Raw genomic sequence first — 72,089 nt, 5'->3', positions numbered from 1 at the left:
GCAAGTAAAATAAAAGTGTTTAGGTTAAATAGGTAAGTAGCTAGCTTGCTCTGTTGATTCTGTGCTGCTTTGAGATGGCCCTGAAAGAGCAATTTAGCAAAGTGTGAACAGACTGCTGACATCAATAGAAATAAACATTAACTTGCTAGTTAAAAGACAAGCTCTTGTTTGAGATGTGAGAGGCTTTGCTTCTTCACTTAGTACTCAGTAAGTGGAATGGTCACAGTGATGTGCATTAAAGTTGTTTTTCTTATAAAACTTCTGTACAACAAAGGAGATTACAGCAGCAGCAGAGGTGTCAACATTGCTAAAAAGAACATGATAGCAGACAGGTTAAACTTGTACCACAATATCCCTAGTGTATGTCAGTAGATGAGAAGGCTCAGTGCTCACAGCATTAATGATGAACTGCACTATAGCCCCACCCTCTTATCTTCTGTTGGTTCACAAAACTAAATTGAGCAAATCAAGCCAAAAAAGATTGATTTTGCTGTGGCTTTCTTCAGATTTTGCAATGCAACTATGCTTTTTTTTTGTTGCAGTTGACTACTTGAATTTGGCGAAAATTGCATTTGCACAAAATTTTTTGCACAATCTTTCGCAGTGATGTTTGTTGGTAAATGAGACCATTTAGCTGTACTCATGTTCGATGCACGTGAATCGAAGAGGGCTTTGACTGAATGCACATTGTGATGATGTCACATGATGTGTCTTGGCCCAGATCTGCAGGGACTGATAAATGCTAAATGCTAAATCATAAATCATATGCAACAGATAGCAGGAGCAGGAGAACAGGTGCATCTTTCATGTCCCACGTCCTTTCCCCTTCAGTGAATTGCCTTTTCCACTGGGTAAAATTTATTTGTGTTTACTCAGACCAATAATATATTTTATTTATTATTAGTCTGAGTGTTGCAGGTTGTTTTTTTTTCTGAAAATGTATATTTTTCAGATTCCTCCCATATTGTCATAGTAAGGGCTCAAAAATTGTTAACACTACTGTTAGATCATTTTTACCTTAAGTATCTAGTCTAGGATAATTTTGCACAGAAAAGAGTCAAATAACCTCGGTCAGGATTGAATCCTTTTAATGACAAAAGCTTTTGGTGACAAGAGCAAATTTCCTCATTTGAGTCATCCTAACATAGTTGCAAAGCCATCCCTTATCCTGCAAAGAGCCAGTCCTGAAAATAGAAGTTGTTTGTCCAGTCAGCAAAAGTCTAAAAAGCGAATATATATAGAGAGAAAGTTGTTTTCCATGGAGTCACTCTCTCAAATGAGGAAACTGCTAAAAGGACAAAATGTTGCAGACAGTTCAAACATTGGTTTACAGGAGTTAAAGAAGAACATAAAGTTTTCTAAAAAGGCACAGCATAATAGAAATTTTTCCATCACTACAGTTAAAGCATAGCTCTTGGCACCTCTGCAACAGATAGTTGTATCCGCCAAGTTGTGGATACTTGGGCTGCATCCCAAACGACATACTACTAAATACTGTGTCAGTATACAAATGGTGTCATTACCATTTAGACATAATATTTAGTGTGCATTATGTGGTTTGGGACCAGTTAAATTCTAATTGAACATATTAACTTGTCACTTGCAGCTGTCTGATTAATCCACACAGTGCAGCAGAAGGGTGCAGCATAACCCACATTATGAAATGGGGTTTTTTTTTGTTTTTGTTTTTATGTTTTTTTCTGCAAGCAGCTTGCATCACTAAGGAAGCTTATACTAAAATCTCTCAACCTTACATCCAGAAGATTTTAAGACAGGACACGCTCATCCCTGACATTGATAAGGCTATAAATAAACTGGCTTAGCTGGTCAGGTTTCTCTGAAGTGCAGTCCTCTTTGTTTACTGCAGAGCACTAATTATGTGGACCACAGTACATCTTTCACACAAAAGGATTCTCCGAAGCAATGGTCTGAACTTAGCTCTCTTGAGAATGAAGCAAAGGAAGGGCCAAATCCATTTGTACCCATCAATACAAGCCTCAATCCTCACTCAAGGCTAACTTGAACCTATCTTTTAGTTTTACCTGCAGCAAGGGAGAAAAGCACTGATTCTGTCGCTAAGATGATCTTTTGGGACTTTGCATGCCCACATTAGAGGATGCCACCTTTCCCTAATAAATGATAAGAGGCTTCGATAAGAAGTGCTGCCCCCAAATCACTCCTCAAAGCATTATACCTCCATCTCTGACTGATGCCCTTGTGTGTCCTTTGAGTCTCAGTGAATGACTGCAGAGCTGTTACACTGGAACTGTTGCCAAAAAAAACTTCACATAAGCATCAGAAAATGAGTTTTTAATCTCACGCCAAGGCCTCTGGGTCACTTTTGAACATGCATTTGAAAAAGAAACTGTAGGGTTTAGACAACATTTTGAGCTTTTGCAAATGTCAGAATGGGTATCTCAGATTAGTGCAGGTGCAGGGGGAATAATGAGTTTGCATTTACTTGGTTGTTGCTGAGGCAAAAATATCATAGCTGGATACATGATGGAATACATACTGGGCTTCAGTGCGTTAGATGTTGTTTATTAATGATACAGTATACTGTATGATAAAATCACATATGGATCTAGTCAGCTAGTCCACTGGGCAAGTCAAAGCTCCAGTGTGCTGCCCAGTCCTGTGTTATGTTAACCCAGAAGTCAAATTAACTATGCTAAAAAGTGTCTAAATAATGTAATTTAACTAAAAAAATACCTGAAGTGCTAATTCTGGAATTTAATAAAGACTTGAAAATGAGCAGGTACTTGAATTCTTGGTGTGAACCCAAAGTCTTTATCCTTTCTTGATAATGTCTGTGGTGATGAAGCTTTGTGGTTGCATTTTCAACAAAAAGGCAGAAATTCTTTGGCTATCATTTCGGCTATGAGCGGTGTTCTGTCATTGAGGTTATTTGAGTTAGGATATAAATTTTTGCTAGATGTGAGGTGATTGTGTTTTTCATAAGCATTAGAGCTACATAAGTTCGTACTGCAGTGTACTGTATTTTACACACTTGTCACTGTTTCTACATCCTGGTAGAAGATTTGATGTGTCTCAATCAGCTCCCTAGGGGGTGAATCAGTATATCGTGTACATGAGTTCGGGCACTGGTTAGAACCCTGGCTCATTACACATTGGGACACTGTTAACTGAATTTCTGACAACACGACTACGTACTTGCATTGTAAAATGTCATCCTTGGCATTTATCAACAACAGGTAGGACCGATATCTTCGGACATTATTTGTTTTTACGTTGTTTAAAGTACATTATATGAAAAATACTTTGATTGTTCTGTTACATATCCATGCAACATTTCAAATGAATATTAATTATAAATGTTAACTAGATTGTATTCACTACCTATCTAGCAATGTGTTTATGCTCATGTTGAAATATAAAGGTTTGTATTTTCAAGCAGTCTTCACTTCAAGCAGGATCGTAGGCTAGCTAGTGGATTTCTAAAAAAAAAAATCATTAAACACTTAAAAGTCATTAGAATCAAACATACCATATATAGAATGTCAAAGTTTTAAAAAAATCACTAACATGAGTAATCACTTGAGAGCTCCAACGATAACAAGGCTTCAGAAAATATGATGTCATTTCCAGTAAGGGAACATAGTGAGCATCGATGCTCCTTGTTTTTTGTGGTGCATTGTGGGATTTTTTAGGGAGCGAACATTCCAGTGCACTGGATGGATTTTGTGATTGAGACTGCCCTTAAAATGGCTGACTCCCTAATCAGTGTCCTGACTACTGAACTAGGGAGCTGATGGAGATGCATCCGTTGTATAGCATCTGTTCAAGCTAATTAATTTGCCTAGTAATAATAGGTCCTACCTACAGCCTGATCACATCCTTGATTTGTTTGTGTAGTACAGCAGGTGGCGATTTCAAGGAAGAAGTAGGTGCTTTTTGCAACACTGAGAAATATGTAACCCAATTGGAGTTTGTTATATTACAAGTCAATAAGAAGAGTTTTCTTTCTCAGGTTGTTGGACCTGTGATTAAAAAAAAAAATGAAATACCAGATTTTAACTGAATCAATACACACTAAGAAGCACATACATAGATATTTGTGATGCACTTTCTCTGAGAGGACAACCGCATGACCCATATCCAGTTTTGGCCTCTTGTTTGATGCAATATGCAGTAATGATATTGCCTTAATCTCATGGGACATGACATTATTAGCAGTGGTAATTGGTTGCAGTTGTGCTGTTGCTCTCTCTATGAACATCCCACCCCCCCTTCCAATTTGGTCTACTGAAATACTAGGACACATAAATAATGAGATCATTTAGCTGTTTTTAGTAATTTCCTGCTAATATTTCCCAGTTGTAAATAAAAGAGGAAGTGTGATAATTGTATGTGATTGGAGTCACCCTTTGAACTGTTAGTAGTTGGAGAAACACAAACACAAATAGTGTTGATATCAAACCAGAGAGCTCTTGAATACATTTGCATTTGATTTCTTAGACACTGAATTATTTAAATGAATTATTGGTGCTTTTCACTGTCATAAGAAAACATCAAATACTCAACATTTTGATGTAGTTATCAGCTCATGGACACAAATAGCAGAGAAGCTGAATTAACATTTAAAATACAAAACTGGGAACCTGATTTGAATATAATTGTGAGTGCACATTTAAAGAGACAAAAACAGAGGTCGTACAATATATAAGGAATGGAATCCAGAGAATAACTTGTATGTAATCCATCCATCCATCCATCCATCTTCAACCGCTTAATCCTTTTCAGGGTCGCGGGGGAACCTGGAGCCTATCCCAGGAAGCATCGGGCACAAGGCGGGGTACACCCTGGACAGGGTGCCAGTCCATCGCAGGGCACAAATTTGTATGTAATTTCATTCTGAAATGCAAACTTTTTAAGAAAACTTGAGAACTTCCACAGATACTGTCATTAAAAAAAAAAGAGGTCATTAGAAATGATATAATTTTGTATCATCCCTTTGTGCTATTGTAGCTGTTTCAGTAGCTAGCTAATAGGAAACTGATCTATATAAATCAGAAGAGCTGACAGTGCACAGAGAACCTTAAAAAATATATAAAAATATATATCTTTACGGCATCAATTCAATCTATATTTGGTCGCCAACACACTCCATCCATTTTCCAGTGGTAAAACTTGTTGCATTGCATTATGGGTAAAACATAGTCACTCAGCCAATGAGAATAACAATATTCTCACAAACAATGAAAAAAATATATTTGATGTATTATTTGAACCTTTTCATTCATGAACATTTGTAACTAAAGTATAGCAGTGTTAACAAATGCACAAGTGATTACAAATGGTTCTGTACTTTATTTCCTATTACGTCTAGCTGAAGTGGGTATTTGGAGGTGTCTGAACACTTAGCACAGGGCTGTCTAATCTTCTCTGCAAAGGACCAGTGTGGGTGCAGGCTTTCATTCCAATCAAACAGGAACCACAATAACTGCTGTGGCAACAGTTTGGGGAAGGCTCCCATATGGGTATGAAGGTCAGGTGTCAACATACTTTTGATCATAAAGTATATGAATTCCATTGACAATAACAATGAAAACTTCATCATGTCTTTGTACAAGCTTCAAGCACTGATTTCGGCTTTATTTTCATAGACATCAGCAAAGAACCAAAACAAATCCCAAAAAACTTTTACAGGATATCTGTTTGCTTTTATAGGATGTCTTGTTTATACAGCTGGTTCTCATTTGGACTGCATATTCACAACTAAGTTGTCTACTAGGCTTCCTGTGCAGGGTAACCACCCCTGTTTCAGCACAGACAACCATGACAACCATGCACAGACAACCATGGTATTCATTCATTCATTCATTCATTTCGAGTAACCACTTTATCCTGGTCAGGGCCCTGGTGAATCCGAAGCCTCTCCTGGTGTCTTCCATGGTGAAACTGAGAACCCAGAGGAAACCCACATGGACACAGGATAACATCCACACAGACAGTAACCTAAACTCATGATCAAACCAGGAAGCTGTGAGGCAGCAATGCTACAGGCTATATCGCTATGCCACCCCTTTAAAATATTTGGTCCAACATACACTATTTGGCCAAAAGTATGTGGATAAAAGCATTACAAATTCCCTTCACAGGAACTAAGAGACTGTTGTGTAATAGCTAGAAATGTAAGTTCAAGTTGTATACAGTATACTGTATATCATACAAATGTTAAGAGCACTCAAACACAATGAAATATAATGAAATGCTACAGCAGCAGGTGGAGGAGGAGGAGGTATTATACATACTTTTACATATTACACATACAGTGGTGCTGGAAAGTTCGTGAAACCTTTAGAATTTTCTATATTTCTGCATAAATATGACCTAAAACTTCATCAGATTTTCACACAAGTCTTAAAAGTAGATAAAGCAAACCCAATTAAACAAATGAGGAAAAATATTATACTTGGTCATTTATTTATTGACGAAAATTGTCTAATATTACATATCTGTGAGTGCCAAAAGTATGTGCACCTCTAGGATTAGCAGTTAATTTGAAGGTGAAATTAGAGTCAAGTGTTTTCAATCAATGGGATGACAATCAGGTGTGAGTGAGCGCCCTGTTTTATTTAAAGAACAGGGATCTATCAGAGTCTGATCTTCACAACACATGTTTGTGGAAGTGAATCATGGCATGAATAAAGGAGATTTCTGAGGACAGACTCATAAAAAGAGTTGTTGATGCTCATCAGGCTAGAAAAGGTTACAAAACCATCTCTAAAAAGTTTTGACTTCACCAATCCACATTCAGACAGACTGTGTACAAATGGAGGAAATTCAACACCATTGTTACCGTTTCCAGGAGTGGTCGACCAACAAAGATCACTCCAAGAGCAAGATGTGTAATAGTCTGTGAGGTCACAAAATGAACCCAGGGTAACTTCTAAGCAACTAAAGGCCTCTCTCACGTTGGCTAATGTTAATGTTCACAAGTCCACCATCAGGTGAACACTTACAACAATGGTATGCAAGAAGAAAGCCATTGCTCTCCAAAAAGAACATTGCTGCCGTCTGCAGTTTGCGAAAGATCATGTGGACAAGCCAGAAGGCCACTGGAAAAATGTTTTGTGGAGAGATGAGACCAAAATAGAATTTTTTTGGTGTAAATGAGAAGGGTTACGTTTGGAGAAAGGAAACACTACATTCCAGTATAAGAACCCTGTCCCATCTGTGAAACATGATGGTGGTAGTATTATGGTTTGGGCCTGTTTTGCTGCATCTGGGTCAGGATGACTTGTCATCATTGATGGAACAATGAATTCAATGTCAGGACATCTGTCTGTGAACTGAATCTCAAGAGAAAGTGGGTCATTCAGCAAGACAAATACCCTAAACACACAAGTTATTCTACCAAAGAGTAGCAAAGTTAATGTTTTAGAATGGCCAAGTCAAAGTCTTGACCTTACTCCAATAGAAATGTTGTGGAAGAACCTGAAGCATGCAGTTCATGTGAGGAAACCCACCAACATCCCAGAGTTGAATCTGCTCTGTACTGAGGAACGGGCTAAAATTCCTCCAAGCCGATGTGCAGGACTGATCAACAGTTACCGGAAATGTTTAGTTGCAGTTATTGCTGCACAAGGGGGCACTCCAGATACGGAATGCAAAGTTTCACATACTTTTGCCACTTACAGATATGTAATATTGGATCATTTTCCTCAATAAGTAAATGACCAAGTATAATATTTTTGTCTCGTTTGTTTAATTGGATTCTCTTTATCTATTTTTAGGACTTGTGTAAAGATGAAGTTTTAGGTCCTTTTTATGCAGAAATATAGAAAATTCTAAAGGGTTCACAAACTTCCAAGCACCACTGTAGTTCAGAACACAACAAGCAACAAATAATTAAGATAATCACCAAACAAAGTCTGATAAGTGGCGCAATGGCGGGTATAGCCTAAACCACACCACATGCTTTCGATAAGACATGTTGAGCATTTTAATTTATGAAACATCTCAATAAAAAAAGCTTCAAATATAGTAACTATGGTTGACCTAGACTGTGTAATATTTAGGCTGTATATTGTAACAGGTTTTCAATAGCAATCAATACAAAGAAATGAAACCTAAAGTCTTGTTTTGTAGAGATTAGAGACCTAGAGACTAAAAGATTTGCAATAATTCACAGCATGTAGTAAGCAATAGTAGTAAGTAGGTGACTGGGGTGCCATCTCTGTCCCACTCATTATTGTTTTTAATAATGTGTATGTAAATTAAAGATAAAATACAATTTAATTTTAAACTCAAGAAAAGCATAATTTACAGCAACCGATGTGCATATTTCTGACAAATAACTTCAAACATGAATAAAACCTCCACAGCAATTAAAAACATTTTTCCTGCATTAGCCCTCCATGACTATACTTTACCTTCACACAAAATCATTAAAATATTTTAAAAATCGTATTAATTTTGCATTAATGTGTGAATCCATTTAACACCTCCTTAAACATTCTTTCCCACAAGTTATCCATTATGTTAAGAAAAATGCACATTTCTTGTTTAACATTCACTGTTACATGAATACATTCATCCCTATGAAATATTTACTCAACACATTTAATAGGAGGATAATCATCTGAATTTCCTGAAAATCCTTAAAGTCCTCCCATTACCCTGAACCCCCCACCCAAATACATTTATTTGCCAATTATATGCAAAAATAACCCCCAACCCTGTTATTTTCAACCCTGTTACTCATGTAAGAGCAAAATGCAGCCATTAATAGCAACAAAAAACTTGATGTAAAAATGATATTGTTGTCTGAGATGAGTTAACAGTAAATAATCCATCCACAGTACATAATCCATCCATCCATCTGTCCATTTTATATAGGGAGCCTGGAGCCTATCCCAGGGAGCATAGGGCACAAGGCGTGGTACACCCTGGTCAGGGTTACAGTACATAATAGTTAAATCCATGTTTTAATTTTCAATGTTGAGAAGAGTTACTAGGGATAAATGGCATCCCAATCATAGAATCACCATACAAGTACATACAATACAGTACTATGCAGTAATAATGAGTCTGGCAGAACCCATTATTAAAATTTACTGTATTAAAATTTACCATAAGATACAGTTCTAAGAAGATGGGTGAGTATTTATCTTAAAATTTTGTATTATTCCAAATTCCAATTATATTGATGGAAAAATATTCATTTAGGCTGCCAACCAAACAGCTATCCATCCCAGAGCACCGTACACACACACACACACACACACCCTGGGGCAATTAAATGGTAAATGGCACACTTATATAGCACTTTTATCCAAAACACTTTACATTGTGTCTCATTCACCGATTCACACACACACACACCCCAATGGTAGCAGAGCTGCCATGCAAGGTGCTAACTTGCCATCAGGAGCAACTTGGGGTTCAGTGTCTTGCCCAAGGACACTTTGGCATGTGGAGTCATGTGGGCCAGGAATCGAACCGCCAACCCTACAATTAGTGGACAACCCGCCCTACCACCTGAGCCACAGCCACCCACAAGTGCCCTGTGCATTGGCAATTAACATAGCCAATCCACCTATCTGCATGTTTTTCGATAGTGGAAAGAAACTAGTGAACCTGGAGTAAACCCAACGAGCATGGGAGAAACTCTGCAAAGACAGTAACTTCAGCTAAGGATCAAATCAAACCAATTCAGTTTTATTTGTATAGCACTTATCACAATGGACATTATCACAAAGCAGCTTTACAGAAATAAATACATTCAGGATATACATTTTATATGTATGAATTTATTCCTAATGAGCAAGCCTGATGTGATGGTGGCAATGAAAAACTCCCTGAGACGATATGAGGAAGAAACCTGAAGAGGAACCAGCCTCAAAAGGGAACATGGTCAAAAAATGCAATTGTGTAAACAGGAAATTCATTACAGTTTTCACATGAAGGCTGTTTCATGTGAAAACATGAATCAGGGACCCTGGATCTGTGAGCTCACAATGCAACCAACTGCAAAACTGTGCAAGATAAGATGGCTTGGCTTGGACAGTAGTTTCTTCAGTAACATGAACGATTGGTTTATATTAACACGCTCATTCTAATACATTATTGTTTCTATAGTAACAGCACATACACAGGGACTTGTATGCTGAATGTCCTCCACTTTACGTCGTAAAGTTTCCCAGCCTTCAGGACAGAGTTCACAATTTCAAATGTCAAATTAAAATGACAAGTTGTGCGTTTTTTTTTTTTTTTTTTGGTCTCATTAACTTTTAAGAGAGAAAAAGGGAGATGCTGGTGAGAGAACATGGACAGGGGACAAACACACTGCAGGGCACAATCACACACACTACAGACAATTTGGAAATGGCAGCTTACATCAGCCTACAATGCATGTCTTTAGAATGGGGAAACCAGAGTATCCATAGAAAACCCCCAAAGCACAGGGGGGACATGAAAACTCCACTCATACAGGGTGGAGGTGGGATTTGAACCACCCAACCCCCGAGGTATAAGGCAACTGTACTAACCACTAAGCCATCATAACTAGACATGATTTTTATCATTTAGAGAAGATGAGACACACAACTTCAGTTCAGTTTGTCTCCTGTGGTCACCATTCTGCTCCAGCCCCCACACCCCACTGTCTTCACTATCACTATGTCTAATCAAAATCGTAATTGCTTTCTACTAACACTCCTTTGAGCAGGTCGGAGAAACGGCGACAGCTTAATCACGCCGCCTGTTGTTCGATGGTTGTCCGATGGTTGTCTGATGAGCCGCAGAATCAAAGTGCCACTTTGTTCAAGTAGCTCGGTTTTAGAAAACTTCACCATGAATGCAGTATTACAAATGTTAAAGTATACAGTGTAAAAATCCCATTTATATCCTAAGGTTCAGTCTACAAATCGAGAAAGCCTGTCCAATACCATATATCACTGTTCTTTAAATGATAATCAAGAGATGCAAACCTAATAACATCCACTTAGCACAATGCAGAAGGTCGTGCGAACAGACTTTCCGACACGTTCTTTCATCATTAGCTTCATTTGCATGGTTTTTCAATGTACATCTAAAGATAGTCACCTAGCACTTACAAAAAAAAAGTGCTTACAGTGTTAAAAATAAGTTTTCATGTTCCTGCTAATTTAGAGTCACAATCAAGCATTTGCAAGCTCATTACTCTTAAAATTACAGACTGAATCATTTATAATCAATGCAGATTGTTTTGACTTGTTCTGTACAGCTGAAAAAGAAAATGATGCACTTAAAATCTACATGCTCTAGATATGGAAACAACACTGGCATGCAGGCCATCAGGAGGGGGGAAAAAACCCTCTCACCATTTTTTTTTAGAATGTGAAGGAATAAAGACATGGTAAAGTGGATAATCATGTTATGTGAGATAGCATTATGTAACAACCTCTTTTCTTTTTTTAAATTCAATCTTAGGTGCATAATGTATAGTAGAAGTTGGCCTGAAAATGGCAGATTAACCTCAGCTTTTAGGTTGAAAATACATGAGTGCTTGTTAGATGTGCAAAGAAAGAAGCAGGACGCTGTCAGTTCATCGCAGGGCGCCATGCATGTGCGCGCACACACACACACACTCTCTCTCTCTCTCTCTCTCTCTCTCTCTCTCTCTCTCTAAATCGTAATTGCTTTCTACTAATGTGACTGTGCATATTAATAGCCAACAACTGGAGGTGACAACAGTGACTTTCTGTTTGCCTTCAAAACATACATCAGCATACAATGTTCCTAATTGTTTTGTGTTTGGTTTTTAAAGCTGATCATAAATATACCATAAAGAGTCAATATTCTATCAGTACAAGTATCCTCGTAGTGCAAAGCAAGCGCCGAAATATCAAACTAAAGTAGCATTGTGCTTAGTGGCTTTCTGTTCAGATTCTAGCCTGCACTATAGGAGGCCATAACTCAGCCATTACAGTCTTACCCGGGAGCTGCTTACTCTGAAAGCCACACTGCCGCATCTATCTATTTGACCTTACCCATGAGTCAAAAAGCAAAAGAAAGAAAAACACCAGCTGTCCAGATTTCTTTTATTTAGCGCTGGGAGGAGAAATATGACTCAATCGAAGCGCAGGGATCTGGAGAGCTGAGCCGTGCTGAGATGGCACGATGGACTGTGGCCATCCAGCCCGAGACAGTGACACAGTGTCGAGGTCTCAGCAGTCAGAGCCAGGCAGGTGTATGACAAATGGCACGAGCAATCAAGAAACATCTGTTATTCATCATTCCTCCCCACCATAGATCCATCCCTCTGGTTCAGTGCCAGCCAGCTTTAAAGATAGAGGTCAGGTCTGCAGGGGTATAGGGCATGGAGGTTAACACGAGCCACGTCCAAAGAGAAAGTCTGAGTCCCAGTGAATAGATTTACATGAAATCTAGAGGAGTATTTCAGTGTTTGAAAATACTATCTTTACTCTACAGCTAAATATGGCTGTTAATCCATTGTGCTTAATACATCAGCATTTTATTTTCTTACAACTATATTCCAAAATAATTTTACACCTATTATAATGGTTAGTAGTATGAGTAAAAATAAAACTATGGCTATTTGTGGATGCTTTAAAAATATGTAAGCATGCAATAAGTGAGGCTTTGATTGAGGAGCTTTTGTATGTTGCACCATTTTCCCCAAGTTTAGTTACCAATTTACTCTTAGCATGATCTCCCCTATTGTACAAGCTACCAGCTTAGCAGGGTAAAAACAAAACAAAACACACATTGCTTTTTACAACACACATGAAGCTTGATGAGCTGCCCATGCAATGGAGAGCACTAACTGCACAAGCTTGTATGCATGAGCTAACAGATGCCTGTGCTAATCTAGCATCTCGTTGATTGACAAAAAAACAGCAAGGTCACTAAGAGATCAGGAGCAGTTAGATTTTAATTTTACTAGCTAAACAGTAGCGATACACTATTAAAAACAAACAAACACGTTTTGACAAGGAACACATGAAAAAAAGGCAGTCCACAACATTAAATATAACAATAAATGTATAAAAAGTACAATGTGTTGTTTAATTAATAAATTAAAAAGTGTAATCATTGGCAAATTTCTGTGGCATAAAAGAAATGAAGCACTTCGGGATGTGCTGTTACTGGAAAATAACCAACTTTGGGGTGTTAACAGTAACTCAGCTTCAAGTTGGATCTCAATCGATCATTGATTACATTCCTTTAACGGCACAGCCCCATTGTGTTTTATTCCAGCATTTGGAAAGCATTTCAGGATTAGGTTTGGTTTCTTACATACATTTCTTACATCTAATCTTCCATGTCACACAAACAGTTTAGGAGCAACTGCTCATAATTTCCTTGGGAAACCTCAAAAGATGCGACAAATACGAACATGGTGTTTTTTTTTTAACATTTAAAACTGTGCCAAAAGCAATTTCAGCTCTCCACAGAAAGAAACAAAAAGCCCCATGAGCCAGAACACTTTGTTTGTCTGTCACAGTGCAGCACTTCTGCATTAAGCAAAGGTTAAAATCTCTTTATCTTGACTTGAGATCAGTAAGTCAGCAGCTGACATTCAGTACAGCAGTGTCGAGATGTCCTTAACAACATCTGAGGACCACTGCTGATCATGCAATTACAATTACACCCACATGTCCTCGGAGAGCCCCACTGCTACCCATGGATGCATCGTAATTAATTGTATAATAATGTAGGATTATTACTCCAGACAATGAAGGCTCTGTTTATACAAAGAACGACTGTATAAATCCTCACTAGATGGGGTGTAAAGAAAACAATGTGTCTTTACAGAAAACTAGAATACAGGAGTTATAGTTTCCTCTCACCTCATGGTGTATAGACTCTTTTCACATGAAGTCACGCAACTTCCGTTCTGACCATTTTTATATTGTCCAGCCCAGTTTATGTTAACGGAGGAGTTAGGATAACGGTAGTTCTTAGCTTTCTCTTGTGCAAATAGAAAGTCTTTAAGTCCTTATTCTTGATTAATTTACTATAATACAGATTGCAAACTATTGTTGCAATCGTGTTTCCATATTACTGATGTTAGCTATAGATTGTGTATTGTTAGATAAAAGTCAGTAACCTATTCATGGTTAATGTTGTGCTCTTTCACCAAAACATTGCATTGGAATACAGTTTTGAATGTAGTTGTCGATGAGGTGACAGTGAGAGGACTTTTGTCACAGGTGCATGAGAGAAAATGAGGAGGCTCATCACCTTCAGGTTTTTCTGATTGCTGTGTTCTGCTGCGGATGCAGAGGTGAGCGATTATACATTAATATAAAAAGTAAACACTTCACACTTGTTAGTAAACTTGTGGCAACACCGGCTGAGAGCGATGCATATTTTTCTTGTTGCTGCTAGCTAGTCTACTTTCTCATCCAAGGCAGTTATACATTAAAGAATGGTAATCTGGAAATGATCATTAACGTTATCAAAGGAATCAAAATATAAGAACCTGTAAATACGTAAACATTATTATTATTCTAAACTTTACCTTTCGTGTTGTTAGTTAGCGCGTTCCTGCATTTTCCTGAAATATCCAGCGCGCATAAAGTAAAACAGAAGTACCTATACACTGCTTTGCGGAAAGATGGAAGTTTTCTGACGTCATTGTGAAAAGGGCCTATTGGCCACTATATATTGCCTTTAGGTATGAATGTTTGTGTGTGTGTGTGTGTGTGTGTGTGTGTGTGTGTGTGTGTGTGAGAGAGAGAGAGAGAGAGAGAGAGAGAAAGAAATAATACACCCTCCCAGGGTGTTTTATATGATTACCTTGTTTTATATGATTCACCACAACCCTTAACAGCAGTTAGTAAAGATGAATGGATGGAATAATCTACTTTCTTCAAGTAGAACAAGGATTAAAATCAATTCTTAGTTAAAAATTAAGGCCACTTAAGTCCAAATGGACGATGCATAGACAGTATAGCATAGACAAAGCATAGAACTTTAGCTCATCTCTATGCTTAGATAGATAAAAATATGAAAAAAGAAAGTCCTTATTTAAATAAAACAGAGCACAATGCTTTAGCTCTTTGTAAAACAGCATTTTGTTTTTGTGAAAGGGCCCAGTGAACATTAGTTAATTACAAACCACATGACTGTCAGTGGGGGAGGGGGTCAAAAGACTACTAAAAATTATGAATAAAATTTTTTAATAAAAAATATAGAACAAAATATAAATATATGTGATGAATATTTGCAGTGTTGCGGTTTAATGTGAATGGCAGAAAGAGACATCATTAATAATTGTCTCTTGACTCGGTCACAGCAGGCAGAATTGGACCCACACTCCTTGGAGGTGGAGTAGCCTCCAGAGACCGGAGTAGCTTTCATCAGTTACAGAAAAAGGTATCGTCTAGCTGTCTTATCCCAGGTAGGTTAACTAACAAAAAACTTGAAAGAATAAATGCCATTATTCCGCTAACGTTAGCTGAAGTAATCCAAGTGTCTCCCCCATTAGACTAGTTAAGGCTAGACTAAATAACAGCATTCAGTTATTTACTGTTATACTTAAACAAACAATCATTATCTGATCCACTTACCACTGTCTTGCTTTCTTTTTTCCTCATTCTCTTTTTTTCTCTTTCTTTTTTCACTTCCTGATGTCCTGAGTCCTCTTCATTTTCCTTCATTGATGCTGTTTTCTGAAAATATTACCGCCAAAAAGTCGAAAGGAATGACATGGGCCCGCTTTCAGGAGGTTTCCAACTGTCATGTCATTGCAAGTCATCCATTGTCACTGCGGATGCCACATTTTGAGACATAACAGTCTGGGGCCCCAAGCAGCTCCCTGTCTTACCTGTTGAAATCCTGTGTGCACAACGTTTGCATGTTCTCCCTGTGCTTCGCAGGTTTCCTCTGGATACTTATAATGTGCACATCAGGCTACTTATCAGTTTAAAATGACAATCATGCTCACCTCTATACGCGTCCTTAAAGTTGTGCTTGAACTCTTGGATGTCGTTTTATAATCGAAGTATTGAACGAAGTATTTTAAACTTTGTTTTAACAAAGATTACATGTAAAGGTGTAAGATTTATTATTTGATTCCTTAAAGCACATGAACTTCAACAAATAAGGCCACGGGTAATTGGGTTTCGTATTATCACCATCCCCGCTCCATCATGGATAATATAGATGAGTCAAACTTGATTAACTGGCATATCAATAATAATACATGTAATGATAAATTATTATTATTATTATTATTATTATTATTATTATTATTATTAGTGGTAGTAGTAGTATTATATATTTTATTATAATTAATGAATCATGGAAATAATATATAATAAATACTATTATATACTAAATACTAAAGTCTATACTAAAGTTAAGATATGAATTTTTTCTCAATCAGACTGTTGTATACAGAACATAAAATAAATCCCTCTGCATGCACTCTTTGTAAGTAAATGTAAACATTGTGTTGTGGTGCCTATTAACAACAAAGCACCAGTAATATTCTCTATATTATCAGAGAATAAACTCCAGTGCTAATTAATTATGGTATTATCATTTACCCACTCCTATGCCTAGAATGAAAGCAAAGCTCTCTCTACTCTACTTTGTGTAATTACATTGATATGCTAGAAAGAAATCAGCCCCAGACTTGCTTCTTCATGTCATTCTGTATATTTTTCTTATGACCATTGATGGTGCTGTTGCTCTTGGTTCCACAAAAATCCCAAACAATCCAAGTTAAGACATTTGTTAACAGCAAATAATCTAATGTTGATGCCAAAAATGACATTAAATTGGTGTCTTTCTATCTTTGAAAGACAGTGAGGGCTAAGCCCTGCTAGGTAATTTATGCTAGCTGTCCCTGAGTTGTTTGTTCGCATAGCTAGATACTCTTAGCTTAGCACTGCACTGCGTTATATAGCTCAAAACGTTAGGTAGCTTCAAATAAAAAAAGTACTAGTGACTTTTCTTCACAGAAAGAGTACATACTTTTAGCTCATACGTAGGAGTCATGTAAGTAGGAGAATTGGGACGCAACATATCAGTCTTGTTGAAATGATGAAACTAATGTTGAAAGAACTACAGCTGTAACATTTGCTCTGAATCAAGGGTTTTGTCCAGAACTATCACGCAGTTCTACACAATAGCTGATCTTTGAGATATACCAAAAAAGGAAATTTGGCTCTGGAATGGGAGAAGTAGAAGGGCCATGCGATTGTGTTCTGCAGGCATGTGTTCAGCAGTCTAAAGAGGAGCTAATGTCTTTTTGAGCCTGGCAGGCAGTTTTTTTTTCCCTGTTGAAACAGACTGTGCATTTCTGGAGATAGAAACAGGCCATGAAACAGTTTACTGTGAACAAAGAACAAGCCACACAGAGAGGTTTTACATGCCTCAGGTGACAGAGCCTAAGCCAGCCCTAACTGCTGATGCGCATGCACAAAATGAGCAATAAAAAAATCCCACATCTCACATGAAGAGACCTACAGGTAGTAGTACACCAGTCGGGCGGTTTAGAAACTGCTGGGTCGAGTTCAGCTGCCTGAAACATGGTCTGGAATCCATATTTGAAAGGACATAATAGCCGTGTCAGTGTATCTACATCAGAGAAGCACATAATTTTCAAGCTACATTATCCTGTGACAAAACAGCACAATGTTTCAGTATTTTTAAGTAAAAGTGGCAAATGAGCATTGATGAGAAACAAACTGCAGGCTAAACCTAGAAAGCCTACTTTGCATTGCTTCTTCATTAGCAATCGCATTCGCTAGGTGTAACTTCACCAGACTTTATAGTGAGGATTCACAATTCGCCTTGGAAAGTTAGTTTTCCATAAGGCAAAGCTCCAGCCAAATGAGATTCAACTTCTGTCTGTGAAGATGCAGTAAAATAGTTCTATCATGGCATAAGTAGCCCAGCAGTAGAACTGCATTAATCACTCCAAAACAGTCAGCTGAACATTTCATGCAATAACCCGGATTGTATATCAACCAGAAAGGAGGTATGCAATCCAGACCAGATGGTCTCATTATAAAACCATTAAGGACACAGTATGGCTTTTCTGTCTCCAAGTATCTGGCACCCATGCAAATCAGGTTATGTGCATGCGATTTATAATATTCTACGCATTAGCCGTCTATACCTAAAAAATGCTCTGTCACTGCAAAAAGCTTGATGGTGAGGTGAAAAGCAAGCTAATATGTCAGGTCGTTATTATTATATAAAAGGCAGACATTAGAACAAGACGAATATTTTAGTTTGTCACAATATTACATCTAATAATCATTCACATGCAGTGTAATGGAAGTTTTGGCATGTATAATTCCTATTTAGTTATTTAGTAGGATTTTCAAAGTCAAGAAATTATCCAACTCATAACCTGCTGATTTAAAGAAATTGTTTGGCAAAACAATTTACATTTCCATAACATTGTTAGTGAGCGTAAAACTCAACAGAAGAAGTAACTTTGCCTCTTTAGATGTGGTTTGGGATGCATACCAATTAATTGCAGCTCTGAGAATATAATTATCTGCTGTGTTTCCTTAGTGTTACAGATGCATTACGAGAGTAAAATCTTTAGCATTTTTTGACGTATTTGGACAAGCAAACATTTGATCCTCTTTGAAACAGTGTCTATTAATAAAGTGGCTACACTCTGTCAAATAACACATAAAATTGACATTTTGTAGTAATTTTCACAATTTAAATTAACAAACCCCCCCCCCCCCCCCCAAAAAAAAACAGATCAGACACATGGGAAAAGTAAGTACACGCCTATATTTATCACACCTTCAAATTCATAAAATTAGAATCAGGTGTTGAAGATTGGGTGCCAGTGATTAGTAGCTGCTTAGGGAGTGCAGGTGGAACCTGTCTTATTTATACCCTCTCATATCTAGTGTCTGGTGTCTCCTTTGTTAATAAGGTGTGTGGTGTCATCATGCCAAGGTTCTAAAGAGTTCTGTAAGGCCTTCAGAAAAAAGGTTGCTTTTCGGGATTGAAAAAGAATTATTTGAAATACATCATTCCACTATAAAGAAGATAATCTTCAAATGGTGCAGATTTCAAATGACTGCCAATTTGTCCAGGACTGACTGTCCCTGCAAATTTAACCCAAGAGCAGACCGAGGGAATCAAATTGAAGTCTCCAAGAACCCAAAATTTCATCACAGAATCTGTTAGTAAGTCTTGCAACTGTTCGTGTCAAAGTGCATGCTTCTACAGTCAGAAAGAGATTGACTTGCATGGAAGGTGTAGCAGGAAAAAAGCCTTTAAAAAAGTATAGTTTGCCAGTGAGCATATAGGCAAAGACCAGGCCTTTTGGAATAATGCACTCTGGACAGATGAATCAATGAGAGACATATAGATGCATATGAAGATCTGAACTTTTTGCTTTCCAGACAGCATTTTTATAAGAGGCTGTTTTCAGTTTATGTAACAGTGCATTCATAAAGAACAATCAAACTTCCATGCTATTAAGATTTTGTGCAAGCCCCCTCTTTTAAAAATGCAGGCAATTCGGCTGCTTTTATTAAATTATTTGTAATAATGTTATGCCTGTTGTGATTTATTGTGCACTTTTTGCTTCTGCTTATTATTAAATTCTTGACCTTTTACCACTTTTTTCCTAAATTCTTTTTTGAAGGTCCTGTGCAAAGTTTTCATCCAACAGCAAGCCGAAAGGTGGTCCATAATTGGACGCATAAGGCGTTGGGGTCAAAGCAGGCTCGTATTTATGCATCCCAAAGCATCCATTCTCATTAATGAAGGGATACATGTGTCGTCGCAATCATTACAAATTCCACAGGACAAGCTCATACAGAGACAGCCGAGCCTCCGGATGAGAATATTACCAGGAGCCAGTGGTTGTGGATTGGAATACTAAATGCTTGATTGTCATAATTCTCGCAAAAGTATCTGATGAGTGCTTTCATTAGAATTTATCCAGATACAGTCATCACGCTGATGACGTGACTTGCCTGTGTGAGACGGTATGTGGTCGAGCTTTTAGTTTAATTCACAAATAATTCACCTCGGACAATAAAGGTGACTGCAGCCTGCCTTGTTTCATGAATTATGCACTCAAAATGGAAAAAAATATGGCAACAGTGTTGTGTGTGTGATGTGCTTGCCATGTTTCCTGTTAAAGTCCATCACAACCTTGCAACAGCTTCCCGATCCAGCCATGAGAATGATTTCAATACGTTCTTCTTTTATCAAAGGCATTCTTAAAGGCTATCTGAGAAAAATATATACAGTAATATGATAAATGTTGTGTATGATATGATAAAACTGTAAGTATGAAATATTTTATAAGACATTTTGCTAAAAAGTGTTAATTTTTATGGAAATTAAAAATAATTGAATGGAGACTTGCGTTACACCATGTAGTTTAAATAATTGTTGGTAAGTTATAGCCTCATGCTGTTAGTCCGTCCTAATTGGCAGAGCAAATTTGCACCCTGGAAACACCTAAGCCCACTGAGTCTGTACACCAAAAGTTTGAATTCTTGTCTTGATTTTGGTGGGATCTCGTCTAGTTTTACACACTAGAAAGCGGATAATCAATTCTAACAAGACTTCTTGATGGTCATTATTTTCAAATGTTCATAGAGTGAATTATTCAGTATACATTCATTGTTGAATTATTTATTGAAATTGCAAACATCATTATTCAGACATCATATACAACTGGAATTACAGTTGTAATTACTACTTGGACAGTTGTGTGGGAAACACATGAAAATAATTTTCATAATCTGTATAGGGCTGTAAGAATATCAGCTCAAGTATGTGTGTAAACTCACTGTGAATATGAGGAACTTTCCCCATGTAAAAACTTGCATAAAATTAACATAACTCTTGAACTGAAATCACCAACTTTGAATAATGTATGCATCAGTCTATGTATCAGTTTAGTGAGCATGCTGACTGAAAAATGTCTCTTAATTGGTTCACAAATTCAGAGAAACATTCAAATATTGTCCCAAATCGTATTTGTTGCCTTTTAAGAAAAGCCACACTTGCACTTTAAAACATTCAAGATGTGACTATGATAAATGCTATAAATGCAAATATGTAGCAGCATTTACAGTATACAGTAAATATTATATAAAATGTTCTCAGAACTATGGGACACTAAATGTAAAAGGTTTAAAACAGTTTTTTTTCACTGATACATTGAGATAGCGATTTATATAAAATAACAGCTTTAAGTTTCAGTGTAATGTTCTGCTAGAAGGAAAGCACAGATATGGAGTAGATAATATAGATACATGAAAAATACATGTACAACACAGTGAACTTATTTCCTATTCAAAGGCTGAGAAAAATAAGAAAAATGTATCTCCCTTTTCCAATGCCTGATTTTTTGGGCTAGTTTCAGGTCTTTTGTGTGGTTTTTGAATAGTTGGGCTGGAAATTTTGCTGAATCCTAGATAACTTGGGTAATGATATAAGCTTTTCTGTGTGCACCTCGCACGCTATAACAATGCAGAGAGGAACACACTTGATGGTAGAATTTAGGTACATCTAAAACCCGCAATACAGTATGAGCTGCCAGATTCTATGCTGGATGACCATTTGTTATTAACTCTCAAATATGGGTTTACTCGGAAAATTCACTATATAGGAACTTATAGCATCAGTCAAGTGTGATAGCCTATTGGCTTAAGTTTGTTTGAGGCCGCGTTGTTATTAATGTTGTCCTACCTCACCAAAATTTATGGTAATGCGCCACAGTTGAATTCAGCTAAAATGTAATGAATTGCTCTTGCTGCCTTTAAGCCAAGCTTTATGTCCTGTTTTCAGGGCTGATCTGTTCCAGGAATACAGTCCAACCAGGGCTGAAAATGCTCTGCTGCAGACTGAGAGTGAGGAAATGAGTTGAGCCTGGAAGTGCAGCCCAGTGTGTGTCAGAGAACAGAGGGTAGTAAGGCTCCACTGAGCGCTGCCTAAAACACCTGTCAGCGATGACAAATCACCTATAATGTCTGGCTGCGTTTCCAAGGGAGGTACAGACAGAACATTGCCTTCATTTCTAGATGTCAGAAGTGCAGCCGAGGCTTTATTGTGATGGATCTCGTCAAAGAAATGGCAGTCTGAATAGCACAATGGTTGAAAAACTGACATTCGTACATTCATTTGAACAGACAATCACATATTTCTCTGAAACTTTAGGATTCATGTTTTAAAAGACCTTCCTTCTATGATGTGTTTGAAATATTGGCACCCTAAGCCAGTATGTGTTATGAAATATTAGTATGTAAAGCTAAAAAAAAAGTGTTAAGTTATTGCACATGCTTTTTCGGTTTGATCAGTGTGTCTTAATGTATCTCGTTTGATACCTAGCCTAACACAGCTGACTGATTATACACCTCAAATCCAATATTCCAGCAATATTTCCAAACGGAAATCATGGAATACGTATGTGCTTGAATAATAATGTTGCCGGTTAATATTCACTGCTTGAAGCTAGATTCACAGCACATCTATTCTACTATAGAGCTAAAGCTGAAAAGCATTGTTCCTTTACAAACAGTCCTGAAGGTTAAGCAGTGTGCAAAGTGTCAGAGTTAATCAGTTCCACTGAGCGCACCCGGCAAAGGTGACACATAATTATCATTCTTTAAGATGACACAAATAGCCCATAGCACAATACTAATTAGATAAAGGGAACTCTTGTGCCCTGCTCTTGTGAGCACCAAGCTGGGGTGATCATTAAGAGATGGGAAAAGAACTATTTTCGTTATTGCGAATAAAATCCCTCTGAATAGCAGCACACACTGTAATTCCATTATACTTATATCCCTAACACTGGTTTTTGTCTGGTTTGGTATTATGTATGAAGTTATTATCTTTGAATTATGGCTTTGTGTTGTGTTAACACTTGTTTTCAGCTGTGACATACTTATATTTAATTTGATAAGCCAACGTCAAGTGTCCGCCAGAACAGTTTCTTAATGCTGTAATGGGCAGTGAGTAGAGATGCGTTTGCTGAAACTCAGAGTGTGGTGTAGCGTCTATAGTGGAGATAAAAATGCAGATAAAGTTAAACAGCGATATTGCAATGATGACACACAGAAGATATACAAATGCAAACTAATCCACAGCTAATACAAAACAGGTGAACACAATCAGGCAACACACCAGTGGCAGGACAGAGGCAGACAAAGGAGCACAGTCACATGGTATTTGCTGGCAATGGACCCAATATGAGAAGGGGAAAACATGACAGTCATAGATTCTACAAACCTCTGGAACTGTACTGGAGGGATTAACACTGTTCTTCCTAAAGATATTCCCTCAGTTTTGATGATGGTGGTGGAGAGTTCTGTCTACCATATGGGCAGTGGGGTCATCCTAGAAGAGACCACTCCTAGCATGACAGAAATGTTTCATCATAGGATAAAAGTGATATTTATTTATAATTTTTTTTTTTAATTGTTCACAGTTTTGAATGGTTACATCTTCAGTGTTGCCAACTAGATTTGGTGATATTTTGAGACTCCTTTAGTGACATTATTTCAAAAATGAGCCTAGTGACTAATCTAGTGACTTAGCAACTGTTGTGCAGTCTTATGGTGAGTTGGGAGATCAGGTTCAGTCAACTCACCACCAGTGTATAAAGGCTGATTAAGTTGCGCTTGTATGAGTCTATGTTTCCAAAATCCAATCACTGATCACCATTGTTTCCAATGACCAATCACTGATCACCATTATTGACATGGGCCAGACACTGGTCACAACTATTCCCAAGGGCCAATCATTGATCACCATTATTTACAATGACAATGACAATGTTTCCAATGATCACTCACTACCTGCCTTTTGTCCTGAGCAACCTGAGCAAAGTAAAAAGTGATTCTGGTTCTCCAAGATGGCTTCCTTCATAACATTAGCATTCGTGACATGATGATGCTTTGTTCATTTTAACAGATTACAGCAAGTCAAAGTCCTAAACCACATCTGAAAATTATGACATTAATAAAATGGAGGGCAGATATTTATGGAAAATATGGTTAATTATGTTAGCAAACATGTCTAGGATAAACAGTTATATTTTTTTCACCAAAAATAAAATAAAATAAAATAAATAAAATAAAGTATATGTGTTAGTATAAAGTTCTGTGTCTCATAATATTCCATATTCTGTAGGCATTGCAGACCTTGTGTACACACCATGCGCATGTGTAGTCCACTCCTGTCTGTGGTCACAGGAGCTTTGTTATCTCCAGTGCCTCAGGCAGTCCAAAAACTCCATCAACACTACTGACAGTCAAAGGGACCGCTAAAAAAGTGTCAGAAGAGCACCACAGGGATAGATTCAAAGTGTGTAAAAGATTCATTTATCTCTCTCTGTCTTTCAGCGCTGGCTAGGGACACTTTCCAGTCTTTTATAAATTAACAGCACTGTATAAGCCTTTTTTCATTATTAAACAGTTTACATAAAACAATAATATACTTATTAAACTGGTAGAGTAGCCTGTAGGTCATTTCTCAATATGTACCATTTTCTTACTTGCTACAAAAAGAGTCAATTTGAAGTAAATGTGAGCTGTGAAAGGGATTATTATAAAACCTGGAACAATATGATTACCAAAGAACACAGTAGAAATATATTTACACATATATGTTCAAACAGATCAGGTTCCTATACCTCCATCCTCAGTCAATGCCTTTGTACTTGTCATCTTGTAGACTGCTAACTTGCCGAGCTGAGTCTCTGCTGTAACACAACACAACTGCTTTGTATAATTGCATTGCATTCTGGAGTCCAGCATTTGTTGTCTCCACTACTTCTATTTCTCATTAAAATGATGCTGAACAAAATGGTGAGTGAAAAAGAAACTCTTACTCTTTTGTTTTTAGTAGCTAAATTTACATTTACATTCATGGCATTTGGCAGACGCCCTTCTTCAGAGCAATTTACAGAAGTGTTTTAAAGTCTTTTTAATAAATACATCCTCATAATGGTTCACGAGGTCATGGACTATCAGCGTACTATCAGTCTAAAAACTCTATTGGAGGGGTTAGTATAGTATGTAGAAACATTTAGACATTTAGATGCTTCATGAAGATGTACTGTAGGTCTTTAGCAGTCATTTGAAGACAGCCAGTGACTCAGGCGCAAGAACAGAGAAGAGCCTTGATGCATGTTTAACTTGTACCCTGAAGAAGGCAGGTTCCAAGACAGCAGTGCTAGAGGACTGGAGGGAGTGTGGTGCAGTGTGATGTGTGAAAAGTGCTTTAAGGTAGATAGGTCTTGGCCCTTTTTTGGCTTTGTAGGCAAGCATCAGTGTCTGAAGCTACACGAAGCCAGTGGAGGGAATGTAGCAATGGGAGAACTTGGGAAGGTTGAAAACAAGTTAAGTTGCATTCTTGATCAGTTGCAGAGGTTGAATGCTGTACAGAGGCAGATCTGCCAGGAGCAAGTTGCAGTAGTCCAGTCTCAGAATGACAAGTAAACGGTAAACTTATGTAGTGCTTTTATCCAAAGAACTTTACACTGTGTCTCATTCACCCATTCACCAATGGTAGCAGAGCCACCATGCAAGGCACTAACTTGCCATCGGGAGCAACTTGGGGTTCAGTGTCTTGCCCAAGGACACTTCGGTATGTGGAGTCATGTGGGCTGGGAATTGAACCACCAACCCTACCATTAGCGGATAACCTGCTCTACCACCTGAGCCACAGCCGCCCAAGGAAGTGAAGTAGCACCTGAGTGGCCTGTGTAGATAGAAATGGACAAATCCTTCTGATGTTGTAAAGGAGAAGCCAGCATGAGCATGTGAGAATAGCAGTGTGAGACGAGGACAATTGATTGTCCATGGTTACCCCAAGGTTGTGTGAAAGTAAGAAACTCTACTGGCTTTGCATAGAAATATAGCAAATCACAGTTGAAATTTTGCAATTATTACACTTAAACAAACTTAAAATTACAAACAGCACCTGGCATGATGGATAAGAGTGTGATATCCTCTTGTGGCTTATTGAGAGTACTGGTGATACTGAATATTGATTAAATAACCATTTCATTTACCACATTGCTTTTCAGGTTTTGATTCTGATTGGTCAGGAGGTTGTTTCAACATCAGCTCTGACAATAGTTCCAGCTGTAAGGTAAATCACATGTTTATTAAAATGATCGTTGTAATGCATTGTTTCTATAACAGCTCATACACAGGGACTGCTTGATAATCTAAGCCTAAAAATAGCTAATGGATTAAAATGTGTTGTTTAAGGAAGGAAAATTTCTAATTGTTTACATGGTGAAGCTTTCTATAAGGGGATATTTAGATATTTATTTACATTTAGAAGGAGTACAGAGTCAGCACTTTGTAACAGCCAGAAGTAAAGCTGTTTTCCACCACAGGAAAGTCTTCAGGACAGACGATGACTTCCCTGTAAGGTTTCTCTGTAACATGACAATCTGCGATTTTGAACAAACTTGTTTTGTGGATGTTCCATAACAATGAATGTAACTAAACATGGATTAAATTAAAACATGCAATCATTTGCAAATTACCGTTGTTTAAGAGGAATACAAAACTTCAGGATACGGTGTAGGAAATTCTCAGTGACAGCACATAACACCGCACACCCCATCATGTTTTATTCCTTACATGTTTATTGAACCACTATGTGCCAACTTGAATGCTATTTTGAACATGACATGTCTAGCTATAGGCCGAGACCGTCAGCCATCTCGAGAACGCTTTTTTCACAGCTACTCAGACCTTTGGTCTTAAACTGCTGCTCATACAATCTTATCAATGCAATGAGCTCCAATTTGTTTCGACTAAACACAGTCGAGGTTGAAAGTGCCTGAGTTGTCTTCTGAAGAAGTTTAATCTGTGCGATTTCTTGTTGCTCACCCCCGCGGCAATGTCTGCAGGTGTGACACCTCGCTAATGAGACACTCGGAGACTTATTTTGAGGATTCAGTGTGGTGTGAAAACACAATCTGTTTGGGGTACGTCTGGCTATCAGCAGAAAGAGCAGGTTAGTATGTTACTGCTCATTTCAAACCAGAAAGCACACACTTCATCACAATGCATGTATAGTTATGTAAATGTATACATTTTGCTTGTATAATTACATAGGACTGCCTGTGTTGAGGTCTTGAGGAAGGCCTTTAAGCTTAACTGCTCAGCTGTGAGTGGGTAAAAAAAGTATCTGACTAATGCAAACACAAACTAGACTAGCTTTAAGATGAAGATATGTTGATGTAGATAGTCTTCTTTGATATACCAAAGTCTGTTACTGTAGATTTTATTTTAAAGTTTGAGTGAAAAGAAATATTTGATCTGTTATCATTTTTTTCGCATGTCACAGTGCTAACAAGAATTGAAGTATATAGCATATAGTGTCAGATGGCTCAAAAGACTATATTTTTAACAAGCCTTTTTCCAGATTCTTTCCCATTTTATTCTCCCAGGAAATTCAGACACTTAGGGAAAAAAAAAAGCTTTTCTCAAATGTGAGTATAGAAGCAATACTTCTAAAAGTTCTAAAAGACATTTTTTTCATCTCTGCAACCACTCTGACATGACTTATTGAAGACTCCCAACCGGAGGCACCATTAATGGTTTACAGCATGAGCTATTTTGAATACTTTTATGTTCACACACTTCCTGACACTGACAAGGTGGCATTACCATCTGAATTTGGAAGAGAAAAATGTGCGTTTCGCATATCAAAATGGATTCAGTTGGGTACCATTGACAACATGCAAAATATATAATATATCCCAAGAGTATTTGCAAAGTCCAGAGTTCTTTCCTTTTTCCACGAACAAACATAATATACGTCTTCTTTTAGTCCGTAATAAGTTTGGTGTCTTTGTATATTATCAAATCACGTGAACGTCATTTGTACCATGAAAAAGTTCATCATGTAGAGCTACGGTTCTACATATCTGGACATTGTTTTCATTTACATACTCATTTGGCAGACGCTTACCGGGATGCTCTCGATACAAGTTTATTTTCCACCAATTTACTAGAAACAAGTGTGAAATAGTTAGCAGGAAGAACATAAGGAGCCACAGCTGGTTCGGGTAAGTGCTGGTGCTCAGGAGAGCTACACACACTCAATACAAAGCAGTCGGTCAATCTACACATGTTTCAGTCTTGTGAATTGAAATATAATCATTAAAATATTTCAAAATATTTGTGCGACTCTATTTAACATCTCATGCTTGAAACATTATTTTTCATCATTATATGTTATGAAAAATGCAATACATTTTATTTGCGTCCAAGAAAAGTCACTTATCATTGTTACCTGAATTCACGTCTATAAAGTATTTGGAATATTCCACATGTACTGTATTTGAATTTGTACATGAATACTTTGTGAAAATTTGGAAATGTACATTATTTGAACATGAATTTTCATGAGAATGGGAAGAAGAAAAGTGCTTTCAAAAGTTCTCTCATTGTTTTTTTTCCTTATTTCAATGATACTGTGATATTAGTTGATGACAGATGTACAGCCCTCTTGCCCAAATTATAGACTGAAACTAAATGCTTAATAATAAAAAAAAATGTCCTCAATGTCCTCATGCCATCAGCATGGATGATAACCACATTTTGTATATTTGCTAATTAAATGCTTAAAAAACCAAGCCCTGTTACTTTAAACTTATTTAAGAGCAAAATTAAGCCTTTTTTTTTTTTTTTTTTAATAAAGAAACCTTGTAAAAATTCAGATTGCTGCTTGTTACAACATTTTAAGTGCACCTTTTCTTAGATTCACTGTTAAAAGATCAAAAGAAATAAATTCTTTTTATGAGTTCCAAGGGCTAATGGCACACCAACTGTGGAATCAGCCAGTTGTACTAGGTTCATGTCAACCACTGAAGCTACTGACAAGGTCACACAGCACTGCCTTTTCAATAGACCACTGAATCGAGCAACTTCAGATCATATGTCAAATCCAATGCTTTCACATTGTTCTCTCCTCTCTGTTGGAGTTCTTCGTGACAAGTCACACATTCTCCTGTGCGCTTTAATGGTGCGATTTAGAAACCTTTGGGCTGCTGACAAAGCACCTGCAACCCACAGGGCAACATTTAACATGTACACCATTCCAACAACAATGGTTTCCAAATAATTTCATTAATACAGTATGTAGGGTTCTTTTCATTGCGATCATGATAGAGGATAGATCAAAAAGACTGCATTATTTATTATCTACAGAACTTTATTTATAGAAATAGTGAAATATATAGTATATTCCATATTTTTGTAGAAACTGAAATCGCGTCATCCGTTTTTGGATTACATAAGAAGTGTATTATGGAATATGTAATATTCCTCACTACAGGGTGTAAGATTATGATGAAGAGTGGAAAAGATTTTTTTCCCATTCGCAGCTCTGCAAATTTTTTTCCACATTCGCAGCTCTGTGGCATATAGGTAAGAGCAGAAAGACATCAATATAAGGTTTCATCATTGGTACCCGCGTGAGATTATTTGCTATTAAATGGTGGATTTTTTTTGGAACCAATCATGACAGTGGTCATAAGAAGTGAGGCTGGGGCTGATTTCAGCCCAGATTGTATATTTATGCAGCATCAGTGACTACGTTTACACGGACAGCAATAATCTAATTACTGACCTTATTCTGAATAAGATAATATTGTGATTAAGGTGTTTACATGAGTTCCTTTTAGAATACTCCTTTCATGTTCCCGTTTTACATGTTATAAAACATAGATCGATTAACGGCACAAGTCATTACGTCCCCACGCCACGCCATCCGACGTCCCTCCAGAATTTCACGCATCGACATACAGGTCATCATCTGTACCGTGTCCAGTTTTCGGTGTTTCATTTTTAATTTTACGTAAGATTCAAGTGCAATTAATTATTTGTCATGCTGTACGTGCAAATAGACGACTGCTTGAAGCCATGGGCTGCGTCCCAAACCACATACTTACCTACTATATAGTAGCCGAAACACATGTATTTTTCCTACTATATATGTGTATTTCACCCACTATATAGTAGGTAAGTACGCGGTTTCGGACACAGCCGTGCTCTCCTGTTTGCCGTAAAACGGTTGAGCACTGCCGTGTGTTTACGTATCCTGTTGCAAAATGCGACGAAAACTCACACACGATGTTAATAGTGTGGTTAAGGTGTGTACATGTCTGTAACGCATGTCGATAATGTGACTAAAACAGGAATACTCCACATGTCTTAATTTGTGTTTACTTCGAGTATGACTTTAAGCGGATTACGGTTATAAAAAATTGCTGTTTACATGCTAGTTTCTTAATCAGAGTATTGTCTTAATCGGGTTAATATTGGATTATTGTTGTCCATGTAAACATACTGAGTGACAGTCGTGTCAGGTGATTTCATTGAGTGAAACTCCCCCTACAGAGATTCAATCTCTGTTTGGGCTGATATTTTTCAGCTCGCTTCACTGACACATCCTAACATGTCAGTGACCGAGACATTGCATGTGAAATACAGTCCCATGTGCAATGAACACAAACAAGGTGGATTATTTATTCAGTCATCCTTTTATCCAATGAAAGTAAATGATAATTACAGCAGGGTGCGTACACACATTCAGCACTTGCCCCCCTAATAAGTAAGTGAACATGACAGGACTGATTACAATCTGGACTTTATAGTCAGCAGATAGAGGAAGATCTAATGATGTATAAAGGATGCCCATGCTTTAATCCTCCACAATGCTCTCCATGTCATTACTGGAAAATAAGTTGTTGGGTAACGTCAAACTTGATAATCAGTCTTTTAGCCCCTTGAAATATTGAAAAAGTTTTTAAAAAACAGTACTGGAATCTATAAGTGTCTAGGGAGCATTGCAGCAGGGAGTAAGCATGGCCCATGTTTGCTTTGGTGCCAATTTATTCAAAATAGCATTTTCAGCATCATATCTGTAAAGTGAATTGTGCAAAACAAAAATCCCAGTCTAATTAATCATGTGCTCATCTTGGTGTGAAATTAGTGGGAAAAGTAATCATTTACAAACCTTCCACAGGTCAATTAGTGCAGGTGCCTGCAACACATTAACGGCTCCCAGCAACAATATGAGGTGGATGGAGTGATCGATTGGGTGGCGGCAGATGAGTGATATTCGTCTTTGAGGTGGGGAAACCCAGACGCTTGCCTTGGGTTCTAATTAACAAAGTCAGTCAAGTGTAGTGCGCTAAATACTGATGGCATGGCAATGAAGCCCAGTGTATTTCCGTTGTCAGAACCTCCTCTCATTAAAGTCATTATGCTGTGAGATGTACACTTGGTAAGTGCAGCTGAGGACTCTGAGCGTATAGGTCAGTGAGAGAACTAGTCAAGTGTGCACATTTATTTACCTGTAGGAGTTTTAAGGGAGCACAGTAAAGCTTTTGTACATCATCAGCAGGATGGTTGTGAGGCAGGACTTACAAAGTGGGGTTTTGCAAAAAAGTATCTGACTTTCCAGACTTTCAAAAACACTCCGGACTACTTAGTGAGTCATGACACATTAGAAGCACTACGCATTACTATTCATGCCTCTGTGAAAAATAGGAATGTAATGTTTTATTAGAAGAAATGCATTTGTGGGGGTATCATTTATTCAGGCTTCTGTCAGTGGAAGAACATGGAAAAGCGCTTTTGCGATCGGGCCCGAGCTAACGGTGTGCTCTACCCATCAGGCCGATAATGAAAAATGACTCGGCCTACAGTGAGGGCTACTCGCACATATAGGGAGGGGCAAGAGACACCAAGTTGCAGTCAAGGCTGATTGCATAATGCTACCTCCTGCTGCATGCTGACACCAGTGTCAAGGTGACAAGTCTCTAAAGAGCCACACCATCTTTTTACCATGCTAAGTTACCTGGTGAAGTTCAGAAAAATGTCAGTGAGCTTCAGAATGCTCAGATACTGTGTGTATAGAATGAAACAGGACCTGAGAAAAAATAATCAAAAGCTGTGTTGTGGTGTAGTGGTTGTACTATTTTTTTATAGTGTTGGTCAGTTCACTGAGGTGATCCTGAGGGTACCTTTATTTTAGATGTACAATATATATCATGGTAATGCTTTAACATCCTGACACCCTGATAAAAAATACTCTTGATAAAACAAAGGCAACCTGAGTAAAGACAAAATACAGTTTTTAAATTATGTTGTTTATTGAAGCAAAAAAGTCATCAAGTACAAACTGGGCCTTTGTGAAAATGTATTTGCCCCTGTAATTATTAAATTCCCAACATCTATGAAACTGCATTCACAATGGGGTTCAGCTGGACTAAACACAACCAGGCCTGATTACTGCAAAACCTGTTCAATCAAATCAACACTTAAATAGAACTTGTTCAACCACATGAAGTTGGTTCAAAGGTCTTTATATATAAGTGCAGCTTCCCAGAAGTGGCTGACCTTCCATAATTCCTCCAAGAGCACAGCAACTACTTATCCAGGAAGTCACAAAAGAGCCAAGGACAACATTGAAGGAACTACATGCCTCTCTTGCATCAATAAAGGTCACGGTTCATGACTCCACTATCAGAAAGGAACTGGGCAAAAACAGCATCCATGGAAGAGTGGTGAGGTGAAAACCACTGCTAACCCAGAAGAACATTAAGGCTCGTCTGAATTTTGCCAAAACACACCTTGATGATCCTCAAACCTTTTGGGAGTATGTTCTGTGGATTGATGAGTTGAAGAACATCATACCTATGATCAAGCATGGTGGTGGGAGTGTGATGGTGTGGGGATGCTTTGCTGCTTCAGGGACTGGGCAACTTGCTGTAATTAAGGGAAATTATCATTCAATTACTATTATTAATTACTATTATTAATCGCTCCTCCCATCCTCACCTCCTTCTAAAGAGGGATGATAGAGAGCATCCTGACCAGCTGTCTCACTGTGTGGTACAAGAACTGCAAGACCCTGCAGTGAATTTTGAGGACAGCTGAAAAGATCATTGGAGTCTCTCTACCCACCATTGACACCTCCTCTTTCACCCTCCTGTCATCTGGCAGAAGGTACAGGAGCATCCGTGACACCACCAGCAGACTCCGCGACAGTTTATTCCCTGAGGCAGTCAGATTACTCAACACCCTGCTACCTCCCAATACTCACCTGGGCTAACCGAACACCTAACCCAGTAAGACTCAAACCACTGCACATGCAGTACACATGCAGTGCACATGCAATAACCCAGTAAGACTCACTACTACTGCAGCCAATTATTTGACAGCAGTGCAATGCAGAAAACCATATACTGTAGAAACAGGCCTCGAGCTTTAGTAAATATTCACATGAACATCAGAATGCATTAAAATGTGATCTCTACAACTTTGACCATGGCATGGTAATTGGTGCCAGATGGGTTGGTTTAAGTATTTCAAAAAACTGCTGATCTCCTGGGATTTTCATACCAAACAGAATAGTGCAAAAATAATGATTAAAAAACACTCAGTGAGCAGCAGTTCTGTGGGCAGAAATGCATTGTTAATGAGAGAGGTCAGAGGAGAATGTCCAGATTGGTTTGAGCTGACAGGGATGCTACAGTAACTTAAATAACCACTCTTTACAACCATAGTCTACAGAAAAGCTTCTCAGAATGCACCAAATATTGAAGCTTGAGGCAGATGGGCTATAACAGCAGAGGACCACATTGGGTTCCACTCCTCCCAGCCAAGAGCAGGAATATGTAGCTACAGTGGGTACAGACTCACACGTGGTATCTGCATGATTTTATGTGTTCTGCTCCTGCCACATGATTGTCTGATTGGAAAATTGCATGAAATGTGTAGGTGTACAAGTGTTCCTAATAAACTGGACGGCGATTGTTTACTGATGCAGAATTTGGCACTGTATAGACTCTGGATCCACAGCCACCCTGAGCAAGATGAATGAATGCAAGATAAAGGTTTAACACAATATTTGTCATGTCACTGTACCTTTTGCACACATCCTGTGCAACGCGACATTAGACACAGACAAAGATCCCTACTGCACACTCATACTCGTCATTCCAATCACGACACACTGACATCTACAACATTACCACATTCCAAAAAACAGACAAGGCAGCTCACCAGGCTTGTGTACTAACCAATTCTGTATTTCTGCTCAGCTGTCTGTTTTCTGAACCTCTGCAGGAAGATGTGACCTTCACAGAGAAGCTTCTGATTGACAGTCAACATAAAGGCAAGGCTGCCTAATTAGATTAGGAAACACGGCTCCGTGGGGGCTGCAGATGTGAACAGCACGCTGATCAGTTGAGCAGGTGCCTTTGTTCGTGTCTGCAGGTATCTGCACTTTCCCACTGCTAAGATACACACACACACACACACACACTCAGATGCATGAACATATCAGTTGTACTCACAGTATCCATAAATATCTGGTGAGGTTTGCACAGTAGCCTTATGTGAGAAAGAGAACCATTGTGCCATGCTAAAGATGTACAAAACTAATCATTTCCTATTTCCTCTGATTTTAAAAAACGCTATTGATACTGACTGCTATGGAAATACTCATTAACAGAAAAAGCAAAAGCATGAATGCACATCATTAATGTGCAATGAAACTTAATAGACAATGACAATTTTTAAGCAAATGGTGTTACATTTTGTATGCCTAATTGATGCTGAAATGGACACATTCCCGATAACGATGGCGAATGTGATGATGAAATGACGATGTTAAGCTTCGCTTTGATCAAAAGGCCAATTAAGCGATCACAGAGCCACAGTCAGGCTGCGTTGTTTGTATAATGCAGCTTTAAAGGGCGCCATGAATCTTCTTGACAACTAATGATGCCATAGTCAAGCCTTGATCAGGTAGGGGGCACCGTACATATTCCTGTGGAGTGGTGCATATAAAGGGCTGGGTGGATTTTTGTGTGAATGGCTTGTGCAATTGACAAAATTTCCCCTATATATCATGTTTGATAAATGTAATCTAATAATCAATAGAATGTATATTACCAAATGGCTCCACAGCTGCTCACTTTTATCACCCTTCATTGGTAAGGAACTGACAAGCACATTGCCCCTATTCCCAACAGGAACAAAATTACTCCCCTGAGACAGCACAGGACAGAGTGGGTAGAGGTGAAAGGCCAATGAGACGCCCCTGCAATCCCCACATGCCCACTTAACTGACACACCGCAAGCACACACACACCACCCAGATGAGCTGTCTCACTTACACGCAGCCAGAACACACACACGGCGCTTACAGTGAGCTGTCTCACACACACAGCGAGCAAAGACCCTGAGTGCTACAGCCCACCTGTGCAGCTCTCATCTCCAGTGCATTGTGAATTCTAATAAGCTTCCAGCAACAGCGACTCTGCAAGCCAAGGTTAATCTAAGTAGCATCACCTAGTGCTGCAAAATGGATGTTGTGCCGCAGTGACAGCAACAAGCACAACAATCCACATGCAGCTCATCCCACGCACTCTCCCAGCTCAGTGTGTCTGTTCGCTGCATAGTGTGTTACTTATAATTCAAGTCAGATATGATTTCTTTTTGGGTTGTATTTAATTCATACTGTGAATTTCTTAATGGCATCTTACATTGATAATGCTCCATTCTGTAATTTGGGAAATCTGGGTACGTGAAAATACCTTGTGATTTTTTTCCTGGTGGTCATGTTCATTTTCCAATTCATGCTTTTTATTCCTCAATTATTCATTAATTAAACAATACAATGTGTCACTTTTTATCCACTGGGTTGTGTGGCCACCTCACAGGGTCCCTGGCTCTATCGTGAGCTTGGGTTACTGTCTCTGTGGAGTTATGTAATATTCTCCCTCTCTCGATTATTCATGGTTCTTTGGTTTCCTTCCACCTCCCAATAACAAGTAGGTTGCCTATGCAAACCTGGTCAGAATAAAAATGATTACTGAGCAAATATGAAGGAATGAGTTCTGTTTAATGTTGTGGAATGTCCATGATACGGGATAAATTCTGTAATAATTGATGTTATTACAGTTACAAACAGACATCCTCCTACTAACCTCTCTATTTCTCTCTCTCTTGAAATTGTCAAGACAAATAAATGCAGCCAGTTACCAAGAAATTGCAAAGTGTAAAGTTCTCTGTCATGAAGACTCTCCCATATCAGGAAAAAAAAAACCCATAAAAATTACAGCTCACCCTTTCCGTTTAACTATTACAAAGCATTGACATTGGAAACTCCTTCCAAAATATGGAAAATAAACATCACCTCACAGAAAATGTCACCATATCAACAATTATATATATATTTTAATTAGGATTATTTTAATGAATCTGATTATGTAGAGTGTAAGTTGTTACTATAGAATGTATGCATTAATGTACTGTAAACTTGCCTTGCAGCCAGAGCTACTGTCAAAGCTGATGTTAAAGAAAATTAATCAAAACCTTCTGAACAATCACAAATCAAAAACAGCACTGTGGTATAAACCATCCATCCATCCATCATGGACATACAGCTTATCCTACACAGGTTCACAGGGAGCTACAGGGCACAAGGCGAAGGATACCCTGGATGGGGTGCCAACCCATCACAGGGCACAATCACACACACACACACACACGCACACACACACACACATACAATTTGTAAATGCCTGTCAGCGTACAATGCATGTCTTTGAACTGGAGAAGGAAACCGGATTACCTAGAAGAAACCCCCAAAGCACAGGGAGAACATGCAAACTCAGCACATACAGTGTTATACCCCTTGTGGTATAAACCATTTCAAAGCAGTAGCTCAGCTATGTATGATATGCTAGTGGAGAAATATTTCTATTTTCTATTTCTAAATATTTCTAATATTTTGTAATATTTAGAAATATTCACACAAACTTTCCCCATACTGTTCATTTCATTTACTGAAGCAACAGTACATTCAAGTCATACCTTCCATGCCTGAGCCAGTCAGATGTCACTGACCACATGAACGTACACTCAGCATAGTGTGTCCATTCTGACCATTTTCCAGTCCTTTTAATATTATGTCAAAATATTACATAACATTAACTCATCATCAATTCCTAAAATTAATCATAATCATTGGTTACTTCAGTCAGCTTTAGAATCTCTAAATATATCTGTGTTATGAGACTCTTGCAGATCGTCAGCAAGCTTTTTAATCATAATCGCTCCATGAGACAGAAAACATCCTGTTTTGCCTGAAGTAGCAGTCTTACTCATTTCCTTTTGAATTTACGTGACCAAAGACATAAGATTCTGACGTTTTAAGGAGCATCACAGATGTCATTCAAAAGGGTCATTAAAGAAACATAGGATTCGTGACACTCAAGCAAAAATGGTGGCAGAAAATCATTTCTGAGAGAAAGCTGCTCCAATTTTGTGTAATTTTCTGCTCGGCATCAAAACTTTCATCAATGCATGTAATACACACAGGTGGCATCTCTCAACTTTTTACCTTTTTATCAAAATTAAATGCATTTCGAATGAGGTCTGATATATATACACACACACATACAGTACTGTGCAAAATTCTTAGGCACATGTGAAGAAATTAAATGTTTCAGAAGAAACCAGCATATTAAGTTTTTGGATTTTGCTGCAAAAATAAGAAGCAATTGCGATAGTTAAAGTCTCCAGAAGAACCGTGGCTGGTTCTGCAAGATGCTCATTTCCTTATAAAACTACACTAATTCTACCTGAGACTACTTTTTTTTTCTTTAATGCAAAGGGTTACCACACCAAATATTGCCTTTGTTTCATTTATTACTGTCTACTTCTCTTTATAGTATTTTTTTAAATGGAGAAACATTTAATTTCATGATTTTTGAAGGCATCTTTACTCTACAGTATTTTGTGCTGGAAAAGAAATCTAAAATGTTTTTGTACTGACTTTTGTACAGATAATGCCCATCCATCCATCCATCCATCCATTTTCTATCCCGCTTATCCTACAGGGTCGTGTGGAACCTGGTGCTTATCCCAGGGAGCATCGGGCACAAAGCAGGGTACACCCTGGACGACAAAGGCACAAACCAGCAAAAACAAACGAGACTATTTGGGGTGAATTTGGATCATGTGGGGGGCTGAGTGACCTCAGAACGACCAATAAATATTTTAATATCTCAAAAGCTGAAGCAGCACAAAAAAATTTTTTACGGCAAAAACCAGCACAAACAGAGCACAAACGATTGAAACTATTTTGCCAATATTTTGCTTTGTTCAGGGGGGCCAACTTCACACAGTGCCAATCCATCGCAGGGCTAATGTAGAACTCAAAAGATAAAAATCTTTAATCTTTAAGTTTGTACTATATAAAAAAAAGGTGCCTAACACTTTTGCACAGTACTGTGTATAATATATATATATATATATATATATATATATATATAAATTTATATATTTATATTTATTTTTATCTTACATTATGTAAGATATGTTAAACAAACCCACAACTATATATATATATATATATATATATATATATATATATATATATATATATAGTTGTGGGTTTGTTTAACATATCTTACATAATGATATGATCTTTCAAACTTGTCACACTCCTTTCTGTTTTCTTCAGTTCATGCTCCAGCTCTGCCCTGACTCTCTCCTGTATATAGGGTAGTTTAGCAGTGTCTTGTTCTGTTGTTGTAGTCTTTCTAGTTATTTATATTTCATACAAGTGTGTCTCTCTTGTGCCTTTGGGCATGAAAACCTTGCTCGTACTACAGCTGCAATTCAGAGCCATGTTTCAGATGCAGCTCCAGTTGCCAGTCTTCAATTCACCTAGTTCCATATCTCTAGTCTCTTACTGACCTACTGTTTGGCTTTTTACATATGGATATGTAATCAAATAATCAACAGAAGGCATATAGCAAAAATGGCTCTAGATGCTGCCTGATTTCAACCGTTGTGGGTTAGGAACAGAAAATGGCTTCACTCCTCCGTTTCCAATAGAAACAGCTGAGGGCTAATTGTGCACAATGGCTCTCGATCGATGTATAGAGGTCAAAGGCCAACAAGATGACCCCTGAAAGGCTCACATATTCACTTAGCTGATACACACTGGGTATTTGGTTGAGCTCACTCAAAAACAGAACCAGAGTGGAGTATGGATTTACATTTCATAAGCTAATATCTACCCTGTCTGTGGATTCTGTGAGTTTTGAACATAACTAAATAGAGCCTCTTTCCCAAAATCTAACTGTTACCTTATATATAAACATATAATTACATACATATGAGGGGCTTTTGCTTCAAAAAATATTAAATTATTACATATATTACATCAAATTCATTTATATTTGTAGTTCAGGCATTGGTAAAAATGAGATTTTCAGGAACCAGTGATATGTTTTGTCACTGATATGTAATTTGCAAAATTTAAAGCATTTTCAGAAATGTTGCAAATCCTATCAAATCCTAACAAATTCAAAATAGGTTTGTTCTCCTTGAACACTGATTAGCACAAAGCCTTATGGGTAACACTTTACAGTAAGGTTCCTTAATAACTCAGTAACTATGTAAGAGCACATGATATAGTATGGAATATAGAAACTGTTTGAAATGAATGATGTTACACTTCATTACTGATAAAATGAAGGAGAGTTTACCATTTTGCTATGGGAATCAAATTGGATTGTAATAATGAAGTGTTTTAATAAGTCATTATTCCTGTTAATGACTCGTGTACATATGCTGAGGTTTCACTAGTAGTAATTTAACCCCAAAATAAAAATAGCAGTTTTCTGTATAAGTGGATAACTCTACATGTACAGTTTTTACATAAATAAATAAATAAATAAAGCAGTTTCTTGCCAAAAGTCTACAAGGGCAAATGCTTTAGTACAGTAAGCAGTAATGTCTGAGACAGTAGAGGTAAACAAGCATCCCTGGCCCAATTTATCAGGTATCTTCAGTTTCAAATTCTTTAAAGAATACAACATAATAATGATCTGCAATTTGTGCAAGCCAAAACCCATCAGCATTTCACTGCTCAAAATCCAACCTGCGAAAACATGTACAGGTAGGACATTAATTAGCTGAGTGAGCTACAGTAGACTAGCTAGTCAGATCTTTTACAGTATGAAAGCTCTATATTAAACTTAAGTTGTCACAGATATTCATTAGTGATTACATATTGTGTTAAATATAAATGCCGCTACGGCCTTTAGGTAAAGCTCAGGATAATGTGGAATGGACAACTACATATCTAACTATGTAACTCAAAACATGTATAAAATAACATGAGCTAGCGAGCTAGCTAACAAACCTAGCAAGCTACTGAAATCCTAACAACAATTTAGCTAAGTTAGCTAGTGTAAAGTTTCTTTATGTCTTTATATACTGAGGTCATGTTCAGCATTGCGTATGTAATTAGTTAGCATAATTGTGTAAATATGCTGTCCTCAGATATAGAACATTTTAGATTAGTTGTGATCATTGTAGACATGTAAAAAGAAAAAAAAGTAAAGTAGGTACTCCAGTAATTTTTAACCAGACAACTAGTACTTTTACTTGAGTAATTTTCTTGATCACTACTTTTACTCAAGTGAATTATTACTACAGTAGCAGTACTTTCAGTGTCCGTGCTTTGTACTCTTTCCAAAACCACTTACAAGACTAAAACCATAGCATAGGGAGGTCAATCAGGAAACGATAATTTCCACATCAATTACAAAAAGGCAACAACAAATAATGTAAAATTCTAATCGAACATCAAAAATAAAGACAGCATGAATTAGAGTGACATGTTCCTAATTATGATCTAGTTAATGATCTTGCTGTAAGGTTAGCCTGCTCTGAATTCTTAGTGTATGCTTAGACTTAACACTTGATAAAAAAAAAAAAAGAAAGAAAAATTATTTATAGTTTTTTTTTGTAACAATTTTTATGTTTGATGCTCTATATAGGCTAATAATAAACAGATCGTTATTTATTGGCTCACTTGTTTCGCAGATGTTCGACAATGTTACATGTATATGTAAATGGTTATAAAACACAATGTGTCATTTGATAATTAATGAAAATTTTTTTAAAAAGAATCATCACCAAACTGCCGTGTTATAAGCAGAATAACGCATTTAGGGACTAAAATTCTGACATTACCTGTGCTTTGTTTTGGGCTGCATCATACCACCCCATTAACTTTTCTTCCTTACTTAGTAGCTAGCCTGCTCTGAATCCTTAGTGTATGTTTAGACTTTCTTAACATTTGAACAAACAAACAAACAAAAAAAATTTTAGTTTATTGGTAACAATTTGTATGTTGGATGCTCTACATAGGCTAATAAAAAATGGATCTAAAACAAAAAACCAACAAACAAAAAAAATGTTGTTACTAGTGTTTCGCAGACATGCCACAATGTTAAATGAATATATAATGTAGATGGTTATAAAACACAATGTGTCATTTGTTGATAAGTGAAAAAAAATTAATTTGCTGTGTTATAAGCAGAATAACACACTTCGGGCCAACAACAATGGAAACATTAACTGTGGTTTGTGTTGGGCTCCATCATACCACCCCATCATCTTTTCTTCCTTACTTAGTATTCTACTTCTACTTGGCCTATTCTGTAATTGAATGTTTTCATCATTAGTTACATTGTTACATTTTAGACTACTTGTTTTATGCATTAGTATGGCTGTCTCTGGTTTCTATTTTCTGCATATCTGTTCACTCCTTAAGAATGTCAATGAAGATACAAACAATCCGTTCTTATGTTTAATCATTATTCATTTTAAACAGTTGCTACATTCATTGATGATTTGCTCTTACAAAGTTCCTGGGTTAATAAGGAACCCTATTTTATAGTGCAGGGGTGTTCAACTAAAAATTTTTTTTAGGGTCCAGCTACATACATTTTCTTGCTTACAGAGGTCCAGATAAACAACTGACCTAGCTAGTTGGTGACAAGTGTTACCTTTTAATGTGTAACCATCCATGATTAGTTCATGACTGTTTTTAGGAGAATTCGAAGTGGTTATGTTTTGTTTCATAATGGTTGACTAGAGCCACAGACTCTGAATGTGGTTTTAACTTGAAGCAGAGAATAAGCACATACTTCTCTGTCCAATTGTCTTTAAACATTCTGTTTTCACAGTTTGCTTTATTAAATAAGCTATTTTATCATTTCACTAATCAGACCGGAGAGGCTAAATGAAATGGAAATCTATACTGCCAAAAAAAAAAAAGTAATCTTAGCAAGTGAAAATACCTTGAATATAACCAAATGTATCTAGTATTTCTTATTACAAGAAATATAAGATCATTAAACCTTTTTCTCATTTCAATCTTGTAATTTTCTTATTCTATTGGCAGATAATTTTACAAATTTAAATGCCGAAAATGAGCAAAAATGATCTGCTAATAGAACAAGACTATTTTAAGCTTGAAATAAGAACAACTATCTTGAAATAGGTTTAATAATCTTATATTTGGTTCGTTGTGATCTTATAATAAGAAATACCAGATAAATTTGACCATATTCAAGGTATTTCCACTTGATAAGATGTCATTTTTTGCAGTATATGAAAGTCTCTGAAAACTCTTTACTTTCTCAATGAGCTGCCTTCAGCTAAATAATTCTGCTACAGTATGATTTGCACTAGTATTTTTTGCAAGATTGGTTTGATCCTATGAAATACTTTGCTGGGTCTGCCAGTTGATGACCCCTAATATAATCACTACCATATGTTTATTAGCATTTTAAAAAAAATCAAAATGCAACTTCTTATTCAATGTACTCACATGACAGCTTCGATAAATCTTTACTCTCTTTGAGCCGAGTCTCTCTATTAATCCCTTTTGTACTCTTCCTACTGTAATCCTACTATCCGGTGTTCAGTTGATTGTCCGTTCCTCCCAGGATTTCTTCCTAATGTTCTTATGGAGTTTTTCCTCACCATTGTCAGCTTCAGGCTCACTCATTAGGGCTCAACAGTGGATTTCTGTAAAGCTGCATTGTTAAGAAATGCTGCATAAATATGGAAATGGAAATTATTTAGAAATTAATAACCTCAGGAAATGTCCAAGTTGAAACCAAATGTTGTTCAGCATACAGCATGGCAAGAAATAAAAGTCTTTCCAACTGACCATATTTGAATATTTATTTAATACATCTTCTAAACATACATTTTTCATTTGTCTTTAGCAAACCTTTGCGGGTACTGCAAAGAGGCAAGAGAATCGGACGTTGTCAAAACGGTGACGCTGTGAAAGATTTGGTGTAAAATAACTACAAACACTCCCATTGCAAAAGAACACAGAATTGTTTGGCTACAGACAACAAACACCATGAGATTGTTAACTTCAAAAGCAATGGCACTGATATCACGTACTATGAAGATTCGCAAAAACATTGCTTCGGTCAGTGTCATTATAGAATAGTGACACAAAGCTTGTACTGTAGTTTATGTTTTTGGCAAGTTCGAAAGTAAAGCAGTTTACCATTGAATATGATTCTGCAGAGAGCTGACATTTCCTCCACAAACATTCACTTGCCTTTGACTGTCTTACAGCAGATGTAAATGATTTGACTGTAGAGCGCGCGATTAAAGTGATACAATAGTGGTCACATTGAACAATATTTATGCCCTCTCATGGCTGTGTTTAGAAAATCGGTGCTACCAACCAAAGATCAAAACAAAAACAAACATAAAGAAAAAAAAATAATAATTTAAGCTGACTGGTATAGAAATTTACAGTATGTACAATCACATACAATTAAAATATACCTATATTTTAGTATTCTAAAGAGTTTTTATCCCACTCAAGCACTCATCACTGACAAATCAAAATGGCAGAGTATAAAAAGAATAAAGGGGCAAAAGCAATAAAACAAAACAAAAAACCAAAACAAAACAAAACAAAAAACATGCTAACCAGAGTAACGGAAATTTAGTAAGGCTTTGCCGACTATGTGCCAGAGAAAACAACATCAGAAGTCCATCTTGAAATGAAGATCTATCAACAGTGCTGAACACAACAGGCACCCATACAACAAGAATGAAACTAAATAAATAAAAAATATATTCATATATGTATATATACGTTTATAAAATGAAACACTGGAAAGCTTTGTTCATTAGATACGTGGTTGCCATATCAAAGGCAACATATCTTTTACACAACTTTGCTGTCTTTTATTGATCAGTTTTTAGGAAAATGTTTAGCTTTGTAGAATTCTGTACACTATATACTGTACGAGTAAAGAAAATGTAAAAGTTTTTCTTTAAATATTTTGTACTTTTTATTCGTGTATTGAAAAAAAATGGTGTTGCAGGCACTTAAGTCCATCCCCGATGCGTAGGTGATTTTACAGTGGCGCAGTAAGGTTAGGGGCCGTTTGGTTTCTCCTGGATTGTGTTGGCCTCAGGCCTGATGAAGCGCACCAGTGTTAGCCAAGGATGTCCAAGTAGACCGGGGCGGCTTTGCCCAAGGCATACAGGACTTTCTGAATGTCTTTGATGTTCAGTCGCTGCTGCGGTTCTCTCTGCCAACAGCCTAGCATGAGGTCGTAAACTTCCTTGGGACAAAGACGAGGCCGGTCCAGAACGCGCCCTTGTGTGATGCACTCAATCACCTGTAGGAGGAAAAGGAGTTGGTAAGTTCAGTTTGTACTTATTACTTTCTAAACCACCTAAAACTTTGTAAAGGATACATAAAATTCCTTACTTAGAAAAGTCTGGATAAGTAACTAACTGAATGAATAGTGACAACAGTTACCTTTTAATGCTTAAAATATGTTATAAATAAGACAATTCGAAATGGTTGTTTTGTTTCATAGTGCTTCATGTCACTGCTTTTGACTAGCGCCAGGGACTCGGAAGAATAAACTTCTCCGCCCATTCGTGTGCAAACATTATGTTTTCATCATCATCATCATCATCATCATCATCATCATATTTTTTTCAAGCCATGTTGTCAATTTGCAGATTAGAGACAGTAAATCAAATGAAAAATCTATCTATAAAAATTCTTGTTTCCTGACCAAAGGTTTCTAGTCCTGTACCCCTGTAGTCCAATGAGCTGTCTTCAGCTAGATAATTTACATAAATGCATGTGACTTGCTTGATAAACCACAATAGAGGATCTGCTAAGGATGCTGGTTCACGTTTAGAAAACTGGAACTGCTGAACTACAGCCAGTTTTTAATACATTCATCAGTTTGGTCTGCTGAAATATTTTGATGGGTCCACCAGTTGACGATCCATAATCTAAACTGTTAAGAATATTATATAAACTATTTCTGTATGAAAAGCTGTATATCTTCATCTAAAGACAACTCTTTTAATTTAATGCACATTACACCATAAAGTTGACACAAAGTTGAGCCGACCTTTTTTATTTATTTATTTATTTATTTAAAAAATCCTTTCTTGAGATTTTGAGTATTGTTATAAAACACTAGTCATTAAAATTCCCATTAGAGAATCTAAGTTTGTACTGAGCATATGCTATTGCATATCATCAAATAGAAGAGCCAATCACATTGCAGTATGCAAATCATTTCTGTTATTACACTGCTTTACCAGGGAAGGATAGTGGGTGCAAGTAGGTTTGGGGCCATTTTTAATTTGTATATTCACAGTATCAGGATTTCTTGAAGAGGATCAAAGTGATGCAATTCTGTGCCCTTTTCACTTTTCTAATGATTTAATGTGGAACTGCCATAACTTGAAATGTATTATTCAATAAAACTACAGACGTCAGAAAAGTTTAGGATGAATTTGAATGACTAAGAATTCTGACGGCCCTGTGGCAGCCTTTAGTTATGTTTGCTCTCGTCTTCTTCAGATGTCACACTCAGGTTCTAAATATGCCTGTATGCGTGAAATTCTCCAGCACCTCGTTATTAGACAGCTGAAACCATGGCTGCTTGCCGTAGGTGAAGATCTCCCACATGATGACGCCGAAGCTCCACACGTCACTCTCTGTGCTGAACTTCCGGTACATGATGCTCTCGGGTGGCATCCAGCGAATGGGCAGCATGGTGTGACCACCCACCTGGAGGAGAACAGATTACACACTCCACGGTTAGTCAGCCAGCACATGTCACACTCGCTAACAGCATGATAAGCCATGTCCTGGACTGATTGTTGCTGTAAACAACAGATAGAATCTGATACTGGCTGATTAGAGGTGACATTCGAAGGTGCAGCTGAGAGAAGAAGAATGATGAAAGGTTACGTAAGAATTGTGCTTTTTAGCAAAAGAACTCATTTGAACCTCATCCATATAAACTCCCTGGACTAAATAAATAAATAAATAAATAAATAAATAAATCATCCACCACTGGCAATGCCTTATTGTACAGTGTTGATAGGTTTCACACCTGGATGAATGTAACTTAACACTGACACTTCCAGCCACAAGGGCCGAATCTGTAATGAAACAGCAGGTTCCATACTGCACTAATCACGCTAACACTCTGCTTTCATCAGGCGGGAATATTCTCAAATCTCAAATGGCTATTACCGGACCACGATATGTTTCCGTTCTAATTCCCATCCCTCCTGCTGTCTGTTCGTTACTTCAGGCTACTCAAACTTAATGTTGTGCGGACAAACGTGAACTTGCTTTGTAAATATCTCCCTCTGACAGATTTAATTAAGTGCTTTCATCATAATTCTGGAACCATATTGTTCAAACATAGTGTTCATTTACATGCCATCACGCAGCGCTCACTATAGCATGTCTCCTCACCTTAGTAAAAGTGTGAGCTTTCTTCAGCATGGCGTCTGTGGGTCGCGTCTCACTGAATTAAGCAAACTAATTAAGTTAGGGTGGTGATTTTAAATGACCTTTCGGTGGCACACACACACTAGCATCACCACATGTGCAAACGAATCTGAATCCCTCTTTAAGGAAGGCGAATTAAAACCGGTTAAACAGGCGTGCAAATGATAGCGCTATCACCTTGGGCTTTGTGGCTGAGTCCAAAGCAATTAGCCCAGCAGGGTAGGAAATTAATACAACAACCCCCCCCCCCCCCCCCCCACCACCACCAGAAAAAATAAATGATACAAATATATGTTGGGGGGAAAAAAATCATCATCTCACTTGCAATTTCTCACACATTTCCTTTCAATGACATTCTAGAGTGCTTTCCCTTTCACTGGTGTGTAAACTGGATTACAGGCCAGTCGTGGCTGCATGGTGGAAGGTGAGATTGGATTAGTGGCGTGGAAAGTGGTGCAGCATGGCAGAGGATGGATTACAGTTCCTCAAGGGCTACTCACCAGGCATTTACACTTTTAAGTAAAGATGAAGCAGATTGGATTGAGCCAATAGGCTTTATTTTTTTTAATTCCAGAAGAAGGGGGAAAGCAGCAAAACAAGTTTACACGTTGTACAATGCTTGTTCTATAAACACTATAGGACAGGTAGAACATTGGGTCCAACTTGCAAGATATTTATTGATTTTTCTTTGCAATATGACTGACATGGCTGAGCTGTGCAGTTTGCTTGTTTATCAACAGCCGCCACAGGCAGTCCAAAGCCTGAGCAACAATCATCCAGCCAACATTTGCAAAACTGAACTTGTACTGTCATTTTCTGGGGTCGCTGATTTTGCAAATACAGGACGTGATGCAGGCTTAAATGATGAATGTGCCTGTGTGTGAATTTGTCACAGTAGCTCTCTTTTTACACTCTATTTTACTGCTTCCTGCCTTTCTGGTTCTTGACAATTTCTGGGTTCTCACTCCTGAGTTCTTAAGTGTGTGCCCCGAAATCAATTTAAGTCCACCACCACCATTATCGTCATCAGTATATATTCTATAAATGCATACTTATGGAGTTGTGTAGTGAGGAATACCGAATACCAAATTTGCACACATCAATATTCAGTCCACAGATGTATCAACACATAATTGGCAAACTCAAAGTAGCGAATTAAAAGCATAATCCATCCATCCATTTTCTATACTGCCTATCCTACAGGGTCATGGGGAACCTGGAGCCTATCCCAGGGAGCTTCGGGCACAAGGCGGGGGACACCCTGGACAGCATGCCAATCCATCGCAGGGCACACTCACATACACAGTCACACACCCATTCATACACTACAGACACTTTGGACATGCCAATCAGCCTACCATGCATGTCTTTGGACTGGAGCACCCGGAGGAAATTCTCGCAACACAAGGAGAACACACAAACTCCGCACACACAGGGAAGTGGCGGGAACCGAACCCCCAATGCTGGCAGTGTGAGGTGAACATGCTAACCACTAAACTGTGCATCTCAAAAGCATAATAAAATAGCCTAAATCCTGCACACATATTATGAATTCATGACTTCCTTAAGTTGTGTGCAGTGAACTATCAGCGCATTCGTTCTAATGCTCTAAATTTTAATTGATTAATATGATAATTAAAACTATTCCTAGAGCAATATATTGCCAATATAATAGATGTCTGTTAGATATCATTATATTATTTCAATGCTTGTAATCTTTTCATCCTTATATCATTGTATTAAAAGCTATTTTCTTCTTCAGTCTGCATTTTCTATTCGTATTTCTAAGAATTGTTTCTATTTTTTTTCTTCTTCAGTTTAAAGGCAAGTGTTTGCATTTAAAGGTAGTGGCCTAGCTTCTATTGGAAAATCCTGTCTAGGACGATTCGACTCAAGAATATTCTGAATAATTGGAATGGGGCTGCATAAGTCATCTCTGAAAAAGCACGACTTTCCCCACGTATATATTGACGTAACTTTTGGACTTAAGTCTCCGACTGTGAATACAGCCCTATACTTTGATCAAGCAAATTGAACCTGATTCATGGCGTAAAAGCACTGTGCATTATTACTTCTACACTCTAATTATCAAAAGACCTCAGATATTGGATACTTGACACACTGTTAAACACGAGAGAATCAATGCAGCACAAAAGCGTTTGGATTGTCTGTTGGTGAAAAGGACACTATCTTTTTCCTCCCTCCACCTTTCACTAGTTTCTGTTGGCCAGGTGCTCGAGCCCTGCAGGAGCGCCAATGTCAATATGACTAGTGGTGTGTGGATTGTGTGCTTGGCAGAACCCCTGTTTATAATCACTCAATGTAGTGAATATGTCTAGTGTGGTTATGATTTTCTAATCTTTCAGCTGTGTCAATATCGCAGCATGTGTGTGCCGGAGAGATGCTATCGGCTGGTGCAATATGAGCTTTCCACTTCCCGCTTGGCCTACATACAGGCCTCCTTCACATAATAAGGACAGAAGGTTTCACAAACATAATATGTGTGCAAGTAAATGAACTCTGAGGTTTAAATCCAAATTAATTAGGTATATTAATGCTAATTAAAAACACAAGGTTTGATCTAAGGTTTGAGCAGGTGTATTAATACTAATTGAGAATTCAACACAAAATAATTAGATGTAATAACACAAATTAATTATGCTATTTAATATATAATATAGTAAATTACAATTTAATTATAGGCCAAACATTTGTTCCCCATGTGACTCCTGCTTGGTTTAATAGTCTCACATAAATCATTGCCAGCTGTGATGACATGCAAACCTGAATGAATTCATTCTAACAACAGATTCCAAAGAAACAGTTTAGATATTTACTCTAAACTTTGCTAAATTCATTTACGTTTTATTTAATCCAAACTAAATTGACACACATGTGAAGGGCAGCATTTTGTTTAATGTTACCATGGCATGAGAATCTTACAATTCTGTCATCAGCTAGCTAACACCAGCTCAGTATATTAACCAGATATTTTTTTTAATCTCATTTGAGTTTTAACGCATGACTCAAGTCATGACCTTAGTATTATAACGTTCTATCTCTCATTCTTTTTTAAACCAATCAGAACCTTGTAATACTACGATCACAATGTGGTCTCAGTGAAATGTCCTGCAAATATCCTTACTGAACAGAAGGTGATAGGAAGAATTTGCATTAATTGAAAGGTTCTTGGATGCCCTCCAAATTCTCAAGTAATTTTAAATGATTTAAAATGCGTAACTCGATCTCTCTGACACAGCAACAGTTTTTTCACCTGCTGCAGAATGTATGCCAGGATTCAGGTTTGTGAAGCCATGATTCTTGCATTGAATACATTCACTTGAATGAATTTATTCCCATTTACATGAATGTAAATGAATTTATTCCCATTTATTCCCAGTTTCTTGTACTATCAAGATTATTAACACACTATCTGACACTATATGTAAAAGTTGCACCCTCACATAGGTTCATATTCATTAACTTAAGCACACAATTTATGTCAATATTTATGCATTTACTCATATTCAGACTCAGGTTACACAGCTGCTTAAGTTGACTTTCCCATTCAGTTTACGCAAATCACTTGCATGTAGTTCAAGCCTCCGAGGCTGCCACGTTTTTCTTGAGTATAAGCGTGTAGGAGAGGGTGTATCAATAGCATCTAGAGAACTAGTTTCAGACGCAAGCACCTGTTCTATGGACAAAAAAAATTGGGGGATAGAAAATGCAGATTGAAAAAGAAACTAGCTGGGGATCACACCTCACACTGACAGGGGGAAATTATATGTAGTTATTTTTATCATGCTTTCATTTCACTATTTTGACTTAAATTAATAATGCTTTTGTTATAACATTAGTTTTGTTTATTTGATTAACAAATTATGTCCTATAAAAAAATAATAATTATAAATCATGCCCATCGTTTGTAGGATAAGCTGACCAAGCACCCATCTAGTACTGTTGCTTTAAACTAATTCATAATTTTATTCATTTAAAAAAGGGTCATTGAGACTAGCAGTGTCTCTGATTAAAGATGCTCCTCTGACGTCCTTCATGCAGGAAAAAAATGTTTTTGTTGACTTTAAAAGGAGGGAACTATTCATTAATTCATTCATTATTTACAGCTACAAAAAATGCCATACATCAATGACTGTACACAAATGTGACAAGCCTCTGTTTTCAGCTATCTCCACCCTGTGTATACAACTCTAGCTTGACTCTGTAAGTAGTGCTTTAGTGTGCTGTTTGGTCTAAGGTCTGAATACTAATGTGCAGTGTAATCTCAGTATCTTCACTGTGCTATCTTCTGAATACAGCCCTTTAAAAGCAGCTGTGAAACTGATACACACCCGATAGTAGTCCATGCTGTAGATGTCCCTGGACATGCCGAAGTCTCCGATCTTCACCAGGAGGCCATTTCCCACCAGGCAGTTGCGTGTGGCCAGGTCACGGTGCACAAAGTGCTGTGACGACAGATACACCATGCCAGCTGCAATCTGTGTGGCAATGTGCAACATCTGAGAGAGACCAAGTTCGCCGTTGCTCTGCATCGGATGGCCATCCACCAAGATGGTGGCATCTGGACCATGAGCCCTGGGGAACCGAGGAAGAAAACAGAAACAGAATGAGTCTCATTCTACTTGGTACAGATTCATCAATGCTGGTGTTTTTTTCGGCTTTTCTATAAAAAGAGTAAGTAAGTGTAAGAAGCTTGTCCTGGATTGCCGCGAAAGGTCAGTCTATGCAAAAAAGTTGCCCTAGAGTCGCTGCAACCCCTTGAATCTGTGGACGTGCTATAACTTTGAAGTAGCTCAATGTGAAGCAAAATCTCACATTTCATTTCCCTCTTTCCTGCTAAACAGAACCCGTGTGTTGTTTAGGGTCTGGGACTTTGTTGATTTGCCGGGCCCTTTTTCATTCTTGCTGAATAGCTCTGATGATTGCAGACGGATTTGCATAAGGTGTCTGCTTAAATGTGCTCCAGTGTAATTTCTGTCTTGCTGATAGCCCTAGTGGGGGAAACGCCCCCTCGCCAATGTGCTGGAGATCTAACAATCAAGCAGTCTTCAAGTCGGAGAAGCTATTTTGCATGTAAAACACACTCCTGCTTGTCTTGTGAGCTGGAAAGTGAATTCTCTTCAGGCTAGCTTTATTCCACACACGCAGCGTCTGGGTAAGACCTAATTGGAGTCAGCGACCAGCATCACACTATTCTTTTACAGTATGCCCACAAAAACTGACTGAAAAAAAAAAAATGCTTATTATTTGGCGAATCGATAGGAAGCCTTTGTGTGAGAGATGAAAGGTATCCTGTTTAATTCACAATTGAATTATCGCATTTAACAATAATCATTTAATTCCAAAGAGCACTTTCTCTAGATTCGATCAGCTGAGAATTGTAGCATGGATATGTTCACTCCATAGACACAAAGGAATTAGCCTGTACCCTACATGTACAGTGAATATTTATGACTGGATATTTCAGACTTAGCGCTGTGTGAGCTGCACAATACCTCACAGTTGAACTATCACGCAAAAGCAAAGTAATAAAAACCTTTTTTTTTTTTTAAAGGATTTCTCCAGACATACTACACAGGATGTGGGCCATGAGTAGCAATTACTCTATGTGTATGCCATATGCAATCTTCCTTACACTTGCATCGTAACCTGGCAAGCTGACATGTCACGGTAAATTACTCAGGACAGATGCAATCATCAAAATGCACTTCTGGCACAAGTGGCAGCATCCCGCTGGTGTGATAAACAGCACTTTGCTTCAGCAATATCGAGCATCTCATTGATGGGAAGTTTCATTGCTGCTTTAGCACTGCCTGTTCCCGATGCTCGTTTACTAAAGGAAGGCATCTCACCTCAGAAACTTATTAAGGTCTCCATGCTTCATATACTCGAACACCATGATGAGCGGGTCGCCGTCCACACACACGCCGTAAAACTTCACGATGTGCTCATGCTGCAGGTTGGTGAGTAGCTCGGCTTCTCTCTGGAAGTCTTTTCTGGCGGCCAGAGTCGGATCTTTCAAGGTCTGTGAAAGAGAAACAACTGAATTAAATTTAGGAAAAATGAAACAAAAAACTTCACTCTGATGCCTATCCTCAGGAAACACAGCAGAAGAGGCTGGAAATCCTACAATAACTGCAGAGATTGTTCCCTGTGATTGTCTACAAACATAACTCACATTTTCACATGATGGGAGGCCAAATGAAAAAAATTAAACAGTATAAAATAATTGTGTTTCGTTGAATGTACATCTATGAGTCTAATTAATCTAATACAATTTTAAAAAATCACAGTAAATTAATTCCCCTTAGGCGAAATATTCTTGCTCAGACATGTTAGCTAATGAGTTTTAATTTTTGTAATAAAGGCATAATTATGTCAGTTTAATTTTGGGCAATTCGTGGGTGCAGAAGGACTGTCAAATGCAATGCTGACTTTGTTCAGACAAGTGGCTCGAATTAGATTTTTTGTCATATCCAATTTCTGTCTAAATAGCAAGAAAACCTATATGAAAAGTGGCGTAGTTAAGGGGTGGATTTCAGGCTTCCTGAAATATTTTCCCATTCCAAATGCTCATTCGTGGATACAGTGTACATACAGTGTACAGCATCACTCAGATTCCATATGTAACCTTCCCAAACATCAAACGAACGCATTCCTGAGTTTGTTTAGTCACATTTTATTAGTTACCAGCTACTCTTGTGAGGAAAAGCATTAACCAAACAGAATCATGCATTTTTCCTGTTCCGGTTTGAACACCAGACCAGAACAGAGGGATATCGAAGTGACAGCCGATGAAGTTTGAGGGCTTTACTGCAGGACTAGAAAAAGAACTGCAGTCTGGTTTTATAAGATAAAATGTCATTTTGAATTCGGTCACTTGCAATGTGCAATGCGGACACTCGGTGTATGCATCGGATTTATGAATCAAATCATCTTCTTGTTTCTTGCTCTGCATACCTCACACTGTTTAAGAAAGAGAATGGCACAACCTAACTGTAACAGGAACACTCCACATTATCAACTGTGCATTCAGTTGATAATTTATTGATTACACCAGATTGCAAAGAATCTGTGGACAATAGTCCAGGTCATAGTGCTTTATGGATCCTTAATAAGCAGTTATAATACAGTTGGGCAGCAATAAATGTAAAAATACATCAGTTTAAGGTTTTATTTTTGGCATCTACATCAGACGATTTGCTTTGAACAAATGTTTTAAGATGGATAAATTTGTATTTTTGGTATGAAGAAGCGAGACTGGGGCTCATTTCTTTCTAGCTCAGACTGTAGATTCATGAAGCATATCATTAACAGCCATGTCAGGTGATCACACAGAGTCAAACTCCCTCCAGTCTAGATATGACATCCTGATCATGTCATGATATGAAGGCTGATATTTTTTATCCCACTTCGCTGACACATCCGTAACACTTCATCAGCAGTGACTAAGAATGCGCATGTGACATACAGTCATGGGTGTAATGGTGTTAATGTAATAGTGCTTTTGTTTGAGCAAAAGGGTTACTTTCCTATTTACTGTGTTTGATATTGGGAGGAAACACAGCAGAACCCAGTAAAACATTAAGAATTTGGAAGATTTTTAAATTAAAACTCATGACTGTATTTGCCTTTAAGTGTGTGTGTGTGTGTGTGTGTGTGTGTGTGTGTGTGTGTGTAATAGTTTGCCCCACATCAGTATTATTATTCCATCGGGATACAATGTACTACTCAATCCTAATACTTTCATTGTTGAGATATTGATAGATATTACATGTAAGCCTTCCCATGTAGCATCATATTACTCCTCACTCACAGATAAACTCAACATTTTAATGTGACCCAACGTGTATTCAATCTGGTCATAATCTGCTAAAGTAGGTTTAATATTTAGCACCTTAATACTCAAAGCGCATGCATGATGTTATCACAGATCTGTGAAATAGCATCAGACACGGATATGCCGTTTTAATGACACACCACTATGCTTAGCATGAGTGCTCTGATTGGCTGCAAAGATCCTTAATAATCACCCAACCCTCCGATTTTCCCACTGCATTGCAGTGCTCATATGAATGAAATCTGAATGTGCCTTTTGAATTCTCTTTAATGACCTTGCAACATGTAGCAGTGACTGCGTAGGTTGATACGATTGCCTGATGAAGATAGGGTCCTCATGCTGCCACAAATGTTCCACCGATCCTCTGCAGACATTTAGTGAGACTCCTCAGTATAGCCCGCAGCTTCCTCCCACGCTCCATTACTCTGGGTATTGGATATTTCTTTCTGAGATATAATCCAATCAATTACACCATCCTTAAAAAATAGCTGGAGCTCAAACAGCACATGGGCCGATCTGACTGCTCGACGAGAAACTCTCTGAAACACGCCACGTGGATGTTCAGATGGAGAGTAGCGCTAACACTACAGATGGCTCACCACCCCCCCTGTCAGCGAATCTGTTAGCTTCCTGTAGCTCAGTGCCATGTCCTTAACAGTGTTCCTGCCCTGCATAACAGACACCCCATCAACGGTGACACTGCGGTGTGTGCTGTCTGTCTGCAAATCTGTCTCACCCTCACGCCACAGTAAAGTACCTCGGAGGCAGAGGAGCACTCGTCTGTGAGTTTATCTTCATGCTATAATGGATTTAATTCACTCAATTGAATCAAAAGAAAGAGTTCAGATGCTGAGAGTGTGTGTTCAACATCATTACAGGTCCTAAAAAGCAGCCTGAAACCATATTATTGCTGGCACAGCAAAATATAACCGTTAAGAAAACAGGACATCTGATGATATCACTTAGGTAATGGAAAGGATCGGCCCTGAAGGCTTCATTTTGACATGCAACTAAATTCACTGTATGGTCTACAAGACAAAGTAGTGATGCTTGAAGAGATACTGTAGACTTGGACAAAGACACATGTCCCCTAAAACATGCAAAAATCAATATGACCAACAGACCTCTGTGCCTTCTAAAAAAGTCTAACGACCCAACATCCATCAAAATGCCTGAGCTATAAATTGGGGTGAAGTCTGACAGAAATGGTCCAGCATTTCCGATACTCAGCCATTCCACAGTGAAAAATGAATTTGAATAGCTGCCACACAAGCTTTCACAGTCCCAAATGGAGGGCAAAATTGTGACCCACTCCTGAACACTGTAGAGCAAAAGGAAGTGTTCAAGTAAAGTGCCCAAGAGCCCTGATATGTCACAACTAAAAACAACAGCCACTTCCTTCAACTGTTCTATTCAAATCTTTTTTAGCACTCACTTTTCATCCAGTCATTGGCTACCAATTCCCAATACCCACTGCTTTCCCAGTATGGAAGGATGAAGGCTAACTCATCCTTTACCAAGTCAAGTGAAGCCAGCCAATGCATTTTTTTTTCATTGATGTATCTCATTCAATGTTATAGAGTGGCTAAACACTCTTGGCGGAGAGTACTCTTTTGAATACATGACCTAATAGATGCCTGTGATTGGTGTTTTTGATTGTGACTCATGCCTAATTCTGTTCTGTATGTTCTGACAATGTTTTTAGACAACACTTGTAAACACTACTGCACCATATGTAAGTATTAATGCTAACATTTCCATTAGGTTTGTTTTTGTCTAACCTTTTTTTTTATATTAGGGGAACATTATTTTTGAATACTTACGGAACACTGTAATAACATTTTCTGTTAGCTGTAAATAGGGCAAAACCGTGACCGTGGAATCCCATAGCAGTCCAACTGTACTATTAAATAATATCAAAATAAACTGTCGAAGATCTGACAGAGACACAAAAAGGCTTGTGCTTTAAAAAAAGAAAGAAAGAAAGAAAGAAAGAAACAGCAGCTTTAGCATTGCTCCATTCATTAATTCATCTTCAGTGCTTTATCCTGCTCAGGGTCATGGTAGATCTGGAGGACACTGGGTGTAAAGTAGGAAAAGGCTGCTTTATGAATAAATATATTATTAAAAGCACCATGCAAATAAAATTCAAGTCGATATACTATGAGTTCAGTGCAGACAAACATTCACACCTGGGGTCAATTTACAGCATCTATCTACCGACATGTTTTTGGGAGGTGGATGGAAACTGGAGTACCCAGCAGAAACTCACCCAGACATGGGGAAGTATTTGCTCTACTTTTAGGGGAAAAATAAAATAGCTCATTATAAACTGAGGTGAACAGATCAGGGTTGACTGAATAAGACGCTATGCACCTTGACGGCTACCAGCAACTTCTCCTTGGTATGACTGAGGTTGTAGCACTCGGCCAGGAAAACTTTGCCAAAAGCACCTTCTCCTAGCTCCCGTTTCAGAACAATGTCCCTCCGCTTCACATGCTGGACATCTAGGAGAGAGAAAAAGTGAGGCAGGGACAATGTTTAATGAAAGATGTGTAGTCTTATGCCAGTAAAGAAACATATAACCTTATACAGGAATATAGAGGGACAGACAGACAGACAGAGAGACAAATTCAGATTCCAAGATTGACCATAATACCAAAGAACATTGCAGAATTTTACCAGCTTTGTTATCAATATCCATTTATGAGCTCTTGCTAAGAATATTCATTGTTTACACATTAGTAGTTGCCAATTCAAGCATGAGTATCTATGCATGTGTGTGATAGTGAGAATATGATGTATATGTGTGGGTGTGTTTTTCATGGTGTGTGAAAGGTCACTTCCTGTGCAGATGGAGCTCTAGAGGTTTCATTCACTCTTACAACTGGATGTGTTTTCTGCATCCCTCTGAGCTCCCTAAAAAAAAAACCCTAAATGCAAATGAGAGTCAATAGTAAAAAGCCTCTTTAAACCATCTGTGAAAATTCACTTGGGGCCATTTAAGCATCGGCACTCAGTCATTTTCATCATATTGTTGGATATTAGCATTTCTAAGAAATGCACAACTATCCTCATGCATATGATCGACGCCTCTGGATATAAACATGTCCTCAAATATGACCTTCATTTATGAAACTGAAATGTGATGTCAAATTTTTGTTGTTTATTGTTTTTTTTCTTCAGTTTCACCATAAGTAATGTAACTTTTCTCATTTTCTAGAAGTGATCTAAATCTATATTCAGATGTTTCTAATCTGGATAAACCATGGGCGGGGGAAGGGGGGCATGGTGGCTTAGTGGTTAGCACATTTGCCTCACACCTCCAGGGTTGGGGGCTCAATTCCCACCTCTGCCCTGTGTGTGTAGAGTGTGTATTTTCTCCCCATGCTTCGGGGATTTCCTCCAGGTACACCATTTTCCTCCCCCAGTGCAAAGATGTGCAGTAAGCTGATTGGCATCTCTAAATTGTCCATAGTGTGTGGGTGTGTGATTGTGCCCTGTGATGGCTTGGCACCCCATCCAGGGTGTCGCCCGCCTTGTGCCCGAAGTCCCCTAGGATAGGCTTCAAGTTCCCCGCAACCCTGTGTAGGATAAGCAGTATGGAAAATGGATGGCTGTATTAAACCACTATATATAATTCACTACACCATTTCCACAAACTGCTCATTTTAAATAACCACAAATCTTTATTTTGTGTGTCCAAACAGCACAATATGTGCTGTTAAGAGTCTTCACACCAGAGCTGCCCGGCCCATTCACACACCATTTCCAAATTTAGATTAACCTTGGACTAAAATCCATTGACAGATGGACAGTTTCCTTATAATATGTAGTATGAAGTACTTTGCCAAAAATCTTGCTCTGCATCTTAAGTCCATCACAAACTCCCTGTCCCTCTACATTATTCATTAAAATTCATTACAATGTGTGAGTTTCCTGAAACTCTTTGTACGTAACCTTTTAAGCCAGTCATTAAGGCCTTAATTGTTGTCTGTATGACCTATTTCATCTCAGAACCAGCCAGAAGTTTTTCCTATCTGCCAGAAAATACTGTTCTTCACTGTTTTTTTCTGTATCAAAGCCAATAAAAAACATCTGCAGTTTTCATGCACATGAATAATACCCATTTTTCCAATAGCGGGGCAATCTAACAGAGCAGAAAGCCTCAGAAACAGATCTATATGAAATAACAATACAAACAATGCACCAGACAGCAGGATATAGTTGTTATTTTTATAAATGACTTCTGGAAATTTCAAAAAATTTGGAAGTTTATTGACAAACTGATGTAATGTACTGAGGTTAGCAGATGTCTCTAGAAAACATATCTCTTGAACACAAAGACCATGAACCAGTGATGATCTAAAGACAGCGATAATCATGTTAAGGGGCTAAAATAGCAAGTTATTTATGTTGTTACAGTATCCGATGAAATGTCATTATAATACATATAGTGTATGACAGTCAGGGAAAACCTGTGGCTGAATTCTGGGAAACAGCTAAAATGTTCAAACACAATGAAATACCTCAAATTGAAGAAAACATTAATATCTTTTCACTAAAACAACATGGAAATGTTTTTGCTTTACTTCACATTTGACTCGGCTTTGCTCCTGTAAAGATCATGTTAGGTAAGGAGTCAGTATCTAAAACCTTACTAGCTAAGTGTGATTTCCTTACACAGTGGACCTTCTACATTCTGATTGAGATATGTGCAAAACAAAAAAAAACATACGTATTTCAGATCAGGAAAATTGTTAGAACTATACTGTATATTTCTACTATATACTGTAGAAGAAAGTGTCAAAATTGGACCAGGTGAAGGGTATTTCCAGGCTGTCCCACATATATGATTACCAAGTACATGAATGTAGATGACTTTTGTTAGTTGCTGATTATCTTTGTATGTCTGTGCATCTGTATCCTACGCAATATAGCTCATCATTAAAAATTCAGTGTAAGTTCAAACTCCTGAATTGCTAAAAAAAAAAAAAAAAGTCAGTGTTGTGACCTTCTCAGCTCTGTGCTTAGACTCTATTCTGTCTCACATGTAAAGCACTTTGGATAATAGCCTACTGGTTGCCAAATGCATAAAAATGTAAATGAGGCATTTCACATGAGATAAATGTACAATTGCTTTGTCCAATTCTGTGACAGATAATAAAGGTTATTGTTGTTGCTATTATAATTATAAAATTGATCTGGTTTTTATTAACATTTTAATTACCTTAATGATAGTCATGTCCTCACAAAAGTAACTTAAACTACCACCAATTTCTTCGTTTTTGAATGTTTTATTAATGCTAATGTTTGCCAATGTTTTTGGCCCAGCAACATGCTGGGAAATTAACAAAGAAGGACTGTGAATTCTTCTGGCTTGTAAAATCAACAGTTACAGAGACTTTTGGAGTACGCTTGCAAAAGTAACACATTTTCTTCACACCTCCACCTCCAAGTGGCTCATTAAAGTCTAAAATTGATCAATATTGGAAAATGAGTCTAGTTCAGACTTCAGTGTTAAATTAACACTTACCGAACACTCACAAATAGCTAGTATGGATGAAGATACTGTATAAACATGTACTGTATAGAATATACCATATGTGTGGTGACCTTGGACATTGCTGCATCAGATTTTATAATTCTATCACTACTTCTGGCTAAGACACATGCAAAAGAGAATAATATTTTTGATCAGGACGGATTGTAGTTTTCAGAACTACAGTCATGTGAAAAAATAAGTACACCCCATGGAAATTGTTGTTGTTTTTTTTTGACATATTAGGACAAGCAAACATTTGATCCTCTTTGAAACAGTGGCTATTAATAAAGTTGATACACTTTATCAAATGACACATAAAATTGACATTTTGTAGTAATTTTCATATTTAAATTCAAAATGAACAAAAAACAACAACAACAAAACAAATCAGTCACATGGAAAAAGTAAGTACACCCCTACATTTATCACACCATCATATCCATAAAATTAGAATTAGGTGTTGAAGATTGGGTGCCAGTGATTAGAACCTGCTTAGGGAGTGCAGGTGGAACCTGTCTTATTTATACCCCTCTCATATCTAGTGTCTGGTGTTCCCTTTGCTATTAAGGTGTGTGGTGTCATCATATCAAGATCTAAAGAGTTCTATAAGGCCTTCAGAAAAAAGGTTGTGGATTCCTATTAGTCTGACAAGGGATCTAAAATAATCTCAAATTATTTGAAATATGTCATTCCACTGTAAGGAAAATCATCTACAAGTGGTGCAGATTCCAGGACTGACTGTCCCAGCAAATTCAGCCCAAGAGCAGACCATCTGATGCAAAAAGAAGTCTCCAAGAACCACAAAGTTTTATCACAGGATCTACTAGTAAGTCTCGCAACTGTTGTTGTCAAAGTGCATGCTTCTGCAATCAGAAAGAGATTGCACAAATTTGACCTGTATGGGATGTGTGTCCTGAAAAAGCCTTTGCTGTCTAAAAAAACATTAAAGCAAGACTACAGTTTGCCAACGAGCATATGGGAAAAGAACAGGCCTTTTGGAATAATGTGCTTTGGACAGATGAATAGAGTTGTTTGGCCACAGTAACAGCAGACATGTTTGGTGCAGACCAAAGACAGCTTTTTAGGAGAACCACCTCATACCAACTGTGAAGCACGTTGGTGGAAATGTTATGGTTTGGGGTTGCTTCGCTGGACAGCTTGCATTCATTAATTCAACTATGAATTCTGCAACATATCAAAGAGTGCTTGAAGATAATGTGAGGCCATCTGTTCAAAAGTTGAAGTTGAACTGAAAGTGGATCTTTCAACAGGATAATGATCCCAAGCACACTAACAAATCCACCAAGGAATGGCTGAAAAAGAAGAAATGTAGGGTTATGTAATGGCCTAATCAAAGCCTGGATTTGAATCCCATTGAACTGTTGGGGGGGGGGTTGAAAAGGCAGTACATGCGAGAAAGGCCTCAAACATTTTACAACTGAAATAATGTTGCATGGAAGAGTGGTCAAAAATTCCAGCAAGCCGATGTCAGAGACTGGTGGACAATTATGCAAAACACCTACAAGAAGTTATTTATGCTAAAGGGGGAAATACCAGCTTCTGAGGCCAAGGATGTACTTACTTTTTCCACAGAAGAATATCACATCTATTGATATTTCTGTTGAATAAATGATTGAAAAAGCTCATTTTCCTTGTGGTTTTGTTCAAGTATATCAACTTAATTAATAGGCACTGTTTCAAATATGATCAAATGTTTGCTTGTCCAAATATGTATTAAAAAAAAAGCCAACAATATCCTTTTTTTTCACACGACTGTACACATTGTAGAAAATTGTAGGCCTCAGATTCCTGTTCTTGGCTAACAGGACTGGAACCCAATGTGGTCCTCTGCTGTTATAGCCCATCTGCCTCAAGGTTTAATGTGTGGATTCGGATATGCTTTTCCTACTCAACACAGTTATATAAGTGGTTATTTGAGTTACTATAGTCTTCCAGTCAGCTTGAACCTGGTGTGCAACATTCTGTATAAACTCTAGAGAATTTTGTGCATGAAAAGACCATGAGATCATCAGTTTCTGAAATACTCAAACCACCCTGTCTGACACTAACATCCATGCCACGGTTAAAGTCACTGAGATCACATTTTTTCCTAATTCTGATGTTTGATGTGAGCGTTAACTGAAGCTCTTGATTTGTATCTGCATGATTTTATGTATTGCACTGATGCCACAAGATTGGCGAATCGGATAATTGCATTCTTAAAAGTGTATAGCAGGTGTACTTGTGTTCCTAATAAAGTGATCTGTGAGTGTAATGTGCGTCTATATCCATTCACCGTCCACTTTATTAGGAACACCTGTGCACCTGCACATTCATACAATTATTTAAGCGGCCAATCATGTGGCAGCATTGCAATGTATAAAATCATGCAAGTACAGGTCAAGAACTTCAGCTAATGTTCACATCAAACATTAGAATGGGGAAAAAATGTGATCTCTATGACTGTCACCATGGCATGGTTGTTGATACCAGATCGGCTGGTTTGACTATTTCAGAAACTGCTGATCTCCTGGGATTTTCACAAGCAACAGTCTCTCGATTTTATATGCTACAATGGCTGATTCCTCAAAACACATAAATTCTTTTCCTATACAGTAAAAAGCCATGCATTATTAATGAGAGAAGACAGAAACGTATCACAGCTGGGATTTTATCACAGCACAAAATCACCAAACTTTTGCACCAGACTAGTCCATCCTCAGCCAGAAACCCTACATGACTCGTCTCTCACGCCACCTTGTCAGAATTCTGACTTCCGCCCACAAATCTTTGACAACAGAGGGCGAACGCACTCGAGCTGTGAATAGCATCTCATAGCCGCTGTTATTGTGTTCATCATTCATGCACGGAGGATGTATGAGTCTAAGCAGGGAGACGCGAGGACGGGTCAAACCTCCACTTCTGCCTCAAATACGTAATTTATATTCACTTATTTGATCATTAAGTGGTCGACTGGCTTTGTCCCGTCCTCTGAAAGAGCCATTTTACAACACACCTGACAGCACAGAGCTGGAATGGTGGCCTTAACCTTCCTTTCTGGCATCCCTGATCCCGTTCAGAACACACACTGCACACTTCCAAAGATTTGAAGGCAATATAATACCCGAATCAGTATAATAATTACACCAAATTAGATGATAAAATACATTTTTTTTGTACTGTATGTGTGCTGTTTATTAAAGAACAACTCATCACAGCACCATTACTGACTGGACGTTATCACTTTCTTATTTTGTTCACTGTGTAGCTGTAATGAGGTCAAGTGCACACTAGATCATAGCAGTTGTACAATTATAATTCCTAACAATAGACTTTCTGTGGCGAGGTCCACATTTATTTGGATTCAATTCATCCACATGTGCTGATGTCTTTGTCCTCTTGTCTTTACTAATAGTCCTTATGAAATGTTACCTTGAATAACAGGTTGAGAATAACAGACAGTCCATATGGACAGGCCGGTTATCATGAAAACAAAAATAATCACTGTGTACCAAATTATCTCCATTCAATGGTTGGGATGTGGTGAATTTTATTAAGTTTGATTTTTATTTTTATTTTTTAAATCATATTCTTCTTATCAGGTCAACTCTGTCTGTAAACTCAGTTTCCCAGAACATGCAGGATTTTCTTTGAGAACTGAGTTTCCGAGTTGTCAGTAAGAAAACATGACGGAATCAATGGATACAATGTGTGTAATTGACAGTAAATTTGTTGAAATCGAAAGATTACACATTTCAGAAGCTGATTTCAGTTATTATGTGTTTGGTATATGCAGCAAGTTATTGAAATACAAGCAAATTGCTTAATGTCTTTGTCAGGCATTTTTGTTTACAATAAAACAAGCGAACTTCCTGCACAAAATATGATCGCATTGTACAATTACTATATAATATGTAATTTTTGTAGTTAATTAAGAGAAGGTACACCGCCACCTTGCTCCGACCAAAGTGACTTGAACTCATCTGACGTCGTAATTACCGTATGACTTCCCAACTCATAAATACGAACTTCCCATGAGGACTTGAATGCACCATTACTCACAAATATCTTGCGACATAATGCTCAGTTGTGCATACTCTGAACTTACCAAGCCTGTTTGTTCATATTATCACTACTCTGGTTTTTGACTTTGATTGTTTCCTGGGTTCTGTATTTTGGTTTTGCTACATTTGTGCTGTTTGCTGATTTCCTGACCTCTGCCTGTTTTGTCTGCTGATTGTTTAATAAACCTCTCTAATTGCATCTGCATCCATCTCAGCCACTTATCTCTGAAACTTCTAGATAAAAGGCAACAAGGATATAAAGAATATAATGAAACAACATTTCCAAAGGTTCCTTTCCGAAACATTCGTTTTTATCTTGGGCTTCAATTAATGGCAGAAAGCCTGTTAGTCTGATTTTAATCTTTTTTCTTTTTTTTTTCAAAATTGTCTACTTTTAAAGTGATTTCTGATCTTCAGCCTTCTAATCTTCTTCCAGAATGAAAAGTCCTCCTGGTATTTTTAAACCTACTTGGGCTTTATAGTGTGAGATGGTAAGTGATGTAATTGGATGACTGATTCAGGCAACAGATGGGAGGGGAAAAAAGCCAAGAGAGATACAAGCACTTTACTTGACTGTATAGACGGAGGATGAGCTTGTGGACCTCTGACAAATGCAAAAATGCTTTCATAATGTAACATGTACAAATGACTACAACTGGAATGACAGAGAAAAGATTCCTGTCTGTTGGCTTCGTCAAGTGTCAGCTAGATGCAATATGTCCAAACGTCTTTGTGTCACATGATAATGACATTTTTTCATTGGCTAGGAGTTAGGGTTGCACAGTATACTGGTATTACGGTAGTATTGCGATACTAAAGCTTCAAAATACCGCCGATGCCACTGTATTTTTTTAAACGGTAGTATCTTCAATACGGTAGTACCGTAAGTAATGTTGTATGTACACTTAATTTAACCTAAATTCTTTACCTTAATCTTTAAAGATTTCCTGTTTGTTAGTAAGTGAGCTAACGTTATGCTAACCACTGTGTGTAAATATTAAAATTAGCCAAAGCGAACTAACGTTATGCTAACCACTGCGTGTAAATATTTAAATTAGTCGAAGCAAGCTAGCGTTATTCTAACCGCTGTGTGTAAATACTCAAATTAGACATGTTTGGTAGTAAGCGAGCTAACGATCACAATTTTATGACTCTTTTTGTAGTTAATTTACAAATTCAGTTATTTATCCCTAATGATGTGTTCATTCTTAGTAATTTGTGGACACTTTCCATGTGCATAATTTCATTGCTGTATGGAACAATATGTAGATGAAATCTGAGGCATATTGAATTAGTTGCTTGCCAATTGTATGATTGTTCTTTCCATTTGTATGAGTTTTTTCCAATAGCCAGTTATTCATTCTCATGTTTATGGAAAAAAATTACATGTGATTAGCTTTGTTTTCAAAATCTGCCATAAAGTTGCATCATGTCTGTTTATACTCCTTGTATAGTCTTATGAAAATCAATCCAGTTTATTTTAATGCTACTTTCTTATAATACGCCCTCAAATGCTGATTGTTTCCTAGCAACATTAACAATTAATAATTAACACTTATTAAATATTCGGTCTGTTATAGAAGGTCCCATATGACACACAGTTGAGCCCCTCGGGTCTGGCCTCAGGCAAAACACGAAAAATGAAGCTCCACACAGATGCAGAGAACTCAGTGCCTGGATCTTGGCAGTGCTGCTTCTCTCTCTCTCTCTCTCTCTCTCTCTCTCTTTCTTTTTTATATTTATTATATTTATTTTCTACAGGTGTGAAATGGAAATGGCTAAAATTAATGGCAAACTTCCATGTTTTTTTAGTACTATGTTTTTGTAGTATATTTCCCAGAAGCTGTTGTGTCTGTATTCCACCTCTGCCTGTTTATGTTTTGACCTTGAGTATAAACATGCCTCTTTTACCCGTGTCTATCTGTGCACTGATGTCTGCAAGGGATACCGACAATGGTTCTTGGATAAGCCCAAATAAACCAGTTACATTTAGAGAAGTCTATACAAATTTTACACGTCAGGTGGTATGTTATGTCTGTTCTGAAAACATCAAACAAAAATTAATGACTGTTTACTGTTTTCTAATTTGTCTGGACTGAAAAGATGAAAACGGCCATATCTGTAATGAGAAAGCTGTGTCTAAGGAAACCAGACATCCAGAACAAAAATTCATTTCAACTTTTTACCATGGAGACTCAGTATGGAGTCAAATAAATGACACCTGACTGACAAGTTGGAAATATTTTTCTGCTCAAAGAAGCTTGCTACAGCATATAAGTGTGTTTATGACACATCCTGATGATGTTTTGACTAGTGCATTCATGACAGCTGGGAACTCTATATTTTCAGAACTTCCTATTTCCCACCTCACAGTGTTCCTGAAACCTCACAGTACACTAGTGCTTGTTTGGCCCTTGTATGAATACAAAAAGCTCCTGAGTAGATTTTAAAATGCCAGAAAATATCTGTTTCCTTATTTAAGGAATAAAACATGATGGGGTGTGCTGTCATAGGAAAATAATCAATGACAGAGTGGTTTGATGTTGTTTTCACCCTGAAGTTGATTATTTTCAGCACCTATAACAGCACATCTTGATTGGTTGTTTGCAGCAATTTGCCAACACTAAGGTGTTTTTTCCCTACTTATTAAAGGCCAAAGCAATATATTTTTTATCCATTTATAGTTACATCGAATGCCATGGAATACCACAAAAAAAAAATTGTTAGCAACCTGTTTTTACTCGTGCTTTACACAGACTCTCTGTTTTTCTCTTGAAGTGAATACGGGAACAAAAATGCAGCTTGTGTTGTTGTAGAAGAAATTTAGATATCAGAAAAGTTATAGCTTTACAAAAGAATGACACATCATACTTTTTATCCATTTATAGTAACATCTAAGTTCCTCTTCCCTCATCAGCCTCTTTTAAAATAATAATAATAATAATAATAATAATAATAATAATAATAATAACTCCAAAATGCAGCTTGTTACAAAGAAATCACAAAGCCCCCTTGAAGCCATTCTTGTATCAGCCCTAAAGTTACAGCTTTCCCTCTGACTGTTTCAACACTAGAGATTCCTTCTAATAATAATGAATAAAATAATAAACATCTCTTTATGTCACCATATAAATTATTGCACATTTTACTCCATTTATACGGAACGTCCACCATATAAGTACCTGTGTTAGTTGCTGCTATAGAAATGATAATATTAGAATCAGCAGATTAATATAAACCATGTTAAGCTGTGTTGTTTTAGAAAATTAATTAAAGAGGATCTATTATGCCCCTTTTTTACAAGATGTAATATAAGTCTCAGGTGTCCCCAGAAAGTGCCTGTGAAGTTTCAGCTCACAATACACCATGGATCATTTATTATACCATGCTGTAAATGCCCCTTTTTTGGTGGAAGCAAAATCATGCTGTTTTCATGTGTGTCTCTTTAAATGTAAATGAGCTGCTGCTCCCAGCCCCCTTTCCAGAAGAGGGCTGTGCCTTTACAGCTCGTGCTTCAGATACTACGGCAACAATATAGGTGGGTCAAAGTACACCTTGTTTGCGAGCAACCAATGAAGACCAGAGGCGGGGGTTTGTGCAGGAAGTAAGTCTGGAATTACTGACGACTCATTTCAGGCTGTTCAGAATTGGTTCCTTCATTTGGGAGACAATAACTCCATTTGTCGTGAACTTTGAGTTTTAAGAATATGCAGACATTTTACATTCACAAACGGCTATATAACACTACATGAAAGGTAATATTTGAAAAAGCATAATAGGGGCACTTTAACCCCATTTGACCACAGAGAATGAACAATTAAATATAGCTGTGGTATAATTATTTTCAAAAAGGGGCTGTAGATTACAGTAATTCACCATTAATAGCACGTTAATGCTCTGACATCCTGAGTAGGAATTATTCTTAGCTGGTGGGCTATTTGGCAGTTGGAAACTTCTGTTTTGACTTTCTCATAAGGATTACTTATTAGAAGTCCTTTTTCAAAGCCACAATACATACAACATAGGTGCATACAACTACATCCATAATGTTATTTCTTGCCAAACATGGAATATCACATGGGCAAAATTCTTTGTGAAACTCTTATTAAAGAAGATCTTATTACAAGAAAACCAGAACATGAATTTTAGAACATTAAAACCTAACCTTCTAATAATGAAGAAATTCTAATGATGTTTTCTGTTGGAAAAACATAAGGAGTTTGTGATATGCTGAACCCCGGAATTGACAAGAAACTCAGCTTCCCAGGACAGCTTCCCAGGAATGCAAATATGGCCACCATGGACTACACTTCCCAATACCCAAGGACTTTCACGTTCACATTCATCTGATTTCTAATCACACACATCTGAACAACAATCAACTACACACAGTATATAAGGACTCCAGTTCCACACTCACACTGCAATTAATGCTTGGTGTGTAGATACTTGAACTTACCAAGCCTTTAAGTCTGTGTATTGTTATTCTGGTTTTGACTGGCTTTTGCCCAAGTATTGATGTTTTGTTTATCTCCTGGCCATTTCCTATTTTCAGATAACATTTTGAACACCATTTTGGATTTGTTTGCCAGCCCCTATAATAAAACCTCAAACTGTATTTGCATCTGTCTTCGCCTAGATCTCAAGACATATGCTTTCTACTGGCTTTAGTACTAACAGCTTGGTTAACCAGTTAGATGCTAGCTAGCTAGTTTAATTAACTGGGATTGTATGTACCAAATGACCACCAATGCCTTACCTCTTCTGTTTGGAATAATATTTTAACACGCTGTTTAGTTCAAATAAAAGTACTGAAATCTTACAGTTCTCAGGAACTACTGTTATGTTGTTTCAATGAATTATAGCTCATTCAGCAATGTGTTTATTACATCCATCCATCCAACCATTTTCTGTACCGCCTATCCTTACTGGGTCATGGGAACCTGGAGTCTATCCCAGGAAGCATGGGGCACAAGGTGGGGAACACCCTGTACAGGGTGCTAATCCATCACAGGGCACAATCCACAAACATTCACACACCCACTCATACACTATGGACACTTTTCTGGACATGCCAATCAGCCTACAATGCATGTCTTTGGACTGGGGGAGGAAACCGGAGTACCCGTTGGGACCCCCGAAGCACGAGGAGAACATGCAAATTCCACACACACCGGGCTGCGGCAGGAATCAAACCCCAACCCTGGAGGTGTGAGGCAAACGTGTTAACCACTAAGCCACTGTGCCCCCAGGTGTTTATTCTTACAAGGTAATTTGGCAAGAGCACTCTCTCTAGGAAAAAACAAACAGCTTTAGTCTAAAAGAATGATCATCATAGATAGAGCTCCAAGTAAAAAAAAAAAAAACTTGTCCCACAAAATCCGGATGAAAATATTGCTTCACAGATAACGCACTTTATCACCATATGAAACATATTGTGTGTTTTGAGCCAAGTCAAAAAACAGATTGAACCAAATGTGTTTCTAATTTTAAACAGCAGTCTAACAGACCTTCTGAAATCAAGAGACAGAAGACTAAAAATGTGTGCATTCCTTTTAAGAAAGTGTCATTGAAATATTACACCCTCGTTTTGATGACGGTTTACATGCAATGGCCAGGAGCCATAAAGTATTTATACAATGTATAATGAATAGTGTGTTAATTTATTCATGAGAGCTTAATCTGAATTTCTCTTCCCTCTCTCCGAGATCTCCACATGGCCATCACAGTGCTCACAGTGAACAGACCGCTGCAGTGTGCTGGGAATATCAATGTGTGTGTGTGTGTGTGTGTGTGTGTGTGTGTGTGTGTGTGTGTGTGTGTTGTTTGCAAGAAAAAAGGAATGTGTCTCTGTCAATGAACAGGCTTCCTTTTACTGTTTGTATTTGTAACAAACATCAAAAAAGGATTTATGTGGCAATAGGACAACGTGTTCTGATTTATTTGAAAGGATTTAAATGAAGAATCTACATTAGAATCAGGACTACAGATGCGTAGGCCACTGGGACTCAGCAAAGCAAAAAATAAATCTTAGCAACGCCACTGATCAAAAGAGCAGCCAAGAACCTCCATTTGGACAACAATAGGGCGGTATTTGTGTCAGTAAAATTTGCACTAAGAGCAGGATTGTGCCATCCATGAGGCATCTATTTTCAATAGGAGAGACTTCAGCTTATCGAAGCCAAGCTTCCTCCATGTCCTACATATGGTAGTTTAGTAATGACACTATACACTGGTGTAATAACTAGGGCAAATGCCCACAAATGTCTACATCGAGGTGTGTTTTTTGACCTTTAGAAAGCCAAATGCAAACAGCAGCTGTGTGCAGATTTTAGTGGAAGTGAATAATGAAGATTAAAGTATTCTCCTACAGTACTGTGCAAAAGTATTGAGTCACATGGAAAGAAATGCTGTAAAGTGAATGTGCCTTCAAAAATAATGAAATGTATTTTAAAAAACCAACAAAAAAAACAAATCAGCAATAAACTAAACGTCAATGTTTTTATCTTTAAAAATGCATCAGTAGTCTCAGGTACACCGAATAAAGTTTTATGAAAACATTGCCTGTTATATTTTAAGCACCTTGGAGAACCTTCCATAGTTCTTCTGGAGACTTGCTTCTGGCCATACTTGCTTCTGTTATTTATTTATTTTTTTCAGGTAATCCCGGACAGCCAGCATTCCCAGAATAACAAAATAAACAAAGGGACAAATGATAGAAGAGTACATTTTGCATTGTTTGAACAAAAGGTCTAGTTAATGGCAAGTGCAGCAGTTCTGTTTATCATGCTTGCTATTCAGAGAGATGATTACAGTCTTGAAACAACTATAACCCCAATTCCGAAAAGTTGGGACAGTATGGAAAATGCTAATAAAAACAAAGAGGAGTGAGTTGTAAATGTACTTTGACTTGTATTTTAACAAAAAAAAAAACATATAAAGACAAAGTATTTGATGTTTTACCTGATTAACTGCATAATTTTTTGAAGGTAAACATTTATTTTGAAATTAATGCATGCAACATGTTCCACAAAGATGGGACAGGGGCAATTTAGGACTAATAGCAATGTGATAAGTTGAAATAAGAAGGTGATGTGAAACAGTTGAGGCAATTGTCTAATCATAGTATATAAGGAGCCTCCAAAAAGGCCTAGTCCTTCAAGAGCAAGGATGGGTCGGTGCTCATCAATCTGCCAACAGATGCGTCAGAGAATAATCCAACACTTTGAGAACAACATTCCCCAAAGACAAATTGATAGGATTTTGGGCATTTCACCTTCTACTGTGTACAATATAATTAAAAGATTCAAGGAATCCAGTCAAATCTTGGTGCGTAAAGGGCAAGGCCCAAAACCACTTCTGAATGCACGTGATCTCTGATGCCTCAGATGTCACTGTCTTAAAAACCATCATGAGTCTGTAATAGATGAGGAAAAGAACCATCCAAGCTGTTATTAGCGTCGGGTCCAAAAGCCAGCGTCTGTCATTGTATAGGGCTGTGTCAGTGCCCATGGCATGGGTAACTTGCACATCTGTGAGGGCAGAAAGATATCTACACATTTTGGAGCAACATATGCTGCCATCCAGAGCAGGACAACGCCAAACCACATTCTGTCTGGATTACGAGCGCATGGTTGCATAAGCAGAGAGTGCAGGTGCGAGCATGGCCTGCATGCAGTCCTGACCTGTCTCCAATTGAGAATGTGTGGTGCATTATGAAGCGCAAAATAAGGCAATGAAGCCCCGTACAGTTGCGCAGCTGAAGAACTGCATAATGGATGAATGGGGGAAAATTCCGCTGGCTAAACTGAACCAAATGGTGTCTTCACTCAGTGACCAAACATTTAATACGTGTTATTAAAAGTTATTACACAGTGGTAAACAGTCGACTGTCCCAACTTTTTTGGAGAGTGTTGCAGTCCTCAGATTTTAAATGAGTGTA

The 72,089-nt window shown here is 37.7% G+C and overlaps 1 protein-coding gene across 1 annotated transcript; it reads right to left on the bottom strand.

Moving 5' to 3' along the window:
- Positions 1-42,825: 42,825 nt before the first annotated feature.
- Positions 42,826-70,886, bottom strand: LOC128613376 (NT-3 growth factor receptor-like). Its single transcript, XM_053634084.1, has 6 exons — positions 70,730-70,886; positions 56,915-57,045; positions 52,551-52,723; positions 51,030-51,273; positions 45,784-45,942; positions 42,826-44,518 (listed from the first exon to the last, which is right to left on the bottom strand). Exons 1-6 carry the CDS (start codon positions 70,773-70,775, stop codon positions 44,333-44,335), a joined length of 939 nt encoding a protein of 312 aa, XP_053490059.1. The 5' UTR covers positions 70,776-70,886; the 3' UTR covers positions 42,826-44,332.
- Between the last annotated feature and the right edge of the window lie 1,203 nt (positions 70,887-72,089).

The sequence above is a fragment of the Ictalurus furcatus genome, chromosome 10, assembly GCF_023375685.1.
Source record: "Ictalurus furcatus strain D&B chromosome 10, Billie_1.0, whole genome shotgun sequence".
Lineage (NCBI taxonomy): Eukaryota > Metazoa > Chordata > Actinopteri > Siluriformes > Ictaluridae > Ictalurus > Ictalurus furcatus.
This window is presented reverse-complemented; position numbering and strand designations above follow the sequence as displayed.

Bases quoted from the DNA above. Each gene is read 5' to 3' on its own strand.
- LOC128613376 (XM_053634084.1), bottom strand. From the start codon at position 70,775: ATGGCCAGAAGCAAGTCTCCAGAAGAACTATGGAAGGTTCTCCAAG. The intron at 45,943-51,029 runs GTGTGTATCAGT...GTTCTCCTCCAG, and splicing joins ACAGCATGGACTACTATCGG to GTGGGTGGTCACACCATGCT. The intron at 44,519-45,783 runs GTGCTGGAGAAT...TTCCTCCTACAG, and splicing joins TTCAGCTGTCTAATAACGAG to GTGATTGAGTGCATCACACA.